This window comes from Malania oleifera, chromosome 3, assembly GCF_029873635.1.
Source record: "Malania oleifera isolate guangnan ecotype guangnan chromosome 3, ASM2987363v1, whole genome shotgun sequence".
NCBI lineage: Eukaryota > Viridiplantae > Streptophyta > Magnoliopsida > Santalales > Ximeniaceae > Malania > Malania oleifera.
In genome coordinates, this window is record NC_080419.1 from 28,922,076 (window position 1) to 28,994,164 (window position 72,089).

At 33.4% G+C, this 72,089-nt stretch overlaps 3 protein-coding genes across 4 annotated transcripts; 2 read left to right on the plus strand and 1 right to left on the minus strand.

Annotated features, from left to right (window-relative positions):
• Positions 1 to 5,085: 5,085 nt before the first annotated feature.
• Positions 5,086 to 5,553, plus strand: LOC131151238 (bZIP transcription factor 53-like). The gene has a single exon (XM_058102491.1). The coding sequence runs from the start codon at positions 5,086 to 5,088 to the stop codon at positions 5,551 to 5,553; it is 468 nt and encodes a 155-aa protein (XP_057958474.1).
• Positions 5,554 to 7,616: 2,063 nt separating this feature from the next.
• On the minus strand, positions 7,617 to 17,471 carry LOC131152035 (probable bifunctional TENA-E protein). 2 transcript variants are annotated; one of them, XM_058103619.1, is made up of 4 exons: positions 17,425 to 17,471; positions 11,463 to 11,633; positions 9,368 to 9,585; positions 7,617 to 8,165 (listed from the first exon to the last, which is right to left on the minus strand). In XM_058103619.1, exons 2-4 carry the CDS (start codon positions 11,586 to 11,588, stop codon positions 7,850 to 7,852), a joined length of 660 nt encoding a protein of 219 aa, XP_057959602.1. In that variant the 5' UTR covers positions 11,589 to 11,633; positions 17,425 to 17,471; the 3' UTR covers positions 7,617 to 7,849. The 2 variants fall into 2 exon arrangements, with proteins under 2 accessions (XP_057959602.1, XP_057959601.1); XM_058103618.1 differs by lacking the exon at positions 17,425 to 17,471 and adding an exon at positions 11,869 to 11,978.
• Positions 17,472 to 27,592: 10,121 nt separating this feature from the next.
• LOC131150279 (ubiquitin-conjugating enzyme E2 32) lies at positions 27,593 to 31,281 on the plus strand. Its single transcript, XM_058100888.1, has 5 exons — positions 27,593 to 28,106; positions 29,120 to 29,251; positions 29,455 to 29,539; positions 30,298 to 30,461; positions 30,550 to 31,281. The coding sequence occupies exons 1-5, from the start codon at positions 27,996 to 27,998 to the stop codon at positions 30,961 to 30,963; spliced, it is 906 nt and encodes a 301-aa protein (XP_057956871.1). The 5' UTR covers positions 27,593 to 27,995; the 3' UTR covers positions 30,964 to 31,281.
• The last annotated feature ends 40,808 nt before the right edge of the window (positions 31,282 to 72,089 follow it).

Here is a 72,089-nt window from a genome sequence, read left to right on the forward strand (position 1 = left end):
AAACGGGTCACTCGTGTATTAACCACTATTATCTGATATGAGCCGTTTAATCTTTTTGCCAGTTTGAGTTTCAACTAATTTTTTCCACTTAAGGAAAATATCACACACTTCATTTTTATATTTCATAAAATACACCCAAACTCTTCTTGAAAAATCATCAATGAAAGTGACAAAATAATACATACCACCCAACGAAGCCGTTTTTGTGGGCCCCCATACATCTGTATGAATGTAGTCTAAAATACCTTCAGTCTAGTGGATTGTTGTGCCAAATTTCACTCTAGTTTGTTTTCCCAGAATGCAATGCTCACAAAATTCAAGTTTGCACACCTTTGCACCCTTTAACAAACCTCGCTTAGCCAATTGTTGCAAAGATTTTTCTCTTGTATGTGCTAATCGCATATGTCATAACTTGGTTGTATCTGAACCTGCATCTTTCTCATAAACAACAGCTACTGAGCCAATAACTATACTACCTTGTAAATAATACAAGTTATTTTTCCTTATTCCTTCCATCACCACCAGCACACCTGATTTAATCTTTAAGGTTCCATCTTTCAAAGTGATAGTGAACCCTTTAGATTCTAAGGCACCCAATGAAATCAGATTCTTCTTTAGGCTTGGAACATACCTAACATCAGTCAAGGTCTTAATAGTTCCATCTTGACATTTCAACTGTATTGATCCTATTCCAGTTGTTTTACAAGTATTATCATTTCCCATAAAAACAAATCGACCATCTAATTCTTCAAAATTAGAAAATCATTCCCTATTGGGACACATGTGATAGGAACAACCAGAATCCAAAATCCACTCACCAATATAATGTGACGAAGATGTTCCAATAAGAGAAAAATCTGACTCACTTCCATTTTCATTGGCTATATTGGCATTAGAATGTGCTTTGCCCTTATTTTTCTACTGTAATTTAGGGCAATCTTTCTTCCAATGCCCTCTCTCACGACAAAAGGCGCATTCATCTTTAGCAGGTCTGCCACGAGATTTACTCCTCCCATGAGATTTACTCTTCCTTCCAGGCATATGACTGAGAACGTACCTTTATTGTTAATGCTTCTACTGTTTTCTTATGGACCCTCTGATCCTTCTTTATGCATTCAGTACTAATCAATGCACTATAAGCAGCATCATAAGTAACTTTATCTTTCCCATACAATAAAGTGGTGGTCAAATGTTCATACTCATCAGGGAGAGAATTCAGTAACAATATGACTTTATCCTCATCTTTCATCTTTTCATCCAAATTTAACAAATCGGCCAAAATTTTATTGAAAGCATTTATGTGGTCATTAATCGAAATACCTGGTTGATATTGGAAGCGAAACAATTTCTTTTTCAAATAGAGCCAATTTTCCAAACTCTTGGTCATAAATGTATCTTCCAATGTCTTACATAATTTCTTTGCATATGTCTCCCTCATAACACAATATTTCTGATTTTTGGCGAGACACAGACGAATCGTACCACATGCTTGACGATTGATCTTTTCCCAATCTCTGTCACTCATATCTACTAGTTTATCATCCAAAGCAATATCTAGTTCTTGTTGATACAAGATGTCCATCACCTCACATTGCCACATACCAAAATTATTAGTACCATCAAATTTCTCCACCTCAAACTGAGCATTAGCTATCGTCTTCAATGATGATGTTGAAGCCGAAGGGGTTGGAGTTCGTGTGGACAAAGTTTCTTCTATTACTGCACTAGTTTCTGTCATCTTCTATATATTAAATAGCAACCAACAAAGCAAAAGGCCTAGGATGAATAGTATGTACCAACTGTGTCTACTTTGTTTTATCTTATGAAATTTCACTTTGACCAGGCCGACCTCCAGGGAGCGACTGAGCCGCAATGGTTTCTGAACACTCGCTTAGATAAGGTCTTTCTTAGGCATCAAACGTGGAATCAAGGATCCTAACAGAGAAACACCTCCGTATCAACACTATTCAACCTAGCTCTGATACCAATTGTTGTGCCGGACACCCCATTTGTGCCAAACACCAATACTACAACTATTGCTATTGAATATAAAAGAAATTAAAGCAATGCAGAAACTAATAATAAAGCAATAAAAAGAACAAGACAAGAAATTTACGAGGTTCGGTATAGAATTACCTACGTCCTCGGGCGCCAATGATCAATCCACTACTTCTTGATAAAGTACAACTTTGAGGTGTGTTTTACAAATGAAGATTTGAGCTCTTTATATAATTTCAACCTCACGTCTAAAAAATACTTCTCTCCAATGTGGGACAAATAATATAAAAAATTCAAAACCACTTTTTATACTATGGTGAAAGTATTCTACTAATGTGGGACAAAAAAACAACACCCTATATATATATATATATATATATATATATATATATATATATATATATATATATCTGCCCCACAAAATATGTACAATAATAATAATAATAATAATAAAGTTTCTTTTTGAGCTCAAACCCTTAGATGTATTTGATTTAACACTTTGAAGAGCTTTTAACACAAATGGTTTTTTTTACTTTTCATAAAAAGTACTTACTAAATTTTTAAACTTTTACAATCACTAGTTGTTAAAAGTTCTTGACACTTAAAAATTTGCTATTGAAAAGAGTTCTAGATTATAATATTTTCAAATGTAATTACCAAAACAATAATACTAAACATAAATTGCTACATCACTGTTGCCATAATATTGAGTGCACAAATGATCCCGGCCCCTTTTAATGCTCTTCAAAAAAGGAAGCAAATGCTAATGATGAGTCGTAAGTGTGAATAAAATAGTTTGTCAGTGCTTGCAAACCACTACTACAGCCTTCTATTCTAGAGATTAAAATTTTTCATAATTTAGCAAATTACATTTTGAAGTTACTTGCCTATATATAGAGATTTTAGAAGTTGGTGTGCACATTTGAAATATATATTGGGTTCTCAATCCTAGAAGATTCATAGTTTATGATTTATAAAAATTGAATAAAGTAATTTAGTTTCTTTTCGGAAGCGATTCATCCTTCCCGAATGCAACATACAACTCTCCGTTGTACTGCACTCATCAAGTGTACGCAACATACAACTCTCCGTTATACTGCGCTCATCAAGTGTGCTTATTTCCCCCTTCTTCCTTATCATGACAAGTCTTTGTGTAATTACTCTATCGAAAGAAAAGAAGAAAAAAAAGAGTTGTTAAGAGACCTGCGTGCCCAACCTAAGACACTTTTTCCGGTGCAAAGGTTGCATTCTGTGATTAGTGGGTTAGTAGTGTTTTGGGATCCACATTTTTTAATTTTTTAATTTTATTTTTTACAGTAATTAATTTATTTTTATTTTTTTGTACAACTATTGGAAGCTTCGACACTCGTTGAAAATTACTTCTTTATTATTATTATTATTATTACTACGTTGATAAGCTTGGGGATTAGCAATTCTTGAGTTTTTTCCATTAAGATTTTGAATCGTATGATGGTAAGTAATTTTGTGGTCTTTATTTTATTAATGCAAGGGCAATTTTAGTTGATTAAAAGAAGAAAAAAAAAATTAGTAGGTGGTAAATGGATTTTACCACAAGACATATAGTAAAATTTATTTATCACAATCTTCCTTCTAATTTGTGAAGGCAATTTCATCCAAATTACTTAGATAATTAATTCTATTGTCATTTTTAAAAGTATAGAAATAATTGCAACATATTAGTAAAAAAAAGGAAAGGAGGATTTTGCATACGTAATAAATTCATCAGCTTATTATTTTTTATATATTAAAAAAGAATTACGAAGAAGAAAAGGAAAGAATGATATAAAAAATGTTAAATTCAGAAATGTTTTATCTAGAAATAGTATTATTTAGACAAAAATATTAATTATTATATTGCGTAGGATAATGGAAAGCCACTTAGATATAAATTTGTGTACATTTAAATAAAATTTAATATTAAATTTTATTTAAATCTACAGTCCTAAATAAAAGACCACAAGTCTATTTATATAAAAGGCAAGGAGGGTTTTGCTTATGTAATAAATTATCAAATTTTTTTTTGATAAAAATATTATTATTTAAAAAAAAAAACGATGATAAAGATGATTAAAAAATATAAGTTTGTAATCTTAGCTCAGATAATTTTTTTTAAGAAATTAATATTAGATTTATTCTAATTCACACAATTCTAAATTAAAACTCAAAACTTATATTCTTTAATTTTTTTATATATATATTTAAATAAAATAATATGAAAATTAAATTATATTAAAATTTATCCCAATCTATACAAATTTAAAACTATGCAATATTAGAAATTAGAAATTCATTGCCATCCCATGAATTTATCAATCTTCAATAGATAAATTTAATGTTGATGCTGTAAACATCGGTTTCTATCTGCAATTCTCGTAAAAAAAAATGTAGTAATAAAAATTAACGCATCTCTGAGTTGCTTTCCCGCAGCCTAGAACAACTCCTAAAAATTAGGATGGTCATAATTGTAGCTGTGTTGAAGATTCATGGTTCGGAGAAATCTGACTAATTAAGCAAATTAATTATTCACTTTCCTACTTTGGATTTATCTGTACTTTATCTTCATCTCTTTGATTTAATGATTTCTTAAACACATTCTACGAATTCCCACTCGTCAAATCCCTCACGCTTCCCAAACCACACCCCCACCACCTCAGGATTATCAACTTTCCATTCTTTCATTTTTACTCATGATCTCTGCTTTCGATTTCTATAAATCAGCCTTCCCAGCGCTGCCGTTCTGTAAATTAATTCTACCGCCGTTCTTTGCAGTTCTTCCATTACTCTGTTCTTCAGTTTCTTCCATTGTTCATCGATTTTGGCTCCTGGCTTCTTCAATTACACTGGTTTTTCTCATTATCGTGGAATTTTGTTGGTGGGAAATCCATGTTTGGTGTTTTGATGATATGAGGCGCTCTGTTCATCTTCTGCAGTCATTCTCAGTTGCGTTTCTCTATTGGTTTTACGTTATTTCATAATCTGTTTCAAGTTAGATTCAGAAAATTTTTTGGTTCTTTTTTACATTCATCACAAATCAATCAATCAATTGGTCGAGTTAGCGCGTTTGAGATGGATCCTAAGAATGCGTTCGTGGAGGAGAAGAAGAGGAAGAGAATGATATCGAACAGGGAGTCCGCGAGGCGATCAAGGATGCGAAAGCAGATGCACCTCGACAATTTGACGAACCAGAAAACCATGTTGGAGATTTCCAACGCCAATCTGGTTACCGATATTAGCAACGCCACCGCGGGGCTCACGACGCTGGAGGCAGAGAACAGAGCATTGCGGATGGAAAAGATGAGACTGCAGGGACATCTTTTCAAATTCTCCGGCAATTCTCCGGCAACTTATACGTGGCGGCGGCGGTGGCAGCAGCAGCCGCAGCACCTCCAAGGATTCATGCCCAGATTTGAAGACTCTCCAGCGAACCCATGGCAGCAGCAGCAGCTTCTTGAGATTGGAGAGACGAACCAATGGCTGCAGGGTGGCTGTTCTTCGCAGCCCTTCATGGCTTCTGATGGGATGTTTGGATTGTGAATTATTATATTTAGGAGCATTAGATTTTAATAAAATTAAATACAATTTTGTATTTGATTTTATAGGATGAGTACAAATCTAAATTTAAGATAGGTCCAAATAATTTACTCTTTTTGGAAATATGAATTTTAAGTATAAAATTTAAATTTGAATAGATTTAAAAAAAATTAGTATAATTTTGTATTATAGATTCTCTAAATCTACACAAATTTAAATTCAAAATTTATGTTTTAACATTACTTCCTAGCTGATCCATTTGCCCGTGTTTCTAGTTTAAGTTTATGAATTTGGGTTTGGGTTTAGTATCATATCAGTTCTAGTTGTTTCTAGGGTTTATGAAGATGAGGGTTTAAGTTATGTTTATTCATTTATCAGTTACTTGATTCCAGGTTAATATGATAAATTTTAAATTCTTTTTACTTTTGAATGTTGCCAATGCTCTGTTTGTGAGGTTAAATCATTTTACATTTTTTTTTTTTTTATGGTAAGAGATAGTGATTGTTGCACTTTAATGAGTTGACTTTAAATAAATAAGGGGCATTAAAAAAAGTATCAAATTGACCAAACCAAACACTTTGAATTAATTGGAGCTCGTTTTAAAATTCTATTCCCATATTAAAATTTTACCAAATATGTATATACATATACATATATATACAGTATTCTTAAATGTCTTATTAATAGTATCTTATGCATTGATTTTATCGGCCAATATATTATATAAAGAACATAAAATTTTATTTGCATTATACTAAGAAAACAAATTACTTGTTCCTCCAATTACCTGGTGTATATAACAACGCCAATAGCAACAAAATCAAGCTTTAATCCCACTAAATAGGGTCGGTTATATAAATCATTTTCTATCAATTTATACAATCATGAACCATTTCTTTTGATAAAATTATCCAATATATATATATATATATATTTAATCATGTTTATTTTACTTGTAATTAGAGAACTTCGAGTAGAAACCTAAAATTTATAGTTAGTATAACTTAGAAAAAATACAATCCAAAATTATATTAAATTTTGATCCCTTAATATACATTTAAATCCCACGCACACTTATAATCACTCTTCTTGGGGAAAAAAAAAATTAAGTATACCAAACCAATAAAAAAACAAGCACTCATGTTGAAAGTGAGCCTGCAGTTAAAAAGTTCAAACACGAACCCCGAAAAGCTCCCTAAAATGAAAAATTACTGTATTATATACATTCGGTGCATTTAATAATTTCTCGTTCATTTTACCCGTTTAATTATATAGACTTACCTTATACATGAAAACTTCTAGTTTAAACCTTAAATTTAAAATTACAAAACTTAGATAAAATATAATATAAAGTCATATGAAAATTTGACCAATTAATACACATTAAATCCAACACTCACAAATTTATGTTCTCGGACACTATCTTAAATTATTATATGAGCTTATCATTTCTAGAGTAGGTGTCATCCCTTAGCATTCTAAATAATGCTAATTGCCTCGGCTGAATCTTGTACGCAGCCTTGTATTTGTTCTTTGCTCTCGAAAAACTTCTAACTCGTTCAAAAAATACATAAATACCATGATTATATTTTCTGGGTTCTCAAAGAGCCAGTTTGGTTCAAAGATTTGCTTTGAATAAGAAAAAGACATCCCCAGCTCTCCCACTTTACAAGGATTAGGAAGATCGTCACAGGTACACTACCTTAACCCTACTTTTATGCATAGAAGTTGTTCCCTTGAACTCCCGGTTACAAAGGAATAACCTTACCATTGTTTTAAAAAAGAAAACGAAAAAAACAAAAAAGAATAAAATTTATTTTTCACTATATTTTCTTTCCATATAAAATATCATTAAAAAATTATCCTAATATGATTAAATTATTTTAAAAAAAAAACAATTGTGTCGAGGATGTGTAAAATTAAAATTTCGTTCATTAATTTGATATATTTTTTATTTTCTTTCTCACGTTTCTTGATAACCAAACGTGATTTCTTTCCTTTTCTCATTCCAAATGGTCTGAAAATGATGTTTTCATCAGACTTAAGTGAGATTTAACACACAGAAATAACAGTACACAAAGTCCTCTTGTCATAGGATACATGTAGATAGGGATTAGTCTGAACTCTGAACATCCAAGTGAAGTTTTCACTTAACAGCACAAGCATAGGCACACTTCAGCACACAGAAGTATTATTGCAGAACAATCAACATTCTACAAGAAGTAACATAAAACATGCAAAAGAGCTGATGGATCACCTGGCTCCCCTGTACAATGCATGTTTTACTGCAGCAGAATGATCAGGTCCCTAAAGAGCTCATATTCCAAAACTCAAATTCGTGTTCGAGAACTTGAAGCAGTACTACTTCAGCTTTCGCGAGGACGCCTGCCGAAGCCTTCTCTAGATGCCGATTAGCAATTTTCTGGAGAGAATGACAGTACAGACCAAAACCGTCATTGCCCCATCTTTGACATGCTTCCTTCAGCTCTGCTGGAGTGTTGGAGCCTTCTTCCAGGCAGTGGGCGAAGCTTTCTTGATAAACAGCTTCAATGGCCCAGAAGGCTGTGATAGCCACTGGATATTCAACTTCCGGGCTCACTAGGCCCTCCAGGAATCTATTACAACATTCAGATTATTTAGGGCTCTCGAGAAATCAGAGACACTGTTAAATCACTAGTATTTGCCTCTTACCATCCTCATCTAAATAAGCAAGCATTGTGGAAAACCATATGCAAGTTTGATGCGCAAATGCAACCAAAAACTTAATTAGAGGTCATCTTCCTTTAAAAGAGCTTTGGAAAGGTTTTACCCAATCATCAGTCTTATGAATTAGTGCATCTAGGATAACACATATTAATGATATTTTACGTAAAATAACTGCTACGTAAGATGCTTTCAGTCCAGACTGCAAAGAAATTCAGACTTGTACTTCATAGAAATGGAGAAAAACAAAATCTTTCTTTTGTTAATTTAACATAATTTTGGAGTATCAAATATGCATCTATCCTATCCAGTATACTCTCAAGATGCATCCACACACACCACAGAAACCTCTAGTAGAATCAATTCAGATGTACCTAACTTCCAAAAATTCATTTGTATCATTGTGAGGCAGACAATACTAACAAGGGCAGAGCAGCAGGAAGTAGCTAGGAAAATGAGATTACATAGCCAAATTAATTACCAGGCTAGAACCATTTGACAGGCAATAAAAATTCTCCACGTTTATCACCAGCATGCAGAAAAAGTTTCACAAACTAGAACTTGGACAGGGTTTTGGGCCATAACATAGCATAGACATTGAATTCTTCAATGCATCTTTGGTATATAGTAATGGAATGAGGATCAGGCTTATCACTTGATTTCTTAATGTTCCCTATTCAAATTTCCATTCCATTCCACTCCCACCATATCTCAATATGCATTCCGCAAACCAAGTCTCAAAAATGTTTTGTTATTCGCTTTCTCTGCAACACTATATTTAACAAAATATAGATTGAATATGCACAAAACAAGATAGCAAAATAATACTTTTGTATCCATCTCAAAAACTATTAACAATTAAAGTTTATTCAAATATAATTGATAATTAATAAATAAATAAAAATAAAGGTCAATGGTATGTGGAAAAAAAAAAACTTGATTATGTGTAAATTATATATTTTGTATCATGTTTCATCTTCCTTGAGAACCAAACAAGAAAAAGTAAATTCTTTCAAATTTTCTTTCCTTTTCATGTTTTCCAAGTTCCAAATGGAGATTTAAGGGTGTAAGGAGTAATCCCGACTCAAGAATTGAATGATGAGGCATATGATACCTGCAGTAATCCTCATTTGCCTTCAGGGGAACAATGCTAGAAAGTTGAACTTCCCACTTGGACGCTTCTTTCTTGAACCACTCGATCTCATCATTCAGGGAAGCCAAACCCCTCAATATGACATCCATATCAGAATTCTCTTCCAACTCCTTCCGAGCTTTAAGCAATACACTTGCCACAAAAGCAACAAATGCTCTTACAAAAATATAATCCTGTCCCTACAGTTTGAATTCCAAGCAAATCTGGTCAGCTCCAATTTCAGCCATAATTTCTTTAAATGAACTAATGAACTAACTACTTGTTTGGTACACAGGAATAGGATGAAATCAGGTGGAATGGAATTCAATTTATTACTCAATTTCTTCATGCTCCCCATTTAAACTTTCATTTCATTCCATTCCCATCCCATTCTATGCTGTAGGCCAAACATAAAATAGAAAAAAGATCAGAGTAAGAGAAACGATAAATCTGGATCTCTATAGTCCATACAAGTGTCAAAGTGTCTTGCCTTCTTATGCTCCAGTAGCCATGTTCAATCAAAATAAGTCATGTCTATACCAACTTCTAGACATATTTATGACAAACAAATTCAGCTGAACTATGAAGAAATGGGAGGAGATTAAGCTTCATTTTATCCTAGGGAAATAAATTCAACTGACTTGTGGGGGAAAATGGAGACATTACAAGGAAGTTATTTTCACCTACCATTATTTTTCTCTCTCTACGGTTAATAATGAACAAATTATTGGGCTGTTTGCTCTAAGTGGAGTCTTTTTAATAGCTATGAACGTGTTACTAGATAGCAAATGACAACAACATGCACACAGACTCAAGACACAGAAAACGCTCTACATTAATCCACCAAGAGGAGAGTATATGATTCCCAAATTTACCATTTACTGGTGCATTTGAATTGTAAAGATTGATTTTAGTGAATTGCATCATGCATGTTTCATTCAAACAAAACGAAATGTATTTCTGATGAATGATTCTTGGTTCATGTACATGTAAATGCACATCTACATGTATTTCATATTTGAAAACTCATTATCATTTAATGCATTCATGGATTCATGAAGATCTTAAGTATCCATAAATAGGTTCATGAACACTTACTTTCACACCAAAAAAAGAAACAAATAAATAGAACAAAAATAAAACAAAAGGCAGAAAAATTAACTCGTTAACCTAACTCCTGCATAGAGTTTCATCCATCAAAAGAAGATTTTTTTTTTTTTTTAAGCACTAAACTCTTTCATTTGTGCAGGACTGGCCTAAGCCCCATCATCAAATCAGGTTGTTCTAAACAAGTAAAAATATATGCATTGTGGTTTAAGGGTTTAAGGTTAAGTCTTCTTTGAAACAATGAGATGCCTGCACACGGCTGCATCACAGTCTAATTGGTTTCTTGTTTGGCTTAACTTATTTTCATTCACACGATTTTTTGCAATTCACCAGCAATTTTTAAAGAAGTGTTCCATCGAAGAAAAATTCCAACAATTTTAAGGGGAACCCATCATTTTTTTTTTTTTTTTTTAAATTACCAATCATTTAGGGTATGTTTGCATCAAGAATTTTGTTTGGAGAAATAAGAAGAGAGAAAAATAAAAAGAAAACTCATTTTTCATTAAATTTTCCTTTTATATTAAATACTATTAAAGGTAAAATTTTGTTTTAAAATGATTTAAAATTAGAAAAAAAATGGTAAAATCAACATTTTGTTACATATTTGATATAATTTTTTTAAAGAATTTTCTTCTCAGCTTTCTTATAAATGGATCTTAACGAAAAAATTTCTAGGAGGAAATTTCATCAGTTCTGCGGAGGACTCATCAATTTCAAAAACATTTAACACCACCATCAAACATGCGCTAGTATACCAATTTAAAAGTTAAAACTGCTTTGTGAAGCCCAGCAACAAAAAGGGTGTCGTGAAAAATTAGAATTCAGTAATTAAACAGCTAATTATCCTATCCAACTACGGACGCGATGATGAACAAAGGGCACAAGAAATCAGTAACAAGACTATCATATGGAAGATGCATTCCTCAATTTCAATCAAAACTAATGAAAATTATCATAAAGAAATGGTTACCAGCCATCGCTTGAAGGAGGAGAAATCGAGGGTTCCGTCGCGAATGGCGAGAATAAAAGGGTGGCGGGTGGCTCCGGTGTAAATCAGGCGGTGCTTCTTCACCCATGTATCTATCGTCCCCTCCATCCTCCCCGTTCCTGTCGCCGGTGAGTGCCGGGACCCGTCCGCCGTCTGTGGAACATTTTGTTTATAAAGGGTCAGCGGCAGCTTTCCTGGTTAAACTAACAATTGACAACTACGTCTCCAAGTATTTTTATTTTAATTTTCCCAATCCGTTTGGCTGGCCAGAAACTGATAGAAATTAATGAGCTTCTCCTTATTTTATCCACTACTCTCGTCTCTTACAAAATTGAGGCTTTAACTCACATAACTCCAAAATATCATTTACTGTGAGTTGAAAAACAACCTGAATCTCATATGCAAACATCAACAAAATTTAGTCCCCTCTGTCCTCAAATCAAATCTTCTGTATATGAAATCGTTTTTCAGAATCTCCTGTATACGAAATCATTTTTCAGAATGAATCTGATATAAATCTCACTTAATAAGAGACCTAACTTCGAATTAAAGGATTAAATCCGTTGTTTTATAATATTTGAGGAAATTGCCAGATGTGGTGAGTATTTTTGTATTTATAATGATTTACAATTTGTATATATTAATTATTATTACAATAGAAAAAGAAAGAATATATAAAATTCAATGAGGTCAATCTCCTAGAATTAAGGGAGGACAATCTCTTAAAATTAAGGCATAAAATTAAGGAAAAACAATTTCCTAAAATTAAGGCCTAAATTAAGGATCAATTAGGAGGTCTTTGATTGAGGCGAAGTATCCTCAACACCCCCTCGGAAAGATGAGCTTTCGATGGGATAAGACGAGGAACTCAGAAGTCAAATAGAGGTCTAAGGACACTCTTTGTAAAGATGTCGGCAGCCTCTAAGTGAGAAGGCACATATTCTATGCGAAGTTTGCCAATGCCAACGAGTTCGCGAAGGAAATGGTAGTCTAATTTGATATGCTTGGCCCGTTTATAAGAAACTAGGTTGGAGCTCAAAAAAATCATGCTTTTGTTGTCACATAAGAGAAGAGGCCGACGTGGAAGGAGAACCCTGAGGTCATGAAGGAGATATGTAAGCCAAAGACCTTTGGCGGCGGTGAGGGTAAGAGTGTGATGCTTAGATTCACAGCTGGAACGGGAGACAATTGGTTGCTTCTTGGTGCTTTAGGAAACCAAATTGTCGCCAAGATAAATAGAATAACCAAAATTGGAATGATAAGTATCCAGACAGTCAGCCCAATCAGCATCAGAGTAAGCAATGATGGCAAGTGGATGGGCTAAATGTTAAGTCAAAGTGGAGTGTGCCCTTAATATTGCGAAGGATAAGCTTAACAGCAAGAAAGTGATCTTCAGTCGGAGCGTGTAGAAATTGATTGACAGAGTTGATAGCATGAGCAGTATCTAGACGCATGATGGTCAACTATTGAAGTGCACCAACAAGAGATCTGTAGAGAGTGGGATCGGAAAAGAAAGAGCCATCAGCAGACAGATGCTAGGAAACAACCATAGGAGTGTAAACAGACTTGTTGTCAAGTAATTGAGCCTGAGTAAGAATATCACATGCATATTTCAGTTGACTGATGAAGAGACTATCAGCAGTGGGTGAAGCTTCAAAACCAAGGAAGTAACTGAGGTGACCCAAGTCCTTAGTAGCAAACTCAAAATTGAGTTTACATGTGAAGTTGTCAAGGAGAGATGAATTGTTCCTTGTAATAATAATGTCGTCAACAAAAAGAAGCAAATAAATGATATTAGACTGCTTATGAAAGACAAAGAGAGATGGGTCAGCACGGCTGCAATAAAAACCAAGATGGATTAGTAAAGAACTGAATTGTTGAAACTAGGCACAAGGTGTTTGCTTCATACCATAGAGAACTTTCTTCAACTAGCAAACATGATTGGAGAAGCGAGGGTCAATGTACCCAAGAGGTTGTTCCATATAAACATGTTCAGTGAGCTTACCATTGAGAAATGCAACTTTGATATCAAGTTGGCGAAGTGGCCATTTTTTGTTCACAGCAAGAGAAAGCATAACATAGACAATAGTAGCCTTGATAACATGACTGAAAGTGTCAATGTAGTCAAGACAAGGTAACTATGTATAGCCCTTAGCAACAAGTCGGCCTTTGAGGCGCTCAATGAATCCCTCGGGCAATTGGTCCGGAAACCCCATTTAGAGCCATAGTGTTGGTGTTGGTGGGTTGAGGAACCAAAATCTAGGTACGATTATTTTGCAGTGCTTGAACTTCTTCGTCCATGGCTACAAGACAAGTAGGATTCTTAGTAGTAGATTTGAATCCTTTAGGCTAAGTAGCTACTAGAAGATTAAGCAGGAAGCATACCAAAAGATCCCAAGAAACCAAGGTTTGTCGGATGACAATTCTTGAAAATACCAGCTTTAGCTTTCATGAGCATGGGATGAGAACCCAATAGAAATACTACAACAGGAGTAGAATCAGCAGCATGGGAATCACCACTGGGCTTAGAAGGAGGTGGGCTAGGCTCTGTGTGCTACAAAGAGGAGTCTTCAAGGGAATTAGAGGCCTGCAAGGAATTATTCACCAGGTCAATACAAATAACATAGGGGCTATATCCGAATTGAGTAATGTGTGGGGAATGTGGCTAAGAGGATTGAGGTGGTTCTGTATGAAGAAGACTGGGTTCTAGGAAATTGGAAAATTGTAGTGAGAATATGGGCTGAGCTTGGGAAGTATCTAGGAAAGAAAAATGATTTTCATCAAATTGAGCATGTCTAATGACGTATAACCTAGAGGTGGAGGGGTCAAGGCAACGAAACCCTTTATAGGAGGGACTGTAACCCAAGAAAATGAAAGGAATACTGCAAGGGGAAATTTTTTAGGCATATAATCATGTAAACAAGGGTCGACATGACAACCAAAAGGATGAAATTTTTTATAATTCGAGGAGTTACCATACAAAATCATAAAAGGTGATTTACCTCTAAGAAGAGGTGTGGGCAAGCGGTTGATGATGTAAGTTGTAGTGCTGAAGGCATCAACCCAAAAACGAGGAGAAATATGAGAATGGAAAAGAAGGGCCAATCTCGTTGGTGTTTTCTTTCTATGCGACCATTCTGGGCAGGTGTATAAGGACAAGAGAGTTGATGGGGAATTCCAAAATTACAAAGATGAGTTTTAACACAAGTTCTAGAAAATTCAACACCTTGTCACTTTGGAAAATTTTGATAAAAGCAGATTATTGACTTTCCATAAACTTTTGATTTTGAATAAAAATATCATAAAAATCATATTTTAATTTCGAAGGGTAAAACCAAGTGAAGCATGAATAATCATCCATGAATAAAAGATAGTAGCCGAATCCCAATTTTGATTTTATGGGGGAAGAGCTCCATATATCGCAATAAATAAGATCTAACACATTATACGACCTATGTTCATTATGAGAATAAAACAAACGATAATTTTTTGCAAGTTGACATGTAGTACACAATGCAAGTGAGGGCAATAAAGGCGTAAGATAAAGATGTCCTTTTTCATTAAAAAATGAAATAACCAAATGATTCACATATCTAAGTCTTGCATTCCATAAATCATATGAAGCATGAAGAGATTTATTTTTAAGGACAGAAATAAAAGTAGAATTTTTGTGCTCTAGCACATATAAGCCTTCATTTCATTAATCAGTTGCCACCACCCTTCCTACTGATTCTAAACAGTAAAAAGATTATTAGTAAATACAATGAATAAAGGAAAATCAAACGTTAATTTAATAATTTATAATATATTTTTGGTGAGACGAAGAACAACCAAAACTTCCAATAAGTGGATATTCGGGGCAGGAGAAATTGTACCAGTATGGGTAATGGGTAGAGACACACAGTCCCAACAATTACACAATCCTTACCCATGTAGTTATTTGAGCGATCCAGTTGAGATGAGTCTGCTGTCATATGGGTGTTGAAGCCCTAGTATCCACGAACTAGTCAGATTCTAAAACTTTAGAGAGTGAGCATGAATTGGTAAAGGTCTCGGCAAGTTGAGCAGAAGGCTTACTGCAGTCATAGCACTGGCGACACTGGTCAGCATAGTGACCTTCCATCCAACAGATGGCATCATGGAGGACGACGCCCTTGGCCAGAGTGGGGACGTCCTTGTCCTTGGCTGGAAATGCTGCTGCTAGGGCCATTGTTACGGCCACGCCGGTTGCGAGAGAAGCCACCACCACAGTTAGAGAAATTTTTTGTGGCGATAAAAGCCGCAGCAGAGGAGGCAGAGAGGTTAATATATTTCTTAAAAATCTCAAAACTCTTTGCTTTTGAGACCAAATCCGTGAATGACGGGAGAGGAGTAAGTGCCATTTGAGCGGTAGAGAAGCTTGAGAAATCAGGCCCTAAGCCGCGAAGAAACCAGTGCACCTTATTAGTGACGTCAACGGGCCGACCAATCACATGGAGTTGGTTACAAAGTGCCTTGAAGGCTCTGGTATACGTAGCAACAGGGCGGGAGCCGCGCTTCATCAGTTAGAGGTCATCCTTGAGACGAAGTTCACGGGCTTTAGAGCGGTGGCTGAAGGTGTTCTCCAAGGCAAGCCGGACCTCACGGGAGGTGGAGAGGCCAACAACTTCAGCTATAGCTTCCTTGGTGATGGAGGAGAGAAGCATACTAAGGATTTGTTGATTTGTAGCTTTCCACGGCAAGTAATTGTCGTTTGGCGTCTGAGAGTTGGTAGGTTCAAATCAAGGTGGCGACACAAGGGACCTAGCAGTTCTTGACTCTCAAGAAGGGGAAGAAGTTGAGCTTTCTATAGCATACAGTTGGAAGAAGAAAGCTTGATAGTGACCATGCGAATCATAGTGTTGAGGGGAAGAACCGTGGAGGAGGAATCAGAGGCCATCGGGATTGAGGGATGTTAATCTAGCTATGACTCTGATACCATGAGAATATTTGATGAAACTATGACACATTTAGAGTAGTGAGTATTTTCTATTTATAATAATTTATAGTTTGTACACATTAATTGTGATTATAATAGAAAAGAAATGAATATATAAAATTTAATGAGGTCAATCTCCTAGAATTAAGGCCTAGAATTAAGGATCAATTATGGGAGGCCTTTGATTGAGGCAAAGAACCCTCAACACTTTCCCTTTCAAGTATTTTTTTTCCAAAGTCAGACATAAGATATTGAGAAAGATTTGTATGAACCAATTGTTCCATGTAATATTTGAACTTGAACTCTACCAAAGTAACATTAGTGTTTATGAGCACTTGGAAGTTGGATCCATGCAAATTGAAAAATATGATTATAAGTCTACATGATGTAGTTTCGATATTAAGAATTCAAATATCAATATAATATTTTGTGACTGTAAGCTTCAAAATTTTCAAAATTATTTCTCTAAATAAATATCATGTCATTCAAAAATCATCGTCTCATTAGTAATAGAAGTTTTCATAAATGAACTTTCTATCTTGTTAAATAGGCAAAAATGAAAAAAAAAAAAAAACATCTTTAATTGCGAAAAATAATTATTATATTTTATTTTCAAAAATTTAGATAATTGCAAAAATTCTACTTTATTTTTTAGGGTTTTCAAAAAAATTTATAAAATCTAAAAAATAATAAAATAATATTCCAATTATTTAATCATAACTTAGAAATAAAAAATGAGTTATATTATGTTAAGATAGATTTTTTTTAATTGTGAAAATGCAAATTTATTAAAAATATACTTAATACAATAAATTTCATAAAAAATATATTTTGATTTCCAACTCAAATTAAAAACTTTAATTACACTTATATTCATATAACCATGCAGAAAATAATGAAAATGATCTCTAATGTATTGGCAAAATTAAACTCAAACAGTTCTAAAAAAGTAAAAAGAATTTTCAAAAATATTAAGAACGAACTCACCGAACTCTCTGTGTGCCGAAAGGTTCTTGGTGCGGAGAAGCAAAGAAAGAAAGAAGAGGAAAAATGGAAAGGTGGGGGAAGAGGAAAGTCAAGGCCACGCGGCATGGAGGGGAAGCGCTGCCAGCCTGTCACCCGCCTAAGCATGCTGCTAAGTTGCTAATGCATTATGCATGTTATTTTTTTTTTTTTTTTTCTTTCTATATCTATCCAATGGCATTAATTCAAGATTGAGTTTAATAATAATTTTATATTTCAATTAAGGTTTGGTTTGGTGCTCGTGACTTTTTAAAAGGATTTTTTAAAAAAAAAATATTGGTAAAGAATAATTTTTAAATATTATTTACAAATATTTTATCACTGTTAAAAAAGAGTTGTTAAAAAAATTGACTTTAATTTGTTTGGTAAAAAAAAAAAGTATATGGTGCTATAAAGTATTTAAAATAGCTAAAATAAATATTTATTTTTAAAAAATATAATTAATGCATTAACAGTTTCGTAGAAAAAAAATTAAGAATAACAATAAAATTTCAGTAATTCATTGGAGCAAAGTTAACTTTTTAACTTTTAAAAGTTCGAAAAAAAATTAAAAATTAATTTTTTAAAAAAATAAAAAAGTTATTTACCAAATATGTTCGATGGGAACAAAAAGTTCTCATTTTTTTTTATTACATAGGAACTCTAGCCACCAACGAGCCCTTCGTTGGACCCCCTGGTGCGACATCAAACTTACGGATTAGCGTCCTTTGCCCCCAAGTCTCGCTAAAATATTTGATTCCTCAAAATTATAATTATAATTTTTTAATTATTTTATTTATAAATTTAATTTTTAAAATTTATTTTAATTAATTAATCTTAATAAATTAATAAAAATAATTTTATCATATTATCAAATGATAATAATGCACACAAGAAAACCGTGAAACCATGAATGAAGAACCAAAAATTAAATTGAAAATTTTAGAATAGATTTTTTTTTTTATAAAAAAATATGTAACTAATTTTTGTGTCAATACACTCAATTGATGAATGAATTTATTTTTTAAAATATAATTATTATTATTCTGAATTTTTATGGGTCATGTGATATGATTCTTATAATTTATTTCTATAAATAATTTCTCTATTTTCTTGTCGACTTTTTTAATATTAAGAGTTATAATAAATATTTTTCTCAAATATTTTCAACAATTTATCTGACATTTTCAATATAGTTAAAATATCTAAAATAATATATCCAAACTAAGAGCATTAATTAGACATCATGCAATAGTTATAGACCTCAGTGTCTTTTATTTCTCGTATTTATTTTTCTCTTTCTTTATTCTTTTTGAATTCTCTTCCCTCTTTATCTTTCCTTACCTTTTCTAATCAAAACTATTTCTCCTTTATATTTTTTCTCTCCTTCTATGATATCTATAATTCTATCATTATCCTTACAACAAATGTATAATGAAATATTAAATGTATGTATAAATAAACATTATGTGACTCATATAATAAATAATAAAACTATAAAAACTTGATTAGATTTACCTATATTATTACAAAACTTGAACTCGACTCATACTAAAATCAAAGACGGGTAGAATTCAATTGGATCCAATTGTAGATTGAGTGGAGCAGCTCGTTAGTCCGCTTGACTTGTACAACTCTATGTGGGACAAAAGTCATTACGACCAGTATAGACATGTAAAATAATTTTTTTATTTTTAGTTTTTCAAGTAAGTACAAAAAAATGTTAGTTTTGTAACATTTATATAAAAATAATAAAATAATAAAATGTTTTACCATCATTCACTTGCTCAAAATTGTTTTATTTTTTATTTCTAATTTTGAAATAATTATAAAAATGTTAGCTTTACTTTTTAGTTTTTTAAAATTGTATAACAAAGTTAAAAGGCATTTTTTTAATTATGTTTTTGATTTTAGATTTCTTATCTATATTTTGCAAAATTGAAAAATAGAGTTAAATTTTTATATTTATATGAAAATCTAGAAATGAAAAATGAAAAATATTTTATGCAAGTAAACAAACTCTTTATTTTCAACCCTTTTAATATTAATCTTAAAAAATTTAAAAATAAGTTAACATTTTTGTGATTTTTTAGAAAAACAAAACTGAAGAATGAAAATTGTTTTTTGTAACTAAACAAACCCTAAGGTAAAACTTACGGATTCCGCCCAAAATTTTAAAAACTACTTGAATTTCTCTTACCATTTGATTTGTGAAACACTCACAAACAATGATTCACTTATTGTCAAGTAGTCAAACAAAATTTCACTTTTTGTTCATTTTTTTTAGGTATCAAAACTCATTAATTCTAACAAAATAGGACTCTCTGAATTATATATTATAATGAAGATTATAAAATGGAAAGAAAATCTCATGTGTCAATATTTGGATTAATAAAAGAAAAAATGTGACGATAAACGTGTTATTTACTGATATATGCTCTTAAGTTAGGAAATTTCAATAATTAAAAAATGAGGTATACATACATGTTATCCTACAACTACACTTTCATTAATATTATTTTCTAAGGAGAGTTCGAGTAGCTCATTAGCCGACTTGACTCACCTACATCTCTATATCCCACATTACGTTATTTTTAAAGTAAAATATATTAGGGGCCAGCAAATAAATTTCATTTTTAGTTTTTTCAAGTAAGCGCAAAAGAAATATGCTTACTTCTAGTTTTGTAGCATTTAAACAAAAACAAGAAAATAATAAAAAGTTTTAACATCATTCATTTGTCAAAAGTAGTTTTTTTTTTTTTCTTTTCTAATTTTTAAAATAATTAAAAAAATGTCACCTTTACTTTTGTTTTTAAAAATTTTATAAAAAAGTTAGAAAAATTTTTCGTAAGAATTATTTTCTAGTTTTTTTTATTATTATATGTATTTTATAAAAAATAAAAAAATAAAGCTAACATTTTTATAGTTTTTTAGAAAAATAAAAAAAATATTTTTGCAACTAAATGGGCCCTAAGAAATTTTTATCTCTAATTATAGAATTTTTAAAATTTTTTTTTCTTGGGAATACGATTAGAAATCACATAATGTTTTTACCAAATACTTTAATATTTTTCTAAAAATTTATTTTATTTTATAGCAAATAAATTTTTATTCATTATTATGTAATATCATGTGTTACAATGACAATAAATAGTAAAATAATTAATTTTCTGTTGTGAATGCAATCCCACATTGACTGGGAGGTCGGGATAGTTATGCCATTTAAGGTGGTTGGTTCTCCCTCTTGTCTGACGCATTTTTAAATCGTGAGGGCCTGAAGTCCCAAAGTGGACAATATTAGTTGGGCCTTAAAGGTCGACCCGCTCCTTTTTTTGGTGGCCCATGCAGGTCTTGAAGACCTCGCATGTGGGATTGAGGGGGAGTGTTGTGAATGCAATCCCACATCGGTTGGGAGGTTGGGGGAGTTATGCCATTTAAGGTGGTTGGTTCTACCTCCTGTCTGACGCGTTCTAAAACCGTGAGGGTCTAAAACCCCAAAGCGGACAATATCAGTTGGGCCCTGAAGGCTGACCTGCTCCTTTCTCTGTTATGAAATATAAGTGGATTCTCTCATGTGAACTATGAACCTGCCCCATATATCTGCACTAATTCATGTCTCACGTGAACCTTCCCTATGTGTTCGTACTAATAAAGTGTATGTTACCTCATCTTCCACCTCTTAGATTTTCCCCCCAATCAATGTTTAACTATCCATATTGCCCTATAAAAGGGCACCCTCCCCTTCTCATTTGAGACACACATTTGATGCTTCCATATAAGTAGACATATAGTGAGATTAAGAGAAAAGAAGAGATAAAGTGAAGAAGGGATAAAGACAGAGAAGATAGAGATATCTTGTACAAGGACGATTCTATATCATATTATAATTCCTCTCATGATAGTGAAATTTTGATATCATCCACCTGTGGAGTAGGTAAGCCAAACCACGTAAAAATTTGGTCTTGTCTTCATTTATTTTTCTACTCATTTCTATTTATTTTATTATTAATTATTGGATCATTTTATAACACATTATCAGCACGAGACTCTAACTAACAGACATATTTCTAAATATTTATACCGCCTTAATGGACGATTTTATTTCTATTTATCAATACCGCTTTAATGGTCAGTTTTATTTCTGTACCGCTTATATATATATATATATATATATAATTTTCTCGTATTTATATTTAATATTTCGAAGAGTTAGTCCTCTTGAAGATGTTATATATCTAATCTCCAGAAAAGATGTTATATATTTAAATTTCTCGTCTATATATTTAATTTTTAAAATAAATATTAAATATTTACCTCCTAAAGAGAGTATATTTTTAACCTCCCGAAGATATGTTAAAATCGACCTCCTGAAGAGGTGAAATGTTTATCCTCTAGATGAGGTAGTATATTTAACCTCTAGAAGAGGTGTTAAATTATTACCTAATTTAATATTATAAATAGGGATCATACTCATAAAAAGTACAAATTGAGAAAAATAAAATAATATTTTTGAAGAAACATATTTAAGTGCCCTGGTAAGGGTGGAATTAATATTATATTATTATTTCAGTTTTATTTCAGCTTTTACATTCTGTTTTTACAAATTGACTTATTATTATTAATTTATTCACATGTCAAATAAAAGTAAAATTAAATTTGTTTCCCTTGACATCAAAAACAATAATTATTTATCATGAATTCTTGATATTAAAATTCATTTAAATGCAATGAAATTGATAAATACTATTTTAGATAGAAATACCGCATCCCTGCAAGATCGCGTAAAAGTCATGATCTTTTTCACGAATGTATATATGATGATGAGTGGAAGGTGCATGGAGTGGGCGGCTTAGTAAGAAAATATTATATATTATTATATATATAATCATGCATGAGCTCAAATGTGTTTGCCTCTTTTATTTTATATTCAGCTCCCATCTAATTAATAATCTCTCTCTCTCTCTCTCTCTCTCTCTCTCTCTCTCTCTCTCTCTCTCTCTCGCTCATAATTATTATCTCTCTCTATTTACTTTCTCTATCATATAACAGTAAATAAACAAGCATACACATATGGAAATTAAAGTACAGAAAGTAAATGTGTGTGTGTGTGTGTGTGTGTGTGTGTGTGAGAGAGAGAGAGAGAGATGATATTTGTTATCAAGGTTCGGCCAAACTAGCCTATTGGGCATATTCCCTAGGATTACACTATCTCTACTCACTTAAACAAGCAGAGTATAAGCCGTTACAACTTCTCCTTACGGGACGAGGTAAACCCCAGCTCAATTATCAGGCTGAGCCTAATTGATCTCTCTTACAGGACGGAGACTCTCCAATTGAATTTTCGGACTGAACCAAACTGGTCTCACTTACGAGGTTGAGACTCTTTAGTTCAATTTTGGGCTAAACCCAACCAATACATGAAAATATTTTTGTACATATTAAAACACTTCTAAATACAAGCATGGAAGTACACATTAAAAGCTCAAATACATGCACTCTCTTATAATATGAGTTATGCTTAGTAGAGAAAAGGTATTTTTAAAAATAATTTTTTCAATCTTTGAGAAATGATGTGTATGATAAAATACTCAAAGATATGACCCTAATAAAATTTCTCCCAAAAATAAATTTCTAGGAATAATAGGAGAACCTAGGGTTTTTGTGTTCAAATAAATTTTGCACAAATAATATATATATATATATATATATATGTATATGAGAATATATATACGTGATAAATATGTTCTCCAATAAAGATTTTTTGCAATAACAAATATTTGGAGAAGTTAGGACTTAAGCTTAAAAATATTTGTGCACTAAATAATTTCTCCCAAGAATATGAAGATAATTGGAGAAATCTTAAGGCTACTCTCAAAAATGATTTTAAGAAAATAAAGTATGTGTGAGAGTGAGTGCTTTGAAAAGAAATGCCCAAACAAAAATATATGCTTTCTTTTAAAAGATTTTCTAAGGAATAATAAAGAGGGTTTGGAGAACATAAAATTTTTCCCCAACAATGATTTTGCAATAAAAATATAAGTGGGGCAATTTTGATTAAGAAAATAATTTAAGAGAAAAATTAGGTAATCAAAAGTTGCTAATCAAAGCAAATGAAGGAGTATTTATAATTTTTCAAGAAATTATGACCGTTGGGGACATATTGAGAATTTTAGAAAAGTTTAATTAAATTTTAATCCTAATTACCATGGTAAAAGCACGACAACCCGAGAGGTTCGGTCGCTCGAATACTCAAAATGGCCCAGAAGCAACTTTTTAGTTCGATTGACCGTGGCCAATGGCTGGTTCGCTGAGCAAGGCGATTTTCTCAGGGCTTTATAGTTTTGGTCGCCTGGTGAGGGTTCGGTTTGCTGAGTCTTGAATTCGATCGATCGAGGTCAATTTGGACTACCAGTTCGGTTGGCTAAGGAAGTTGAAGAAAGTCACATCTTAACTTTGGTTGATCGTAGGCAATATGTTCAAACCATGTTCGGTCAGCTGAGGCTAGGTCAACATGTTGACTTTGGGCTAGCTCGGTTGATCGAGTTGATTAAAGCTCGAACTGGTCGATCAACTGAGGGCATCAACAATTAATATTTTTCCCAAAAAAATCCAACGTTAATCGACCAAGTCTTTGTAAGCCTTAATTTGACCCTAAAGTTATTCCAAAAGTTTTGTATGATTTTAGTCTTTTTAGAAAAAAAGTTTTTGGTGAAATGTTAGAAGTCCTATAGTCAACCTATGGTCATCTGAGTAATCAAACATATCATGCAGATGCATACATTATTACAGACTAAATAATAAAATCTTAAATGCATTACAAATTAAAAACAAATGTTTTCGTCTTCCTTTTGCTTTTCAAGACTCCATGGAAAGCACCAGAATGATGATAAACTTGAAGTTCCTCTTGACTTCCACTTCCCCTTATATGTGTGTTTGAATTAAAGACCTGTTCACATACTAATACACAGATAAGAAACATGTGCTTTGTCAGCATCAAAACATGGATCGAACTCAAAAAACCAATAGATCCCCCAGAAGAGAAATAATCCCCAGAAGAGGGATGACCCCCAAAAGCGGGAAAATCAATGATATCACATCGAAACTAAAAATGAAAGCAGTAAATAATTTTTTTATATTACTTCTATTATTTATGGGAAGAAACAGATTTTAGAAAAATTAACAACTTTATCTTTTAGACTATATTATCCAAAAATTAAAAACAGTAGTATAATCATATAATGTCTTGCACCAAAAATGCAATGACCCAAAGTTATTTACACTTTAACCTGAATATCTTGGACATCTTAGAGATGTAATGATGCGAAGAATCATTGAAAATTCACATGGCGATCCGCTAAAAAATCAAAAGATTCTTTTATCAACTAATTTCATGTGTATTGCATGTTCTCAAGAGAAATTAATTGTCATTTTAATAAAGCAGTATTCCCTACATTAGAGGGAGAAGAATCAGTGCCTGAAGCACAACATGAAATCACATGGAATGCCATGAGTTTATCTCATTTAGATTTTTGCACAAATCAAAGTGAACTTGAAGTTCAGAAGATTATCCATTTGCAAGGGATTGCGAATCAATTACCAGATTCTTTTGCAGATACCAAGGTCATACTAAAATCTCATATACCTGCTGCAAATATTCCAGCACGTATTGATGTTCTTAACGGACAACGGTCGGCTAATAAACCTAAGCCACAAGTTAAGTATGGAAGACCTGTTGGTGCAAAAAATAAAACTCCTAGAAGGAGAAGGTTAAAATTTGTTAACACTCCAGATGGTGTTACAGAGGTGGATAATCCATTCGACATTCACAAGCCTGTTTCTCTTGAAAATGAAATCTCTATTGTAGAACCTCTTGAAGAGAAATCTCCTAAAAAGAAAACTCCTGAAGAGATATCCCTTAAAAAGGGACAGGTACCTGTAAATAATAATGAGATCTCAATTCATTATACAAGAGAGATGTGGGATAGAAATAAAGTTGTTTTTAACAACACATATGCATATACAGTAGCTACAAACATTACCATAAGTAATGAGGATCCTAAACCTAAATCTATTTATGAATGTCGATATAAAAGTGATTGGCCAAAATGGAAAGAGGCTATTACATTAGAATTAAACTCTCTACTAAAAAGAGAAGTTTTTGGACCTATAGTTCAGACACTAGAAGATGTCTAGCCCGTTGAATACAAATGAGTATTTGTGCACAAAGGAAATGAAAATAATGAAATTACTCAATATAAAGTAAGGCTTGTGGTACAAGGTTTCTTGAAGAAATCCGGAATTAATTATGAGGAGACATATTCTCCCATAATAGATGGAATTACTTTTAGATTCTTAATTGGGCTAGCAGTCGATGAACGACTGAACATGCGTCTTATGGACGTAGGGATAGCATACATATATGGATCATTGGATATTGAAATTTATATGAAAATCCTTGAAGGGGATTTAAATTGCCTGAAGAAAAACTTAGAAATTTAAATTTGATTAAACTCCAACGTTCTTTATATGAACTAACGCAATTTGGACGCATGTGGTACAATCGATTAAGTAAGTACCTTGTGAAAGAAGGTTTCATACATGATCCAATTTGTCCATACATTTTTATTAAAAAATCAGAATCCATGTTTACTATAATTACTGTTTATGTTGATGATTTGAATTTAGTTGGGACTCCTGAAGAGGTCACTAAAACTATTAATTATTTAATGGCGTAATTTGGGATGAAAGATTTGGGAAAGACAAAATATTGTCTTGGCCTACAGATTGAACATATAAATGGCGGAATTCTTAATCTAAATATACCGAAAAGGTATTAAGACAATTTAATATGAATAAAATTCATCGTTTGGGATCTCCAATGATGGTGCGATTATGTTAAGAAAGATCAATTTAAACTCATGATGAGGGGGAGAAATTACTTGATCATGAAGTACCATATTTAAGCCTCATGATGAGGGAGAGGAATTACTTGATCTTGAAGTTCCATATATAAGTATTGTCAGCTCTTTGATGTATTTGGAAAATTGTACAAGACTCGAGATTGCATTTGCTGTAAATCTACTAGTAAGATATAACTCTGCTCCTATTCGGCGACATTGGAATGGAATTAAACACATTCAATGCTATTTGAGAGTAAAGCGTATGATTACACCAATATCCTCTAATTATTCTGAAGTACTAGCTATTTATGAAGTTAGTAGAGAATGCGTGTGACTCAGATCAATGATTTCTCATATCGAAGTAAATTATAGTCTTCAATCAATCAATGATATTCCACCAATTTTATATGAAGACAATATTGCATGTATAGTTCAACTGAGAAGAGGATATAAAAAGGGTAACATAATGAAACATATTTTTCCAAAATTCTTCTATACACATGAATTCCAAAAGAATGGTGATATAGATGTTCAACAGATCCGATCAAGTAATAATCTAACAAATTTGTTCACCAAAATTTTGCCTACTACACCATTCAAGCAATTGGTTCATCTTATCGGAATGAAATATTTTAAAGATCTTAGCGAAATGAGTTAATATATGGGTGACATCCAATGGGGAGTGTTATGAAATATAGGTGGATGTCCTCCATGTCAACTATGAGCCTACCCCATTTATCTGCATTAATTTATGTCCCATGTGAACTTGCCCCATATGTTTGCACTAATAAAATCTATGTCACCCCATCTTCCACCCCTTAGATTTTTCCCCTACTAAATACTTAGCTATCCATATTGCCCTATAAAAGGACACCCTCTTCTTTTCATTTAGGACACATATTTGATGCTTCCATGTAAGTAAACATATAGTGAGTATAAGAGAAAATGAAAGAGAAAGTGAAGAACAGATAAAAAGAAGATAGAGATATTTTGTACAAGATCGGTTGTATATCATATTATAATTCTTCCCGTAATAGTGAAGTTTTGATCTCATCCGCTCATAAAGTAGGCATAGCCGAATCACGTAAAAATTCGGTCTCGTTTTTATTTATTTTTCAGCTTATTTCTATTTATTTTATTATTAATTCTTGGATCATTTTATAACATTTTCAAAAATTTTATTTGATTTTTTGATGATAAATTGACAGAAAATAGAGATCTAGGCTAACAAAATAGGACTCTATGAATTATTATAAAAAATATTGATTATAAACATTACCGCTATACAGTTCAAGCTAGGAAATTTTTAATAATGAAAAATAATTAGGAACTCTATTTTCATTAAAATTATTTTTTTCCAACCGTAAAAAGAAAAAAATCAACGTGCCACGGACCCTCACACCGACGACTTCTACCCAATTAAAAAATAACACGTATGAAAATCCACTTCGTATGACGTGTCCCCTTGGTTCAAGGTCGTCGAGGTCTCCTTCCCGAAAGAGTGAACGTCGCTCGCTCCAGATCTCCCTCACTTTATAGAACGCGTCTCCGAGGAGTCTTTCTCTCTCTCTCTCTGTGCAAACCCGTGGATACACACATTGAAGAGCTCGGTCGGGCGATTAGACGCCGGTGAATTGATCGCGGTTTGCGACGGTCATGGCGGAAGACAAGTACAACCGGAAGAACCCCGCGGTGAAGCGGATCCTGCAGGAGGTTAAGGAGATGCAGTCCAACCCCTCCGATGATTTCATGAGCCTCCCTCTCGAGGTTCGTTAACAGATCTCCGCCTGCTTTTAATTTATTCTCTCTCTCTCTCTCTCTCTCTCTCTCTCTCTCTCTCTCTCTCTCTCTCTCTCTCTCTGTATGGTTTTTGTGATGGGTGATCTGTCGTTGTTCTCGAATTCCAGCGTTTCTGATGGTTTTTGTTTTGGGATTTTATGGTTTTTGGGTTGATTTGTGCGATTAGGATGGGGTGTGGACCTGAGGTACGTAATTGGGGTTTGTTTTGCCGTGGAAAGCTTCGTTAGGTCTCTGAGCATTTGATTTTGGGTCCCTAAATTTCGTGATTGTGTGATCTTCTGATCTCATGCTTCCTTTTGTTGATGAGCATTTGATTTTGGGTCCTTCGGTAAATCAAATGATTTGAAATTTTAAATCACTTGCCTCTCTTATTTTTAAAGGCCAAATGGAGCTCGATGCTGTTTTGCAGTCATCTATTTGGTACCCCCCGCCCCGCGCCCCCGGGGGGGGGGGGGGGGGGGGGGGGTGGAGGGGCTGCCATTTTAACCCTTAAGTGGAGGTGTGTGAGGATGAATCTGACACGGGCATATGTTGAGAACATGAAGTGTAATTTTGGTTTTGTGGGATTCAAATTTGTGGGTTTTTGACTGTTAAGGTCGATGAAAAGGGGCTAGGACACCTTAGAGCAATCTTGAGGGCACCTCCACTGCTTCCTTCTTTGAAAGAAAGGATTGAGGATTTTACTGCCAATAGCCAATAGGATCGTATTTGTTTGCGTTGGGAGTGCTTGATAAATTGTAGTGATCAATGGATATGATTGCAACAAGACCAGATACATATGTGGCTGAAGAATTTGAACATTCAAGAACAACATTTTCTGTATATTAAGTGCAATAAAATATAAATTTCCATCATTGGGATATTAAAGGCTTGTTGATGTGGAAATTCTTTAATTGGTTCTTTGAATTTAGGTTGATTAAATGCACGTAAAACCATTATGTTCTACACTAGTAGTACTAAATTTTGATTTGTTTTGGCAGGAGAATATATTTGAATGGCAGTTTGCAATCAGGGGGCCTGCTGATTCTGAGTTTGAAGGAGGCATCTATCATGGACGGATACAATTGCCTGCAGAATATCCATTCCAGCCTCCTGCTTTTATGTTGTTAACTGTAATTTTCTCCTCTAAAATCTAACATTAAACATCACTATATGTGTGCGCACGCGTGAGAGCATGTGCTTTTATGTGTGTGCATATTTAGGACGCAGTGTCATCTTTATGATTATTCAGATATTTAGGCGAGCTTTTAAAAATTTCAATCATAACTTCTTCATCTTATTTGTGCTAATAAAAGTTTCACTGCCCTTGTTTCAGCCAAATGGTCGCTTCGAAACTCAAACCAAGATATGCTTAAGTATATCCAATCATCACCCTGAGCACTGGCAGCCATCATGGAGTGGTAAACTTTTCTTTTTTTAAACAATTTAGTATGACATCATTTGAATTTTTTTGGGTTCCTAACAATACTTTGGAGTGGCCCTATTTTTGAACTATATTTGTTTTCTTCCATGGCTATAATGCATTGCTTAAGGTTGGATATTCCATGAAAGCAACAAAAATAGCTCCAGGGGTGGTGCTTCCCCTTTTAGATTTTTAGTGTGTTTACCTGTCCTAATTTCTTTTTCTGTGCTTTTGGTGTGTTTGGTTCCTCACCTATCAGACCATGAACTTTTAGACTAATGATTTTGGTGTTGCCTGGGCCAGAACCTGTACACGCAATCAAACGAAACTGGGTTTTGAATGAAAATTTTCCAACAAAATGTGCATGTTCTTATCCCAGCTGCAAAGAAAAAATTTTAGTGCTCACTGCAAAATTTAGAAGTTAATGAAACTTTAAAAGGACTGCGCCTGACGTAGGATTTATAATTATACAAAATCTCATGTTGGCATGTAAGGTAACATGTCATCAAATGAGCCCACTTATGGACTGAGTTAACCTTGATATAATTCTATTCTCAAGGCTGAGTTCGTCGTTCGTCCCACTTGTGGATACATGGCAACTTTGTATTGGACAGTCTCAAATTCTATGTTCTATTTGTAGAGGGACCATCCCTTACCAGTCTCCATGGATTTTATCTTAACAAACAAATGATGTCTTTGCATGCTTAAGTACAATATTATTCATTTTTTAACATTGGGTAATGCTCCTTGTGGCAGTTCGGACTGCTTTGGTAGCTCTAATTGCATTCATGCCAACCAACCCAAACGGCGCATTAGGCTCACTAGATTACAAGAAGGAAGAAAGGCGTGCTCTCGCCATCAAATCTCGTGAAGTAGCCCCAAAATTTGGGACTCCAGAACGTCAGAAACTAATGAATGAGGTTTGTTTTCAACTTACATCCTCCTCCCAGTTCCATGTTTTCTCATGCAAAAATCAAATGCTCACTCACAATTCTTCTGGTGTCCCAGATTCATGAATATATGCTAAGTAAGGTCCCCCAAGTTCCTCAGGTCAGTCCTTCAGAGTCTTCGGATGAACACTCACCCAAAATAGAAGGTGAAGCACCTGCGAGTCCTCAAAATGCAGACCCTGCATCTGCTGGGGAAGGGCATCAAAATCCTGGGCCAGATGACAGGATTGCTGAAGACCCACATGAGGCTCCTGGGAATGCCAATGCAAGACCAGTGTTGTCAAGACAGGTTAGTGCTGGAGATTCCGGTGAGCAGCTGCTGCAAACGCCAGAACTCAGGGTTCAAAGACCAGCTGATGATCGTTTGTTCACATGGGCAGCTGTTGGACTTACAATAGCTATTGTGGTTCTGTTGCTGAAAAAATTTATGAAATCCAGCGGGCATGGTGCTGTTTTCATGGATGAATCATAGATATGACGCTGATAATGCTGGTTTGACAGAAGATTTCTCTCTTGTGGGTGAATGAGAAAGATAGTCCATGCAGGTATTATTCCAAACAGGAACATATTCTGTAATATATTTATGATCATTCTAAATAATTTTCTAAATCTAGATATAGTATAAATGTGTATTCCATTCAAGCATGATTGATCTGTTTCTTTGTGGTTTTGATTGTGAGCACGGTTTTTGGGCCGGTTTCGATGGGAAAGTAGATCTTGTAAGTATTTTAGTAACAATAAACATGAAATCTGATTATAATCGAAGTTTGGTTCGGTTCAGTTCAGTTCAGTTCGGATCTTGATTTTATTATCTGCTTTCAATTAGAATCACATGACACGATTTCCTGATTTCTTAATCTGCTGGTTGTTTCTTTTACAAGATCTACCAATTGGTTCTCCTCCCTTTCTTTTCTTTGCTTTTTTCTTTTGTTGAAGTGCTCTAACCAAGATTCCCTTGGTTTCCAAGTTACATGTTCAAGTTACCTATCATAACGAGTATTTACCACAAGAAGTCGGACCAAGCCCATGATGACTCGTCAATCTTAACACCCTGGACCAAGCCCATCATGGTTTCAGGATTCTAAAGCAGCTGGCCACAGCCCCAAAGTTAGTTACTGGGCTTGGAAAAATAACAACAAATTGAGCCATGGGTTACTCCACCTGGGTTCGATTACATGAACCCTTTTCTGATAATTTATTCCCATTTTCTCTGACAATTTGAGGATTATTAATTTTAACTCATTATGTCATTTCAATTATTTAGGTCTGTCTTTATCTCTTCTATTGTTATTTAATGGTTCTTCACTTACTCCTAACTTCTCCTCATTGCTGCACTATTTAGCCTACCTTTCAAGGCGGCAGTTTAGTTGCTCTTCCCTTTTCTTTAGTTGTTATGCCTAACTTGAAGTAAATGTGCTCCTTAATTTATATTTTAGTGTTATACCACTCATCACCTTGTCAGACAATATTTACTTTTTGGATATGTTATTTACTTATTTGCCTAACATTCTGATTTATACAACATATTTAGTCTTGTAGGTGTTGTAATTTTTTTTTTTTTTTTAATTTTAAGGATATTCTACGATTCCACAACACATACGAAATACTTTTGTTTTACCCAACATATTTTAACTCTGTGTATTACTTCATCTTAGTTTTTACTTTCAAGTTGCGAATCCAGATTTGAAATCTACTAGTGTTATTAATTTCTTGAAAAATAACTTACTTTTCTCTTCAATGATTCCTCCTATTGATTTTGAAATTAAATATATTCTATCTTATTTCTACGTGTACTAAAATATCAAAATTGTTGAATTTCAATATTCATCTCCATAATTATAATTTGGATTTTACTCCATTGGTAGTTTCATCAATTAGTACGATATCATTTATAAATAATATACACCAGAGAATTTCATTTTGGATATCTTAGTAAGTTTTATCTATTACTAGCATAAAAAGTTAAGAGCTCAAGGCAAATCCTTTATGTATACCTTTATTAGTCATTACTCTATCGTATACTTAGCCGTCCCCCTCCTAGAAAGATAAGTGCTCTTGGCAAATCACATTCTTAGTGAGTTCATCTATTATTAATGTAAAAAGATAGTGCTAAAGGGAAATTTTTTATGCATACCTATTGTGATTGGATATTCTCTAAACTTTTACACATGTAGTCCTAATGTTAGTCACACTATATCGGTATACATTCTTAATGACATTACTATACCTAGTCCTCCCCACCCCCCCCCCCCTCCCCCCCTTTTCTCTAAAAAATTAAGTGCTAAAGGCAAATCCTTTTTGTATACTATTGCAAATAGAAATCCCCTAACTTTACACATTCTTAATTACATCAATATACAGACCCCCCCACCCCCTTCCTCCTCTTTTTTTCCCTCCCCCCTCCTTTCTTTCTCCTTGAACCTACTATAAAACTTCCCTAGATACTCTTTATCTTAGGCTTTTTCGGAAGAGAGCCATATACAATTCTCTCGTCTTTTTCCTTAACTTTTTTTTATATATCCTTTTCAAAGTTATATGGCTTCTATAGTTGATTCCCAAGCATAAAACCAAATTAATTTTTTGAGACCCTTACTTTTAACCTTAATCTTTGTTCAGTTACCATTTTCAATAGTTTCATTGTACGATTCATAAGTTTAATTTCACGATAATTATTATAAATTTAAATATTTTTTTTTTATTTTTTTTTATATATAGATATTAAAAGTAATTTTTTTCTCCATTCTTTTGGTATTTTCTTAGTTTTATAATTATATTAAATAAATTAGTTAACCAAATAGTTCAGTTATTATCTACACATTTCCAAACTTTAATTGGGATGTCATCTGGTCGTATAACTTTTGTATTTCTATTTTTTTTTTAATGCAAACTCAATTTTAGTAGCTCTAATTTTGTAAATAAAAATCTCAAATTTTTAACTTTTTATCATTCAAATCTAAGTTTAAGCTTTCTAGTTGGTTTTTGTTAAATAGCCTTATTAAAGCCACTTTATCATTTTCTTGACTTCATCTTTAACCAAGACACCTAAGTGGATGCTCTGTCTTTCACTAGTTCTATCAAGTTTAAATGTCACTCTCTCTCTCTTTAATTTTTTTTTTTTCCACTAGCATATAAATTATGATATGCTCAATGTTTAGTTTCACTAACGATATTTTTTTTTTTTTGCATTTTTTTTTCTCTTATACTTTTCAAAGTTTTTTATATTTCACACCATTTGTTTTTAGTCTTTACAACTATTTACTGTGTCCCACACTAGCTCTCTTTAATAGCGAAAATATTTGTTTAAATTCTCCTAAAATCTCTTTTGTTAGGTAGCTATCCAACTAAAATAGTGTTTGCTTTTTTTTTTTTTTTTTAACTATTCTTTATTATTCAATCCCTCTTTTTAATAATTTTACCTTTAAATTTTATTAAATTTTCTCTATTTAAATTCCGCCATGTGGCACTTTTGTATTGATCTATGTTACCTTTTCTCTTCCATTTTTTAGTTATTCATATTTTCACCTGAATAACTAATTTACAATCATGACAAGATAAATTGTCTATTCTCCTAGTTAAGAGAAAAATTTATTTATATCTATTATATAATCATTACACAATAACGGTCTACCATCCTAATTAAGAAAAAATCTATTCGACTTTTATTTTATCCACTTTTAAAGGTTATTAAGCATTCTTTTATATCTTTTTAGAGTATGTATAAATTGTAATAGTATCTTTTTAGTCCTTGATAAGCACTTATAACATTTATTATTTCTTGTCTCATTTTTATGATTCAATTCCCTACTCTTTTTACATCTATAGCAGTATCTTTTAGATCTTTGTCTACAATGATTTTATCTCATTTTATATTTTTCTTTTCCAATATATTAAAGTTTTAAGTCCCGATTATTTCAATTTTTCTAATTTTCTCCTTTGCTCACTTCGTTTCTTAAATGCAAATTATCCAAAATTAACTTCTAATCATTGTGTCAACTATTTCTAGACTTGTAAATGTCCGTACACTCCATGTTTGCTAAATTTTGGTCGATCGGGACACTACACAATTAATAAAAGAATATATATATATATATGTATATATATATATATATATATATATATATAAAACTAAATTAATTACAAATATTGGATATGTTATTGAAGTAGCATTTCTACTTCAACCACTTATAATAAAAAGTGGTGTGCCTACTTTTATTGAACTCTTACAATAATAGATAAGTGAATTGAATTTTTATTTCAACTCTTGGCCATGAATATAAATTACTTCACTCATTAATTTGCAGTCATTACAAAATGAATTGTCTTATATATGACTTCAAAAATATATTTTTGCTTAACTAAATAGGTTTTTTGTTTTTGATTATAGTTTTTATTTTGTGATACCAAACAGTCCCTAAGTTTTTAATACCATTTCAAATTCATTAATTCAAGAATGTTTAGGTTTTTCAGCGAGTCCAAAATATTTAAGCATGATCAATTGGTATTAACTTGCCCAAATTTATAAATCAAACAAAATTTCCTCTTACAATTGACATGTGATTGAGATTAGGAAGGATATCATGGTCATTCAAATATACTACATTTTCAACTCATCGTATCATATACCCGCATCACGATTCGATCCCACCCACGTGAATACTGATATTATTATTTTTCTATTTAACTTTTAATATGATAAGGTAATATGATTTTGTGTTACACGTTTTTGCCTTCTTAGATAAGTAATAATTAAAGTATCATCTACTATTTGTATCATATTCGATTACATTCATCATGAGTTGGGCATTTCGAAAATAATCGGCCGAAAAATTATTAGATAAGTAGATTTGAAATGCCCGCGTTGCACAAATAATAAAAAACATTAGGGGATCTAATCCACAAAATCTAATTTTAAAAATAAAAAAGCTACAAAATCATTGAGGGTGATATGCATTTTATTTTCTCTTTTTATTTTTTTAAAGTTTTTTATGCAATCTTGTTGCTGAATCTCAAGCAAATCTCATAATTGTATGTCATTATATCCTATTACTATCCTCTATCAACCTATAACATTAGAAAAAGGGATTGTTCACTAAATGTTGACTTAAACTTCCCCTTGTCTGGAAATGGGAATTAACTAGACAGGAAGATTTAATAATAAAATCACCCAAAGTTTACAAGTTGAATCCTTACATTTTATAATACATGTAAAATTGAATAATACCTCTTGAATTTTTTGAATTTGACCCTTCATCTCCTAGTTTTCAAAAACTATTGACTTGAGCTTTAATTTCAATGATAAAATTATTAGCGTTGGGGTAGTTTTCATGGGCGCTTGATATACATGTGCAAGCACCAACAAGACCTAAAAACTTAAGTCTATTGTATCTTAGGACTAACTATATATTTAAGCACCTATCTTTCACTGTATTTTTTCAATATGAGAAAAATTCATGAGTAGAATTTTCAATAATCTCTCTCTCACTTAAGAGTTCCAACTACTCTCCTTTGAATAGAAACTAATTCCTCGTGGGAGAGTATATGCCCATTTTTCCGGTAGTTGTTCAAGGAGGCCTTAATCCCACATCTTATGTGTCGTCACATTCCATGTGCTTCCAAACAAATCTTACCTCCCCTTGAGCTTATTCGGATCCATCTACTAAACTTAGATGATCCTTATTGGCCTCAGTTACACATTTGATCTTACAATTGTTAGCACGTCAAGAGAATTGACTTCACACCTCAACATTACGATGTTGGTTGGCTAGAGTTATGAAACCATTGGCCCTGATACCACTTGTTAGCTTCGGGGAGTCTTCATAGGGTTTGATACACATGAATGAACACCAATTTGACCCAAAAACTTAAGCTTATTGTGTCTTGAACCCAACCATGTACATAAGCACCCATCATTCACTATATTTTTCCAATGTATGACAAACTCACAAGTGAAATTTTCAACAATAAAACGAACTTTCTGTTAGTTAATTGTTTGTCAATCATTAAGTATATGCAAAAAAAAAAAGAATTTTTCCTTATAAAATAGTATTTTAGAATATCAATCCAATAAATGAAGTTTAAAAAATCGGTCAATATAAAGTCCTAAAAACTAAAATAAGCAAATTAAAGACCCAATCGATTCTCGAGTTGATTAGTGCAATCAAAACAATTACTTTGATTCAACCAATTGATGTCAATATAACAAAATAATTCTATTATTATTTAAATTTTTTTAAAAGTAATATATCAAAAACAAAAAATAACTAATAAGTCAAAAAAAACCCTAATAATTATAGTTTTACAAAATATTTTTTTGATGTAATTTTCATAAAATTAAATTATTAAATAAATTATAAAACAAATTAAACATAGTTCAATATTAATTTTTAAAAAGTAAGAGATAAAAATAAGTCAAGTGAGATTGCTTGTGAAACAAAAAATGACAATTTTGTGCATTGACAGTTTTTTTAATATTTTTAAAAACTAAGAACAACAATAGAATAGAATAACTTATTGATTTTTTTTTAAAAAAAAAAAATTCAAAGGCATAACTTTTAAAAACAATGAGGGAAGGAATTCGTTTGTACAAACGTTTGCAATATGTTAATGTGATTATTGAAAGTGACTCACGAATTGTAGTTGATTGGTTTCAGAAAGGAAGATGTACTTTGTGATATCTTTGAGAATTTTGGGAGAAGCTCGTGGCAGAATTAGAATGAGTGAATGTCATGGTAATGCATCAATATAGGGAAAACAACAGTGTGACTGATTTTCTTGCTAAAAAAAGAGAAATGAGAAACAATGTAATTTATGAAGAATAACACCTTCTACCACGTTATCTGAAAGGTATTTTTCGGATAGATAGGTGATGTCTCATTTCAATTCGTTGTTAGTTTAATTTTAGAATTTCGTTTGATGTATTTTGTTTTTATTTTGGTTGTTTTTATGTTTTTATCTCCTTTGTTAGTTATGTTTAGTTTTGTTATCTTAGTTTAATTGGTTTGTTTTAACTTGTAACCATAATATTCCTCCGTCAAAAGTAAGGGTATATTAATAAATAAATAGAGATGCTGTCTTTTTTTTCAAAAAAAAAAACACTTTTAAAATTTTTCAAAATATAAAATGTTAAAAGCTAAAAGACCTACAAAATGCGTTATCCTAACTGCTACTATCAAAAAAGGAAAAGTTGAGGTAATAGAATAGGCCAAACTTATCATAAAAGATACAACTAACACTCTAATTTTTACTTTTAACACATAAAAGGATGATTTTATCCTTTTTATTTTCACTTTATAAGAGAAAAGATAAAAATAGACTAGGGCAAATTTGTTATTTAATATGTGACAAAAATGGAGCGCCTCTGAAGTGGCAAGAGCACCTCCCACTAATTAGGTTATCCTGAATTGTACATGTTTTATACAAGTCAAATATAAATATTAATGGTAAATATTAATGGTGTTAGTAAGGAGTCAACTAATTGTATTGATTGAAATAATCTATTCTCTAATTTAGTTAAACCATCTTAGAAAGAAGCCATTGCATCAAGTTATAGGAAATTAAGGTAATATTTATTTCATTTGCAGGCCAAACAATTTCCCACTAAGAAATGGCGTGATTTTTAACAATTAGAGACAAAAATAAAAAACAAAACATGTATTCACATATATATAATGATTGGCCTTAATTAAATGTAATTATTGAAATAAACTATATAGTTTCCTTATTTAGCGAGACCATCTTAGAAATATGCTTTTCGAGCGAGTAAAGTATAATAAAGATAATATTTATATCATTCGTGGTTGCAGCTAGCTCTCTACGCGGAAACAATATTGTGATTTTTCAACGTAAGAGAGTCACTCAAAAATTAAAAGTAATAATAAATAAAAATACAAAGAGAGATTAGTAACATAAACAAGTCATTTAAAAACTAGAGACAAAAATAATGTTAGGAAATTTTAATTTCATATTGCGGGCTCACATATTTAAGAACAATTATTTTACTGAGCTATTTTAATATTTATTGGGTGAACTTTATAATGTGTAGAAGCTCAATACTAAGTTAATTAGGACTAATGAGCATATAAACTTAACCTAGTATATAAAGAAAAGATAATAGGATTATGGTTCCCAAGTCAAATCAGATACATTTTCACGTTTTTTTTTTTTTTTTTTCCATCTAAAAAGAAGAATACAAGTGAGACACTTAGGGATTTGACTGTAAAAGATCAAAACTCTCTGCTAAAGGCTGTTGGACAATCAAATCATACACATCAATGAATTCAGGTATTTATTCCTCATTTAGTTTTCTTAATTAAATAACATGATGATCTTGAGTTATTAGATTTATGGATTAAAGTTAATTCCAACAAATAGTATTAGATTCTAATGATGTTGTTGATTAAGAAACTATACATGATCTGATCTAGGAATGATAACATTTAAAGAAAATGTAGATTTGATGTATTGTTGCATGATTTTATGGATCAACAAGTATTAGGGTTAAAGAAATTTTATTCGTAATGTTTAATATCATTTTTTTCCAGCCCTAATTTATTTATTTATTTATTTTTTTAAGGTTTGGGATTGATTTGGAATAATTCCAATCGAAACCCCCCAAAAAAAAAAAAAAAAAAAAAAAGGAAAGAAAGAAAAATGGGCAAGAGCTCTTACGCCGATGCTAGGAACAGAAAATAATTCAAGCATATAACATCAAAAGCAAAATAATTTTTCACACGATACCATACGTATTCATGCGCGTAATAAACACGCTAACCCAAATCATTGATGGTCAAGTGGGTACATTACTTTTGAGTTTTTTTTTTTTTCTATATATATATTTTTTAAAAATATATTAAATAATATCTTTTTTAAGAAAATAATTTCCGAAATAATCCTGACGTAATCTTTCTACTAGTAGTGAGATTTACTGTGCATGAATAAGACAGCTTTGGACGCATGACAAATTTCGCTGATTCATCCAGCGAGATTTGCTTTGGGTGTTATAAATGATTAAATGATTTTGTATTACCTTTTTTCAAAAAATGATTATGAATCAATAAATTCATAAGGGTTTACATGTGAGATATTTTAGGAATGTAATTTAATTTTTCTTTTCAATTCGAGTTTACAAATGTAAATGTAAAACATAGATTTTTTCCATTTTTTAATTTATCGAAATAGAAAATACAATCTTTTTTCCTTTTCCATTTTAAAGATGAAGATCTTATTTCACTTAAAATGTTAAAATTTTAATGTTCAAATACTAATACTAAATTAATAGAGTTCTAAATTTCTAAGTCTTAAAAAGATTGTAAGAAATATTATTTTGATTTTTTTTTCTCATGGAGGCAAAGATAATTTTTTCAATTATGTGTTTATGAATATAAACTTCAAGTTTTAAATTTAAATTTACAAAAAAATTTAAAATTCAAAGTCTGCACTTTCGAATACTATCAAAAGATTTTTATTTTTTGGCAACTATTAATATATATATATATATATATATATATATATATATATATATATACATATATATTGCCCTTTTGAGATATTATTTCAATTGAAAAAATTTAGTCTAATTTTGTAAATTATTTATCTAAATATATTTTTAAATTTAAGTCTAAAATTTAAATATTAGATACTCAAATATATGCTAAATTTATTAATTGAGCAACTTTCACAATTCTTAGTTTCTTACTATGTTTAGGAGCTTGATTAGCTTGACTTTATATATTTAAATATGTACAAATTTAAGGTAAGTACAATCAAAATATACTAAATTTTATTTAATTTTTTACAAATTAAAACTCAAGACCTCTAAATCTATGCTTTCAAAAAGAAACTGGGATCTATTCTTTGCTTATTGAGATTAAAAGAAAAAAAAAAAAACAGAAAGTTCTTTCTACAATCCCAATAAAAGAATTGCAGAGCATTTTATGAAGATTTTCACAAAAAACATATCGGTGGCCTAGGCAGATGTAAAAAATAGTTTTATTTTTAAAATTTTAATTAAAAACTATGGAATGATATTTAAAAAAAAAAATTAATATTTGTATAAAATTAAAATAGTTTTGGTAATCTGTGCCATTTGTAGATAATATTAGTTTTTGATAAAATTCATAACACCTTTTTGAGTTTATTAAATATGACTCTACATATGTAAAACTTTTGAAATTATCTAAAAATATCATCCGAGATTTAATTTTATGGACAAAAGAACCCTTCTGTTATTCCAAAATTACAATTAGTCAATAGTTAAATTTACGTCAAAAAATTAAAGAAATGCCCTTGATAAATGATAATTTTATCTTTTTTATTTAATTGTAATTAAATAAACTAAGAAAATAATATTAATTTAATATATTATGCTGAACAAATTCATCAGTTAAGTGCAGTATATTTTGAAAATTGAATTTATAAGTGAATCAAACACTCAGTTTTTAAGTTGACTAGACTAACTGATTCAATTGATTCGAGTCACACAAGCAATTACTATTTTAAATACTTTAAAATTAATTAAAATTAATTCTATGATTCTCGTGGAGAAAAATTATATTGTAAAGTATATATTTATTAAATTTATTTCCCGATTTATAATTTTTTTAAAATATATTAAATAATATTTTTTTAAGATAATAGTTCCCGAAATGATACGTAACAAATCTCGCTACCATAAAAGAATTTATTTTCCGATTTATTACACAGAATAATTTATTACCCGATTTATTATTTTTTTAAAAAATATATTAAAATAATTTATTTTCCAATTTATTACGCAGAAGAATTTATTACGCAAAAAAATTTATTTCTCAATTTATTATAATTTTTAAAAATATATTAAATAATATCTTTTTTGGAAAATAATTCTCGAAATGACATGTGACAAATTTCGTTATTTGAAGTAGCAAGAATACGTCAGAATCATTTCGAGAATTATTTTCTCAAAAAAGATATTATTTAATATATTAAAAAAAAAGATGAATCGAGAAAAAATTCAGGATTGCATCAATACCGACGTCAATGTTGAATTTCCATCCTTCTAGTTTGGATTGTGGTGTGGGAGCCATGTCCATCCAGCAGGCAACAACAGCATTTTCCTTGGTAAATTACAGAGATTATTATATTTTTTGGAGGAGTTTTTCTATAGGGGATGCTGCCCTGGTACAGCAAAAGGAAAAAGTAAAGAATAAAAAATGACTCTTTTTCAGCACAAGACTGCTTGTCAAGAATAAACATATTTTTATTCTTTTTAAGAAAAATTTTCATGATCCATTGGTTATAAAAAAAATAAAAATAAATTTAAGATAATTTGTGTATGCCTACTATTTAAGTATAAGTATATTGAAGTAATAAGTTGTCAAAGTAACCTCTATTATATAGAGACATTTATATTGAAACATTAGAGACGTGTATGTGTGTTATTTGTGCGAATAATGATAGGTCCAAAGTAAGGTCATTGCGATGACAAATACGTTACAATTGTTAGGTTATTCATGTGAATAATAAGTCTGTCCAAAGAAAACCTTATTGTTTGACAGGACTTATTGCAAGTATTTAATCACTGCAAGAAGGATACCACTAACAAGTTAATATTTTTGTCCAAAGATAAAATATTAATGTTGTACTAGGTATCTTCAGATGGGGCCCACTTTTATTTGTTAATATACTTGTCATGTATATATAGAACTGATTTAGGAATTTAATATGACTTGAAATTGAAAATAGCATGCTTTCTTATAATAAATTGCAACAAAAATATTTGTACACTATTAAAATGCTTGAGAAGAAAATTAAGAAAATTTCTGATTTGAAATATAAAGTAAAAAAACTCTTAAAGCTTAAATATAAGTCAACTGTGTGATAAAGGTTATAAAGTATTTTTTCAACGTGACAAGTGCATTGTTGAATATAAAACTAATAATAAAATTCTATTCACTGTTGAGTGTCATGAAAAATGTATATACCACCAGCTTTGATAACTTAAGTCAACTGTATGATAAAGGTTATAAAGTATTTTTTCAACATGACAAGTGTATTGTTGAATATAAAACTAATAACAAAATTCTATTCACTGCTGTGTGTCATGAAAAATGTATATACCACCAGCTTTGATAACTTAACTTCTCAACGTTTGACATGTTTTTCTGCTATGAATGAAATTAGTTGGATTTGGCATAGGAGACCAGGACACGCAAACTTGGACTTAATATCTAAACTAGTTAAGGAAGACTTAGTTAAGGGATTGCCTAAGACAAAATTTGTGAAAGATAAAATATGTGATGCATGTCAATTAGGAAAACAATGAAGATCTAGTTTTAAGAAGAAGAAAGTAATCTCTACTACTAGGCTACTTCAAGTGCCACACTAAGATTTATTTGGTCCAAACCCAATTTAGAGTTTAAGAGGAAAATCATATGCATTTGTTATCATTGATGATTATTTTAGATTTACATGGGTACTATTTTTAGGTCACAAAGATGAAGCGTGTGAATAATTTATTAAACTGTGCAAGAAAATTCAAAATGAAAAGGGATATACTATCACTAAAATCCGAAGTGATAGGGGCAGAGAATTTATAAATCAAGTTATGGAAGAATATTGCGATTCATTAGGAATATCTCATAACTTTTCAGCTTCTAGAACACCACAACAAAACGGTGTAGTTGAAAAAAAGAATAGGTCTATACAAGAAATGGCCAGAACTATGCTTAAAGAACATAAACTACCTAAGTACTTCTAGGCTGAGATAGTAAACGCCACCTGTTATGTTCTAAATAGAATCCATATTAGACCATCTTTAAATAAGATTCCATATGAATTATGGAATGACCATAGACCAAACATCTCATATTTCCATGTTTTTGGCTGCAAATACTTTGTACTCAGAGACAATGAACAATTAGGAAAGTTTGATGTGAAATCTGATGAAGGTATTTTTCTAAGATATGCCTTAGATAGTAAAGCCTACAAGGTATATAATAAATGAACATTAACCGTTGTAGAATCCATTCACGTAGTATTTGATGAGTCTAATCCATTTGCTCAAAGAATGATGAGGATGAAATTGAGATTAATAAGGAATTTGAAAAATTGTCTATTGAAAATAATTCAATTTCTTTTGAGCAAATAGACACCACATGATAAAACAGTCCAAAAATGACACGTGCACTCTAGACCCTGCCTTGGGTAGGACATTGTATGTGATCAGGTAGTGCACAACATTAGCCTTTAATGTGAACTGTCTGTACTATGGAGGATGGTTTTGGCGGGCCGTGCCTAGGTCAGACAAGGTCAGGTTCGCGAATGTGGCGACTGTGATCCTTAATATGGGAGAAGTACCTTTTCATCATTACAAATTGGCGTAAAACATTCTAACATAGGTTGGGTAATGACCCCCAGGCTGGTAGGAAATAAACGTTTTCCACCCCTAATACTCGAACATATCCATTATGTTGCTAAAGTATTGATTCATGAAGTCCAGATCGAGGATCTTACCTAATATTGCCTTCTTGGGATGGAACTCCCGTATGTATCTGACTTTGCACCTCTTTAAAAGAAAGTACTCATCCTCGGTGTGCAATGTCGTGGGCTTCAATGTGTGCCATGGAGGTAAGGATGTGAGGCTTGGATGCTTGGAAATACAAGGAAGGGGCGAAAGATCTCTCAAGATTTTCACGCAAGTGAGTTGCAAATGAAGAAAAAGTATATATATATACTGCAGCTCGGTCGACCAGAAGTAGATACGGTCGACCAATGCTTGAACTTCCCCAGGCACCGACACTATTCAGTCGACTGAGGAGAAGATGAACTGGGATGGTTGGTCGACCGAAAGGGTGTACTGTAACCATGTTTGGTTGACTAGAGGAAAATCGAAACTTTTGGTCGACTATGGGATTATGTTCACAGCGGTTCGGTCGACCAAGCAAAGTGAATTTTCCCAATTTTTCCTGATTTTGATCCAAAGTACTTTCTTAGGTCCAGATTTGATATATTGCAACATAAATATGATTCTTAGGGATTCTTGGTGAAGAGATATTGCCCAAATGAGGTGCGTACCAAGAATTGACTTATTGACCTATTTTGGCACCGAGCACTAAGGAGTATGAGACTTTTCTTAAACTATACTTTTTGGTGATTAGAGAGTATCCTTCAGAAATGATGACATAGAGGAGCAAGGATATGAACCACGAAATGAGTGAAACCTCACAAGTATGATCGTGATTTGGTAAGGACTCCCTATGGATGAGATAAACCATAATTAAAGGATTTTTTAATTCAAACTCAGAGAAACCAATTCCCTAGAGGATACCTCTAATTTGGTTATAGCTATGAGAAGCACTAAATATACATTAGTCATTTATGATCAATAGTGCTTTAAGCCTAGAGTGATAACTTGATTTTGATTTATGCTTTTCATATTCAAAAGTGAGTTTAGGGTATAGTGATAATGGAACCCTAACCCTCAATTAAGTGCAATGGACAACAGTGACTTAACTTAGAGTATTATATTTAAGCATGAGTTAAGAATTTGAAAATATTTTACCTAGCAAAGATGCCTATTCCATTTTGAGGTGGATTTTATCCAATTTTTGAATTGGCCTGCTATTCTTATGATTCTTAGTATGGCAAGAGAGCATAGTGAATACATATACTGAGAATTTCCATTTTAAGCACAAACTACTTCCTAAGCCTACATTGGTTACAACCCCTAAACTTAGGAACAAAGGAAGGATGACTAGAATGCAATTTCAATTTGAATATGTTTTTCCTTAAGTCCTACGGGGCTTGCTTCACTAATTATCCATTTCATTTCCTTTTCTAAGCCTCTGACACTTCTAAGTAAGCAGTTAAACCATATGTGCCACACAGTTTTGCAACATAAGCTGGTATAGATTATAAGTAAAGGATTTTGCTTATTTATTTCATTTTTCTTCATTGAGGCTAGACAGTTGGTTCTATGTAAGCAACCTGAACCCTTTTTGAAATGAGTTTTCTTTTTTGGGCCAAAGTGGTTGTTTAGGTTGTCTTTATCATTTGGAGATTTGAAAAACATTTCAGAATAAATTTTCCTTTTTTTTTTTCTAGACAAATGATTTTCAAAACCTTCTCCATTTTTCTCCTTTCTAGTGTGGCCCGATATTCCTTCAAATCATTTAAGTGCTTTCCCACCTTTCCATTTTCATTTTTCAAAAATGTTTTCTTCTTTGATATTTCAACTAGAATTATATGCATTTTAAATGAAGTCTTTTCTAGTTTTCCATATGAAGGCATCTTATCAAATGATTCATCACATGATTTATCAAAATGAAAAACACATGAATCATTGCATTCATTCATACAATCATCATCACACGAAACATTTGAAGATTCATCATAAGATATATTATAGGAATCAATAGATGAATCATCACATGCAATATTAACAGAATTATTATGATTTTTAACAAATGATCCAGCATTTGATACATCACATGGTTTGGCACGAGAATCATCACAGTAAATATCACATGAGCAAACAAATGATTCATCATAAGATTTTTCATAGTAAACATCGCATGAACCATTTACAGTATTATCAACAGATGATTCAGTATATGATCTGTTAGAAAAGGTGTATTCCTAAGAGGGGGGGGGGGGTGAATTGGAATTTAAAACTTTTTCACCTAGGTTAATTTATCCAACAATAGTAAATACACAACCTAGGGTCAGTCTATACAATTTTCAAATGCGTAGATAAGTATAACATGGAAATTAAGTCATACACATCATTCACCCATAACATACATGTGCGGTAAGTATAAACTGCAGAAATATAAACAAACACACGATATGTTATCGGGCTTCGGCCAACTGTGCCTACGTCCCCGCCTCTAGCCCGCAAGCTAAAGGATTCCACTAATAGCTCACTTAAGGGTGGAGCGGCATCGTTTACAATCAGGTCAAATTAACACAGGGCTGACCTCAACCTTAACCAGGTCAATTAGTGGGGTTGACCTCAACCTACACGCCTTAACAGGACGACGCACTTAGCTTTCCTAACCGGGTCTAAGCCAATCCGGGACTATTCCAGGGCTAGTCTCCCTCTTCAGGCCCGTGCTTGGAATACAACAGGTTTGCTCAATAAAACAAACGGTACAGTGATTATGCTTTCAAGTAAAGCAGATTTGTACCTAGTTATGTTCAATCACATACACCACAATATGAAATAATCTGTAAGCTCAATGTGGTCTAGATGGTTCAACTCTCAAAAGTATTTTCTATCAGTGTAATGTGTAAGTGAGAGTGTCAAACAAACAATCTTTGTATCACAAGATATTTAACCAATAAGTTCACACAAAGATGTCAAATCTCAAGTATATCAATCAGCAAGATATCTCAAGCATGTAAGTAATAAACGATGTATATGCTTGGTTTGCAAAAATGTGTAATCTTTATATTCAGCAAATAATATATGAGTGAAAGAATATTGCAACAAAGATCACTATCACACAAACAAATATCTCTTCAAATATTTTACAAGATAAAAGCACAATAGATATTTGGAAGTGTTTGAAAAGTTTTTGCAACAAAAAACAAATACAATCTTCTTAAGATCTTGCAATAAAGGTGCAAGTTTAGAAGATCAAACAAAGTCTTCTTAGGATAGGCTTATTAGAAAAAGCCCCCTAAGAATCCTTAGGTTTGGCTCTTAAGAAAATCGAGTCAATCAAGTAGCACAAGGAGAGCAAACCTATTTAAGCAAAACACTCAATCAACTTACAAATGATGTAAGCAACAATAGGAGGTAAGTATGAGTGATTTGAGTAAGAAGATGAGTAGTATAGGGTTTTTATTTTTCGGAGAATTTTTCCCTAATCAAAGTGGCTAATCACTACTAATTTTCTCAAATGATCTTATATATATAGACATGGGAGAAAATATGACCGTTGGGGACCTATTGGGTATTATTAGGAAAGTTTAATGATGTTTAGAGCATTTTAACCCTATTTAAAAAATATTAACTGTGGTAAAAAAATCAGGGCAACCCAAGAGGTCCGGTCGACCAGAATAGGTTTGATCGACCAAGTCTCATATGGTTTGATCGACCAGGGAAATATTGAACTAAGGGCTTGGTCGAGCAGGAGAGGGCGATTTCCCAATTTTTTGAATTTCGGTCGACTAGGCCATCTTGAATTGGCTGGTTCGGTCGACCAGACCGCTGGAAATTCTCCCAAGGACCCTCCGATCGACTAGGTAGTTGGAGAACAAAAGTTCTCGATCGACCAGATGGTCAAATGTTGACCAAGGAGGGTTTCGGTCAACCAGGTCTCTTTGAACAACCTGGTTCGATCGACCAGGTGGTTAAACTTTTACCGGGGAGGTTTTGATCGACCAGAGCCTTTTGAACTACCTAGTTCGGTCCACCAGATGGTAAAACTTTTGACCTAGGGAGGTTTCATCGACCAGGGCCTTTTGAACTACCTTGGCTAGTCGACCAGAAGTGCACCATGTGTGCATTTCGGTCTCGTTTCGAAACATACAATCCCTATTCAAGTGCCTAACAAAAAAATGTGTAAATGTGTGTGTCCTAGGGTCACTTGGGGTCTAATTTGAAGACACCGAAAAAGTCCGGTGTCGGTCGACCTTCGGTTGATCGAAGGGAAAACCCTAAGGTCTTTCTAAGGTCCTTTCTCCTTCATGGTTTGTTTGAACTTACGTATTATCATACATGTGATGTGTGTGAGCTTATTTCAAACCAAATACCCCTAATTAATATTACAGACCAATTAAATATATTACAATACTGAATTATAAATTGGTCTTCAGGCTTTGTTTGCTTTGTGCACATCTTGATCTTAACAGTCTTAATTCTTGCACAAAAACTCAAACACTCATTAGATACAATGAGTATTTGTCATAATCAAAACCGGACATGACCAATAAGGTCAACATGATCCAACAAAAAGGCTAGAGTGAGAATTATATACCTCTTCGTTGATTTCTAGCTCATGATTTACCTCCTCCTGATCATTTGAGTTTGGAGCATTCGGAGGAGTTACTATCTCCTTTTCTTGGGATTCTCCATATTTCCTTTCTAGTTCATCCCAGATTTCTTGTGCACTATGACATGCCACAATCTCAACAAAAATATTAGTCTCTAAAGCACAGTACAGTATATCCATGACATTAGAATTAATTATATTAAAATCATTTTCATTTACTTGTGCACATCTTCCTTTAGCAGTCACAAGCCAGACCCTCCAGTCCATAGATTGTAAAAATATGGTCATTCTAATTTTTCAGGTGGTGTAATTGACACCACAAAATAATGGAGGACAGGTATGTGACTGTCCCTCATCGAATGGAGATACACCAATATGAGCTGTTAGCTTTACTGTGATCCCAAGAGGAGGGGTGAATTGGTATTTTTAAAATTTATCTCCTAGGTATTCCTCCTAACAGCAGTATATTCACAAGCTTAGGGTCAATCTAGTGCAAATAATGTAAATATACCAGATATTAAATAAAGCAGTTTAAACAGTCATACAAGCACTAGAAAGCAGTAAGGAGAGGATGATACGAAGATATGTTATCGAGGTTCGGCCAACTGTCTACGTCCCCGCCTTGGCTAACCAGTACAAGGATTATCACAATAACTTGCTCACTTAAACGGGTGGAGTGGCACCTATACAAATCAGGTCAAATTACCACAGGGCTGACCTCAACCTTTACACCAATCCTTACCAGGCTGGATTACCGCCCCCTCAAGCCACGCCTGGAATCTCTCAGATATACAATCAAAGGTGCAATACAAGAGTGCTTTCACGTAAAGCAGATTTGTACCACAAATGCGCACAAACACAAACACCACAGATGATTTAATAATGTAAGCTCTATGTGGTCTAAATATTTCAACTCTCAACTATATTTTTTATTAGTGTAGTAAGTACATGAGAGTGTCAATAATAATCTGTGTACTTCAAAATATTCAATCAAATATGTTTACACATAACACCAAACAAGCCTCAAGAATATTAATTAGAGAATATCTCAATCATACGAATGTGAATATGCTTGGATTGCAAAATAAATAATCTTTGTTTTCGGCAAATGATATATATATTTGTATAAATATTACCACAAAGATTAGTGTAACAAGCACAAATATCTTTTCACAAATAGTTCAATAAATTCCACAAGATATTTGAGTAAGCTTGAAATACGTTTTTGCAAATCAAAAAAAATACAAACTTCCAAAGATATTGCAATGATAATGCAACACTCAGAAGTTTACCACAAGTCTTCTTAGAGTAGGCTTATTAGCAAAGCCTCCTAAGAAAACTTAGGTTATGCTCTTAGGAGAAAAATTGATTCAAACACTTTTAAACAATGAGAGCAAAACCTATTAGACTATACACTCAAAGCACTTAGAAATGATTTTGAATTTGAAGAAGTAAGCTAGAGTGTTTTTCGGAAAGGTATGAGCAAATGGGAATCAAAAGAAATTATTTTTGCTTGAGAGAGATTTTTTTAATCCTTTTCGCTAATCGATGCTTAATCCACCAAATGAGAGAGTATATATAGACATGTTGAAAATTTTGACCATTGGGGACCTATTAGGGATTGTTAGAAAAGATTAATGACATTTAAATCAATTTAACCCTATTTAAAGCATTTAATCGCGGTAAAAAAAATAGGAGCAACCCGAGAGGTTCAGTCGACTAGAAATGGTTCGGTCGACCAGGACTCAAATGGCTCGGTTGACCAGGGGTATTTTGAACTGATTGGTCGGTCGACCGAGGCAAGGCGATTTTTCAAATTTCTGAGGTTCGGTCGACCAGGGCATTTTGAACTACACGGTTCGGTCGACCAGACTGCTGGGAATTCTCCCAAGGACCCTCAGGTTGATCAGGTAGTTGGAGTACAAAAGTGGTCGGTCAACCAGGAGGTCAAAATGTTGACTCTCAGGTGGTTCGGTCGATCGGGGTCAAATGAATTACAGGGTCTCAGCCGACCGGGACCTAGGTCAACGGTTGACCCAGGGATGGCTCGATCGACTAGGCCAAAATGAACTGATTTGGCCGGTCAACCGAAAGTACGCCAAGTGTGCATTTCGGTCCCGTCTTAATACAATGAAGCCCTATTTAAGTGCCTAACAAGTATATGTGAAAGAGTGAGTGTCCTAGAGGCACTTGGGTCCATAATAGAGACACCGAAAGAATCCGGTGTCGGTCAATCGAAGGGTACACCCTAGGGTCTTTCTAAGGTCCTTTCTCATTCATGATTTGGTTTGAGCTTACAAAATAAATCAAGCATGTGATGTGTGTGCTTATTACAAACCGAATACCCTAATTACTATTACAGACAAATTTCACTTAGAACTATTACAATTTGGAATATGAATTTGTCTTCAAGCTTTTGATCTTTTACGTGCCATTGATGATCTGCTAATGTGGACCTGCACATGAACTAGATATTTATTAGATACAAGAGTATTTGTCATTATCAAAACCAGGGCGTGACCTATAAGGTCAACATGAGCCATTGCGATCTTTTTGCAAAAAACGTTTAAGTCAAGTGCAATGAGGCTCTGATACCAATTGTTAGAATTGGTGTATTACCAAGAGGGCGGGTGAATTGGAATTTTAAACTTTTCTCTTAGGTTGAACTAGATGTCAGCTGAGTATTACAACCTCTGTCTTTCTATCCAGTTCCAAATACGCCGATAAATATAATATGCGAAAATTTAAATCAAGCGCATCATTCACATAATAACATACACGTGCGGTAAATATAAAGTGCGACAATATACACAAACACACGATATGTTATTGAGGTTCGGCCAACTGTGCCTACGTCCCCGCCTTTAGCTCGCAAGCCTGAGGATTCTACTAATAGCTCACTTAAGGATGGAGCTACATCGATTACAACCAAGTCAATTAGCATAGGGCTGACCTCAACCTTAACTAGGTCAATTAGCGGGGCTGTCCTCAACCTACACACCTTAACAGGATGGCTCACTTAGCTTTCCTAACTGGGTCTAAGCCAATCCAGGACTATTCCAGGGCTAGTCTCCCTTTTCAGGCCCGTGCCTAGAAATACAACAAATGTGCATTACAGTCAAATGGTACATTGATTGTGCTTTCATGTAAAGCATATATGTACCCAAATATGTGCAATTACATACACCACAAATGATATAATATGTAAGCTCAGTGTGGTCTAAATATTTCAACTCTCAAATATATTTTCTATCAGTGTAATGCATATGTGAGGGTGGCAATCAATCAATCTTTGTATCACAAGATGTTCGGCCAATAAGCTCACACAAAGATGTCAAGTCTTAAATATTTCAATCAGTAGGATGTATCAAGCATGTAAGTGTCAAATAATGTATATGCTTGATTTGCAAAAAGATGTGTAATCTTTGTATTCAGCAACTAATATATGAGTGAATGAATATTGCAACAAAGATCACTATCACATAAACAAATATCTTTTCAAAGTTATATCAAGATAAATACCACAAGATATTTGAAAATGTTTTGAAGAGATTTTGCAATCCACAAACAAATACGAACTTCTCAAGTGATTGCAATGGATATGCAATACTTAGAAGCTAAATACAAGTCTTCTTATGAGAGACTTATTAACAAAGTCCCCTAAGAACACTTAGGTTTGGCTCTCGTAAAAAACCAAGTCAATCTAATCAGAATGGGAGAGCAAGCCTTTCTAATCAAGCACTCAATCAACTTATAGAGATTTTGAACAATAATAGAAGGTAAGTATGAGTGGTTGGGGCTTAGGTATGAGTATTATAAGATTTGGAAATTTCAGAGAATTTCTCCTAATCAAAGTAGCTAATTCACTCTTAATTTGCACAAATGATCTTATATATATAGACATGGGAAGAGATATGATCGTTAAGGACCAATTGGGCATTATTAGGAAAGTTTAATGACATTTCAAATATTTTAACCCTGTTTAAAAAATGTTTAACCACGATAAAAATCAGGGCAACCCGAGAGGTCCAATCGACCAGAATAGTTTTGGTCCACCAGAGTTCATATGATTCGGTCGACCAAGAGGTTTTTGAACTGAAGGCTCGGTCAACCGTAAGTGGGCGATTTCCCATTTCTTCGAGGTTCGGTCGATCGGGCCATTTTGAACTGGCTGGTTCGGTCGACTAGACCGTTGGGATTTTTCCTGAGGACCCATGGTTAACTAGGTAGTTGGAGTACAAAATTGGATCGGTCGACCAGATGGTCAATATGTTGACCTCAAGGGGTTTCGATTAACCGAGGGGTTTTGAACTACACAGGTTCGGTCGACCAGGACGTTGGTCAACTATTGACCCAGACCTTTTTTGGTCGACTAGGGCAAAATGAACTACCTTGGCCGGTCGACCGAAAGTGCACAATGTGTGCATTGCGGTCCAGTTATGAATCACACAAACCCTATTCAAGTGCCTAACAAACATAGGTGCAAATGTGTGTGTCCTAGGGTCATTTATGTCCAATTAAAGACACTGAAAAATTCCGGTGTCAGTCGATCGAAGGGTAAACCCTAAGGTCTTTCTGAGGTCATTTTTCATTTATGGTTTGTTTGAACTTACATATTATCATGCATGTGATGTGTGCGAGCTTATTACAAACCAAAGACCTATTTACTATTACAGACCCTTTGCATATGAATTTAATACAATACAATCGATAAATGGGTCTTCAGCTTTAGTTCCTTTTTGTGCACATCTCGATCTTTAACAATTTTAGTTTCTGCATAAAACCTCAAACACTCATTAGATACAATGAGTATTTGTCATTATCAAAACCGGACGTGACTAATAAGGTCAATAGTTTTTAAAATTCCAATTCACCCCCCTCTTGGGATTACACCATTCCCCTCAATCGATATCAGAGCCAAGTCAATAAGATTAACCACAATTTGCATAAAGATTGCAATGTCTCAAAATGGTGTATCTATGTTTAGTGAGGGTCGATCTTGTTCAAGGCCTCCAATTTTTTATGGTAAAAACTACAATGTTTGGAAACAAAGAAATGACTATTTTTATTCAAACTATTGATTGGAGGGCTTGAAAAGTAATCGATCAAGGGAAATATATCCCAATGAAAACCAATCAAAATGTAGAGTTTCCAAAGATAGAAAGTGAAATGAATGAGCATGATTATAATTTATTGCAAATTAATTATAGTGTTATGAACGCATATTGTGCTTTAGATTCTGATATTTTTAAATAAATCATAGCTTGTCAGAATGCTAAGGATATTTGGAAGGAACTCAAAAAGAGATATGGAGAGACCAAGAAAAAGGTGTTCACTACTCCAGATGCTTTGAGCTAAAGTGTCCAAGAAGAAGAAGATCATTTCTATATAGCCTTGACTAATGAAGAGGTACATTCCTCTCCTTCTATATCTGTTGCTGATTCATGTACTGATTCTTGTGCTATACTTTGTGATAATCCTGATAGTGAATCATGTGATAGTTTTGGTAGTGAAAGCGTGCTTATGAGGAATTACAAATTGAATATATTAGAGCTCATAAGTCTCTTGTTAAAATTAACAAATGATATATTGATTTGAAAATCAATAATGAGACATCACTAAAAGAATTAGAATCTAAAGTTCTTGTTAATAAGGGAAAGGATTTGAAAATCATGAGATTAGATAATAAGAATGTAATGTTAGAAAAAGAGCTAAAAGATTTAAGATCCCAAATTTCTATTGAAAATGAAAAGGATCTTCACATTTCTGAACTAGAAGATAAAGCAAACAAAATGACCGAAGAATTCATATAATTACAAATTGTTTGCAAGGGCCTAAAATACTTGAAAATTCTAGGCTTAGCAAGAAAAATTAAGGACCAAGCTAAGGTCATCCACAAATTTACTACGGGCAAAGAAAGTTTTGATAAGCTCTTAGGATCTCAGAAGATGACCTTAGATAAGGAATGTATAGGTTTTAATAGAATTGAAAATAAAAAAAGAAATAACCTATACATGGGGTACTTTGTAAGAGCATCAAAATATTATGCTAGTACCTCCTCCGGTCCATATAGTCACACCACATGCTTTTTTTGTAAAAAGGTCATATCAAGTTTGATTGCCCTTTCAAAAGAAAATGTGTGAAATCGAAACAGGTGTGGAGAGTCAAAGAAACACCAGGTTCTAACCCACCAAAACTTAGAGAAATATGGGTGCCAAAACAAACGCCATCGTTCCCACCTTAGATCTTGGTTCAAGAACCTAATTATACCCTTCACGTAATACAAATTAGTTTATTTCATTGAAGGGTTATAATCTAAACATTCTAGTCTAATTGGTCTAAAGACTAAAAGCTATTTTTTTTACTTATTAAAGACTTAATTCCATTGGCTTAAAGTGTTATATGCAAAAAGGGGGGGGGGGGGGCGCTAAAATTCAAGATTAATGAAGCCCCAGTCAACCAGACTTACACGCCCAGTGGACCAGACCTGCCTTATGGCCAGTAATATTAAAGCCTCGGTTGACTCCTAGTCAACTAAACCCCTTTAGTTTCCCCTTAATTAACTGGACTCAAAACTAGATGGCTCTGTTTGAATGCTAGTAGATCGGATCATGCCCCAATTAACCAGACACTTGTTTTTTGAACCAGTTATGAAGGTTAGTCGACCCGTCCCTTTCCTCTGCTGATCGGACCTTGAAATTTGAAAAGTCCTTCAGCGCCAGTCGATTGAACCCTATCCCCATTTGACCGACTAGAGACAAAAGTGGCCTTATTTAAAGCATTCCAGTAGACCAAGACATGCCCCAGTCGACCGAACCCTTCGTTTATATATAAATTTGTGTGCCTAAGAGCCTTATTTTTTCCTTCTTCCCTGAGAGCAAAAACCACTCTCTCCCATTTTCATGTTCTCTCCTCTTTTCTCCATAAAATTCATCACTCAATTCTTCAATCATCATGCCAAGGGCCAATAAATGCAAATTTATTTAGGGGATCGGTGAAACTCTGGATAATTGGTTTATTTCGGCAGTGGAGAATACGAGGTACGAAACGCACTTTAGGTCGAAGGACGCGTTATTAGGTAAGGTTCTAAACATCTCTTTTATGAAGCTTTATTTTAGAAACGTTCTTATGATGTTTAGGTACCAAGGGTGGTATTCTTTCATTGCATATCAGTCTAGAGGAGCCTACCTCACCCTTGTCTGACTTTTCTATTTGAATCTAGGTTACGACGACTGGGGGTATTACTCTAGGGTCCTAGAAATGCCCATTAGGTTCGATGCCGACTCCCTTGCCGAGACTTTTGAGATTTAGAGGGTTGAGTACACATGTCCTAACCCCAGGACTACTTGGATTAACGAACAAGATTTTTCTATTGAAACTTTTGTTAACCTGGTCATGGTACATCCTGTAGTCAACTATATCCATGCCCCGGCCTACAATTTCTTCACCCTAGAAGCCAAAGTTGTACATCACTTGATTGCATACAATATTTTGCAAAGAGTGGGTCCAGAGTTTATGTATCATTTTTGAACTATTTTATTATGTGGTTTCTCTTCACAAGGAAAAAGGTGGACATGGCCAGCTTGATCATAAAGTGGATGTTTATAAAGACCAATGGGCGTAGGATAATTACGTCGTATGGAGGCATACTAAACAGGGTCTTTTTGAGATTGGGGGTCATAAAGTTGGGGTATTCACTGCTTGTGAAGAGGAAAAACACAGACATATTCTCCTCTACCACAGTGAAGCAGATGGCGTATGAGTGAGCAGGAAATATGTGGTTACCCCAGACTCCTAGGAGAGCAAGTGTAATGCCCCAGACCTGCCACGTGGGGCCCGAAGTGTTATGAGACCAACACGTGTCTCTTCATATTACATATGAGGATCCAAATAATTACAATCTCACTCTTCATATTACAAAACTAGAATTAAAATATATTAAACATAAAACTAAATATATATCCAACTCACAAAAACTATCCTGCCCTGGAGCTATCTAAGCTCAATCACCAGGAAGACTTGAAAAGATTGATAAATCGACGGGGTGAGACACCTCTCAGTAAGGAAGAAATAATTTACAATAGTGTGTGGTTGAAGTGTTTAATATATAATTAAAATATCCATACAATCGCATTTCACCACCAATAGCAGCCAAGATAACGCATCCATATCACACCATGGTCAACTTCTTTACCACCCAATCACATGTCCATATACATGGTTATTTTTATTCGTAATTCCTGAGAATAGGGAAGTCTACCCGCCCATACAAGTAGATTCCCTCTGCTTTAGTGCTAACACCAGAGCACTCACCTTTCTCAGTAAGCCCTCGCGTTATGTATCCAAGTAAAGTCTCCGAGAATGGAGAAGATCACCCGCCCATGCAAGTGGCTTCCCACTACCCTGGTATCCACAAATAAGTACTAGAATACTCGCCTTCCTCAGCAAGCCCTCGGGTGGAGTAATCTACTTTACCATAAATACTTAATTAAAGTCACATGCAACTAATAATAATTGTTTCACAGAGCTCCACACATATATGCATACCACAATCAATCCACATAGTCTTCAATCATACCCACACAGGGTCAATAACCATGCAGAATACAACGTCCACATAGGACTCTCATCCATACAGAAAATACATGTCCATACAGGACTGGTCCACACAAAACTATCATACATACAACCTACATGTGCACACATGACTGGTCCACATAGGGCTATCAACCACAGAGGTTTCATGGTCTGTATAGGATAAACCAACACACAGATCACAACACAAACCACCCTATTCATGGTAAATAGGTAAACAAACTCCTCACACCACTACCAATGTTTACCCCCAATATTAACGCCCATATAATGACCTCCTCATACCACTACCAACATTACATTGCAATTTACATGAACCACAACACAAATCAATAACAAATCCGACCATTCAAACACATCCACACAATTACCACAGTATACACAATCAAACAGTATTTTCAACCAACCATAATTTGCAACTCAACAATATTCACAATCACAATGATTCATCATCCCACAGTACTCACAACCATTTAATTAGCAAAGTTGGTTTCATGCCACACAGTTTTTCCCAATATAATATATAATCAAAACTATATTTTCATTTCCTACACCATTTAGTATAATTTACCTAAATATATAAAATTTTATACCCAAAAATTATCTAGTTAAAAATTAGTAAAAATATATTATAAAGTATTTCCCCTTACCTGCTCCTCAGGATTCCTACCTAAACTGAACAATATGAGACCCTGTATTCCAAAAATCCCAACTTTCTCAAATTCTAGAAAAATACCCACTTAATACCTTTTAGGCTCCAAATAACAATATTCGTTAAGAAAATTCCAAAATTTCTCACTTACCCTGATTTTGGGATGTTTCCTAAACCTCTCAAATCAAAATTTTACTCTGCCTATGTTGTAGAGAATCTTCTTAAGAGTCTCGTGGTAGCTTCCGATCGTCAGACTAGGCTAAATCTGGGCCAAATTTGAAGAGATACGATAAAGGGACCGTTTTTAGAGAGAGAAAATGAAGAAAAAAAAATGAAATCCTCCACTGAAATTCTGATTTTTGCCTATTTCTAAGTAACTTGCCACGTGGCCTTGTCAATGAGACATCTGGACTTGTCGACGAGCCCAAAAACACCGCTCATGGATGAAACGAGGAGCTCATCTATGAAATTTAGAAATACAAAAACCTCTCTCGGTAAACTCTTGTCGAAGAGGCATGCATTCTCGGCGACAAGGCTCAAAAGATTGCTTGTCGACGAGAAAATCCAGTTCGTCAACGAGTACTTGCTTGTCACCCTTTTAAAATTTGTTTCCCCTTTCTTCTTTTCCCCTTTTCCTTTTTATTATTATTTTTATTATTATTTTAAATAGTTAAAATTTTTTGGGGTCGTTATTCTCCCCTCCTTAAAATAATTTCGTCCTCGAAATTCATTAATAACCCATTTTCACAACCAAAAGCTAACTAAACACATTCATACATTTCAATTAAATCAAACATATGCAACACCGAAACATGCAAAATTAAACAAAATTTACACACATGCTAACATAAATATATTACCTAGGCCTTTAGTGTTGCCCTCCTCAGGTGTACCCAACATATAGACACATGCCAGTGCACCACCGTTGTGAGGCATCGGGTTGTTCCTCTGGTTCTGGTTCAGAGCTAGTGCATTGTTCGGTGGTTCTCGACATTCCCGGGTTATTTGACCATGTTTTTCGCATCTATAACATTTAACACCCTTACTCCGACATTCTCCCCAATGCCGCTGATTACATCTAGGGCAGTGGGGGCGTGACAAATCGCCCTGTCGTCCCCGATCTGTGATGACCCAAAAATATATACATGAGTAAAGCACAATAATAATAAAATAATAAAAATGGTCATTGAGTTAATTTCAATATAGAAGTATTTTTCTGTAGGATCCTTGATTCCATGTTTGATGCCTAAGAAAGACCTTGTCTTAGCGAGTGCTCAGAGACCATTGCGGCTCAGTCGCTCCTTGGAGGTCGGCTTGGTCAAAATGGAATTTCATAGGATAAACAGGATAGACACTGTTTATACACGTAAATAAGTATATATACATAAAATAGTGTTTTGACAGACATAATTTGTAGAAATACATAATAAGATGATAATAATATAGGTATCATATGTGGGGCCCACAAGACTATATGGGGTCCACATGAGTCCCGGAGCCACAAGACACTGTTTATGTACGTAAATAGGTACATAAAATAATGTTTTGACTGATATAATTTGTAAAAATATATGATAAAATAATAATAATATAGGTATCCTATGCGGGGCCCACAAGATTGTGTGGCGCCCACATGAGTTCCGAAGTCGTATGGAAGTTTACACGAGTCTCAAAGCTATGTAGGATGCATAAAATCGTATAGGAGTTATTCGAATTACGTAGGATCCATTTGGGTCTCGAAGTTGTGTGGGGCCCACAAGACCATGTGGGGCCCACATGAGTTTTCAAAATTTAAATTTAATTCTTGTTCAAAAATAAATAATAAAATAAATAAATACTAAAAATAGTTTAAAAGTAAAAACAATGATAATAATAATGATAAATAATGATTAAGAAAAATAATAAAATAATTAATTAACTAATTGATTAATTAATTAGGTAAGTAGTTAATTAAAAATTTATTTAATGGGAATGGTGGCAGACACTCCCACATGGCCTCCATCCCCATCCCATACTCAACCCATACCTTGCCCATTCTTTAATTTTAAAAAAATTATAATTTCACCCATCTCCCCACACTTTTATAAATTCCATTTTTCCCCAAAATTTTCCTATAAATAGGGAGCTCTCAACCTTCATTTTTCATAACAATTTTCCAAGGAAGAAAAGGATTAGTGAGTGAAAGAATTTGTGGTGGAGAGAGAATTTTTGAATAAGTTCTCACTCACCCACTCTTTCCAATCTCATTTCTTAAAGATAGTTATTGTGTTCGTGCACGCGGTAAAAAAAGAAGGTAAGTAAATTTTAATTATGCTAGTCTTTTTTTTTTATTTAAAATTTATACCCGAGTTTATTTTATAAGTAAATTTCAATTATGTTAATTAGTTCCACAAAATTTCTATGAGTTTATTTTTACGCATATTTAATTATACCAGTTCTATTTTTAATATACTCACATCTATTTTTGGGTTAAGAAATATTCTAATTTCCTCGGGTAAATTTTCAGCATTTCTTTCTATTCAAAAATAAAATTATATATATATATTTTTAACACAAAAATTGTGTGGCATGAGTTTATTTTTACGTTGTATTTTTTATGAAAATATGAGTAAAAATGAGATTTTTACGATATTATTTTAAATTGCATAAATTATAATAAGATGATTTTAAAACCTCTTATGGCAACGAAAGTTCAAAGTTACAGATGCTCGGTACCATAACTTAAAGTTTATACGGATTAGAGTGCACCCACACTGTTTACAGAGTAGTTATTTATATTAGTGGATTTCTCCTGAATGCACACCTGGTTCCGGACCAGGACTTAATAAGGAAAATCTCACTTAAAGTTTATGTACGTTGATTTAGTTTGGTTGGCCAGCTAGCTAACTCCAGTCTTCGGACCGCACAACCCAGTCATGGGGGTAAACATGACTTACATCAAACAGGCCTAAGGGTGGTTTTTATAATATATGTTTATACATAGTTAATTACGTGTACAAAGTTACTAATGATTTGAAGGAAAAGTGTAAGTTTACATGAAAATGATCATTCTAGTGCTTAAATGACGATCTAAAGAAAACGTAAAAGGAAAAGTATATGTAAATTTATCATTAAATATTGATACAGTTTTAAAGTTAAAAGTTTAATTTAAGGGTTATAGTATATGATTATAAAATTTTACTATTATAGTTGATGGTAAAAGTTTTATGCAAAAATTTTTAAATTTATATTTATTCTAGAGACAGTTTTGAAGTTATAATATTAAATATTGTTTTACGAAATTTTTAAAAAACTCATTTTGGCCACACACTAATAATAATTTTATTTACTTACTGAGCGTCGTCTTACTCCAATCATATTTTTATTTCAAATAACTCTGAAGAGCATGTTGGAAATCAGGCTTAGCAAGCATACGGGTGGGGATTAGAAAAATAAAGATTGATTAGAAATATTAGTATGATTTCAGATATTTATGTTTGTGTAATTTTCTTCTTTTGAAATAAGTGATTGTAATATGGATAATTAGCACTCTGGTTTAATAAAAATTGAGTTTATTTTGCTTTCGCTGTAAATCACTAGCAAAAAGTTAATATCCCAGCCCCCTCGGGGTCGGGGTGTTACACGATCATTTTTTTTCGACCCCTAACCTGCAACATCTCTATCTCCCCTCCACGACCTTGTCTGAAAATTGCTTGGGAATGAAGAGACGTAGGCCATTTCCTTTGTTCTGATGCCTCTGTCCCTCTCTGCAGACTCGACTATTCAATAGTAGCTTTCTCCACCAATTCCATGAAATCCTGAATCTGCAAACACACCATATGCTCGTGAATCCTCTTATTTAGGCCCCTTTCAAACCACCTCTGTAATGACATGCTTATTTTACCATTTTTTTCCTTCCATATTAACAAAACTAATTTAATAAACCCAGTAGATCAAAATCAACCTGAACCCGTGGGTACCAAGGATGCATCAGAGATACAATACGGAAGCCTAAGCAGTAGGAAACATAAAACTATATACGTCTCATAATACCATTGAACACAATACTAGAGTTACTACATTCATCATATACAACCCAAAATAGTCAAAAACTAGTCCTAGGGTCATCGTCCAAAATCCATTTGACCCTAGCAAATACTTACCCTTTATATAGGGTAGAACTAACGAACTCTAGCATTGTGGAGCTTTATCCGCTCTCCTATCTAGGACTCCTGAAATATTCATATAATTCAGGGTGAGATACCTCTCAGTAAGGGAAATAAACTAATACCAGTGTGTGGCAACATGAGTATTTCCGTGTTATACATAGGCATATTTAGTAAAGCTGTCTATATCATTTTTGGGAAAAAAAACATATATAATCATAGCATGGCAGAACATACTGGATTTCCATTAGCATAATTCATCTCATATAATAATAATACAAAAACAACCTTGGAAGGTTAGCTAGCTATTGTCATGTCTTACCCCCACATGACTGGGTTGTGTGGTCCAAAGGCAGGACCTGATAATGGATGGCCGACCACTGCCAAGTCAAAGTAAATGTCTATAAGTACGATGGGTCTGCCATACCTGGTTCGTACACCATGGGCGCCAACACTTCAATAAACCACATCGACTATCCATCCTCACGCTGCCCTGTACGACAATGATAACACAATATCATGATGATCATGAACACATAGCTATGGTACCGTGCAAGTGTAAGCCTAAACCAAGCCATTCAGGTTCTGATAACATATAACATATTTCAAATTGTGATACATTACTAATTCATAATAATAATTGTCAAATCAACATCATCATATCACATTTCAAATATATAATGTGAAAATCATCGGCCCGTACGCCGACATTTCGTATTTTATTGATCATAGTCCGTACGTTGTATCACATATTAGATTGTACTTTCGGCCCGTACGCCGTCATATCATATTTAAAGCTCAGCCCGTACACTAGCATATCACATAAACCATCGGCCCATACGCCAGTATATCATATCAAATTCTCGGCCCATACACCGGTATATCATACAAAAGTCTCGGCTCGTATGTCGATATATCATATCAAAACTCTCGGCTCGTACACCGATATATCATATCAAACTTTGTATCATTTATCATTTTTCCAAAAATTAGTAAATCATAATAAATTCTACTCATGCCACACAAAATGGGTATTACACATATTTAAAACATATCATCATTTACAAAAGTATTTCCCAAACATAATGCTAATATATATATATATATATATATATATAATTAGATGCTGTAAAATCATACATAGATTTTAATAAAACAACTAATTTAGTTTATCCCCTTACCTAATTCTTGAAAAGCCCCTAAGATAATCTGTCCTGCACCTATAGGGTTCCCTATTCAACACCCTGAAAATGATATTCTCCAGAACAAAAATTTAGTATTTCTACATGTACTACGTTTTCTACAACTGTAAGGAAGGCCAAATACTGAATAAAAGTCTTACCCTGAATTTGGGATAAAATCTAAACTAGCCCCACCGACGATCCACTCCAGCAGATTTGTAGAGAACTTTGCCAAGAGTGTTGTAGTGGCTTTAGATCGTCAATCCGGTGAAGAATAGACCCATAAATTAAGAGAGAAGAGTAGGGAACTGAAGAGGAGAGAGAGAAAAGGGTTGGTGCGTCAAATTTCAGCTGAAAAATGAAGTTTGGGTTATTTATACATTGACCTTCGTCGACGAGCCACGTCACTTCATCGACAAGGTCAAGAAGGAAATTCGTCGATGAACTCTCACCCCTCTTCGATGAAATTTAGAATCGCCCAAAACCCCTCTTGGTATCTTCTCGTCAATGAGACACGTCCCCGTTGACGAGCCTCTCCTGTGTTCTCGTCGATGAATCTCCTAAGTTCGTCGATGAGGCTCTGTTTAATTACCTTCTTTAATTCTTCCCCCCCCCCCCTTCTTTCATTATTCAAATACTATAATTTCTCTGGATCACTACAACCTTGCCTTTTGGTATTCACATGGAACCATGGAAGGTGCAAAACGAGATAGTTCCAAAAATTTAGTAGCATATTTCTTAACAGTGAGGGGCCCCTAGGTTAATCTGAAAAATTCCTCCGCCTTCAAATTTCTAGTGGTGGCGGGAAAGTATTGGTCATAGAAGATCTACTTGAAATGACCTCAGGTCATCGCTATAGGTATCGCTCGCTATTCCTCCAACAGTTTCATTGCATTCCGCCACCGTTCAGCTTCTGCAGCCAATTTGAAGGTGGCGAAAAGAACCTTCTGTTCCTCGGTGCAGTTCAACATTGCCAGTATCTTTTCCATCTCTTGCATCCACATCTCAGTCTTAATCTGGTTAGTGCCACCCTCATAAAATGAGGGTTTCAGGTGGGTGAATTGATCAATTGTGCAAACCTGGTGCACTGATGGATAGCTTGATCCCCCAAAATCTCGCCTCATCTCTTCCTTAACCTAACAAGCTATTCCTCGTAAAAGTCGAGAGGTGTCAATCTCATCCTTGCTAGAAGCTCCCAATTTGCTTCCTCCTCCTTCATCCATGCCTTTGCCTCTAGGAACCATCCCTGAATATAAATATACAATAGAGGCAATTTAGATTCTCCACATCTTAATATATTTCTGACATAATCATAAAACATGAAACCAATTTAATATCCAAATCCCCAATTAAATATCTAACATCCAATTATCTACAATCATCTTAAATTTCAAATTCAAATTCCAAATTTCAGTTTCTCCACTCGGAAACATCACCGTCGATGAATTTACCATGATTTTATGAAACTATTGATTGATTTAGAAAATCACAGAAGTTCGTTAATGGATTTCTACCTCCAAGCTATGAAACGAACTCAAACTCCTGTCAACACCCTAATCTATCCATTCCTACTCTTATTCAACTCAAACCTATACTCTGGTATTAATCCTCGTAAAGTCCGCAAGACCTCTATGCTCTGATACCAACTGCAATGCCTTGAACCCGCCATGTGGGGCTCGGATTGTTATGAGACCAACACGTGTCTCTGATACCATTCACACAGCGAAAATAATTAAATAACCTAAAAAAAAAATACCAGAATTCTATATTTACATATGTAGATCCAAATAATTACAATCTCATTCTTCATATTACAAAACCAAAATTAAAATATATTAAACATAAAACTAAATACATATCCGTTTTGATATATTCAACTCACAAAAACTATCCCGTCCTGGAGCTATCTAAGCTCGATCACCAGGAAGACCTGAAAATATTGATAAATCGATGAGGTGAGACACCTCTTAGTAAGGAAAAAATAATTTACCATAGTTTGTGGCTGAAGTGTTTAATAGATAATTAAAATATCCATACAATCGCATTTCACCACCAATAACAGCCAGGATAACACATTCATATCACGCCATGGTCAACTTCTCTGTCACCCAATCACATGCCCACATACATAGTTATTTTTAATGGTAATTCCCGAGAATAGGGAAGTTTACCCGCCCATAAAAGTAGATTCCCTCTACTCTAGTGCTAACACCAAGACACTCACCTTTCTCAGTAAGCCCTCGAGTTATGTATCCAGGTAAAGTCTTTGAGAATAGAGAAGGTCACCCGCCCATACAAGTGGCTTCCCTTTACCCAAGTATCCACAAATAATTATTAGAGTACTTGCCTTCCTCAACAAGCCCTCGGGTGGAGTAATCTACTTTACCATAAATACTTAATTAATTAAAGTTACACGCAACCAATAATAATCGTTTCATAGAGCTCCACACATATATGCATAGCACAATCAATCCGCATAGGATAATCCACACAGTCCTCTATCATACCCACACAGGGTCCATAACCATACAGAATACAACATCCACACAGGACTCTCATCTATACAAAAAATATATGTCCACACAGGACTCGTCCACACTGGACTAGTCCACACAAGACTATCATACATACAACCTACATGTCCACACAGGATTGGTCCACACATGACTATCAACCACACAGGTGTCACGGTCCACATAGGACAAACCAACACACATATTACAACACAAACCACCCTATTCATGGTAAATAGGTAAACAAACTCCTCATACCACTACCAATGTTTACCCCCAATATTAATGCCTATATAATGACCTCCTTATACCACTGCCAACGTTATATGACGATTATACCGGGTACGATATAACGACCTCCTCATACTACTGCCAACGTTATATTGCAATTTACATGAATCACAACACAAATCAATAACAAATCCAACCATTCAAACACATCCACACAATTACCACAGTATACACAATCAAATAGTATTTTCAACCAACCAGAATTCGCAACTCAACAATATTCACAATCACAATGATTCATCATCCCACAGTACTCACAACAATTTAATTAGCAAAGTTGGTTTCATGCCTCACGATTTTTCCCAATATAATATATAATCAAAACCATGTTTTTATTTTTTGTACCATTCAATATAATTTACCTAAATATATAAAATTTTATACCCAAAAATTTTCCAGTTAAAAAATAGTAAAAATCTATTATAAAGTATTTTCCCTTACCTGCTCCTTGGGATTCCTACCTAAACCGAACAAAACGAGACTCGGTATTCCAAAAATCCAAACTTTCTTAAATCCCAAAAAAATACCCATTCAATATCTCCTGGGCTCCAAATAACAATATTCATTAAGAAAATTCCAAAATAATTCACTTACTCTGATTTTGGGATGTTTCACAAACCTTTCAAATCAAAATTCTACTCTGCCAATGTTGCAGAGAATCTTCCCAAGTGTCTTGTGGTAGCTTCCAATTGTCGAACCAGGCTAAGTTCAGGTCAAATTTGAAGAGAGAAGGCAGAGGGGTCGTTTTTAGAGAGAGAAAATGAAGAAAAAAAAATTGAAATCTTATGCTAAAATTCTGATTTTTGCCTATTTATAAGCAACTTGCCATGTGGCCTCATCGATGAGACATCTAGACTCATCAACGAGCCCAAGAACACTGCTTGCGGATGAAACCGAGACCTCATAGAAGAAATTTGGAAATATGAAAACCTCTCTCGGTAAACCCTCGTCAATGAGACATGCATACTCGACGACGAGAAAATCCAGTTCGTCAATGAGTGCCTGCTTGTCACCCTTTTAAAATTTCTTTCCCTTTTCTTATTTTCCCCTTTTCCTTTTTATTATCTTCCTTATTATTATTTTAAATAGTTAAAATTTTCTGGGTCGTTACAGTAGGAGATCGGCCAGGTGCTCCACAAAATCAGCCTCTGCAGCCTCCACCGCCAAAGAATGCTGAGATTATGGCAGCCATTGCAAATCTTGCACCTTCAGTGAGCTCAAGGAATCCACAACCAAATCCATAGATTTGACAATTACTCGCATTACCTCCTCGCATAAAGAGTTAAGGGAACTAGAAGTTTCTTCTAATGCTCGATACGCGTTGATACATGAGGATTTAAGAGAATATGCAGTCTATGTAGAGAACAGGTTCATCAACATGAAGAATGATCTTTATGAGCTACAAGACATCGTGCAGAACAAGTTCTCTGAGTTAAGTGACTGCTTCAATGAACTAAACTGCGATGATGATCTAGAAGAAAGGAATCCTATGGACATAAGCGATGATGAGGCAAGGCCCCATGATGGAGAGGCCTTGGAGTAACATTAGAAGGGCAGCAGGATATTTTAAATTTTTTAGCCGAAATACATCTTTCTACTGTTGGGTCTATAATTATATACATCTTACACTCTATTTATGTTGACTACACTGCACCGCACTACACTGCACACCCACTATCCATTATTGCTTATTGCTTATATCTTCTGGATGGTTTATATTTTATTTATAAGAAGAACTACTGGTAGTTAATATTAGGATTGCATGCTATTTAATCTGGAATGCCAATTGCATGGCTGATGCAGTATTGTGAAATGCATGCCGGTAGTTGATATTAGGATTGCATGCTGATTGAACTGAATGCCACCTGCATGGCTGATGTTGTAACGACCCCAAAAATAATATGTGAATAAATGTGATCCTAAAAAAATAAAAATAAAAATAAAATAAATTAAATAATTAATTAATTAATAAGAATGATTAATTAAATAATATAATATATTAATATAATATAATATATAAATATATATAATATAATAATAATAACCTTTAACACACACACACACACACACACACACACACATATATATATATATGTGTGTGTGTGTGTGTGTGTAGAAAGCTTCAAGAAATGTGTATCCTAAGAACAGAACCGCCCAGATATGTTTTCGCGTCTCTCTCTCTCTCTCTCTCTCTCTCTAGTTTTTTTGGCGCAACTTACGTCGATTGAAAAACGAAAAATATCTCTGGATCCCAATTTCAGTCACCAACGTTTTAATTGGGGAGATTTCGTGGTTTGGGCATCGTAGGCACCACTCCTAGGATAAGGTAAGGGGAATAGATTATGTCAGTTATTTTTAAAATTAAACCGATTAAATTTAGAGTTTGGATACCGAAATACTATATATGATATTTTTGAACTATATAGGCATATGGAAACAATGATTTTTGGATATTATGTATGTATTTGGGGAAAACCAAGTGAGTAGGGTAATCATCTCTTATTTTCCTAAAAAAGTGTATTTTGAATTAAATAAAAATTTTGAAGATGATTAGATTGTTGTTTTCTGAAAAATTTATTTTCTTGGACAATTAATAATATTATGGTATAAGCATTTAAATTGAGTGGCATGAGAATAATTTGTTTTAATTGCATAATTAAATCGGTTGGGAATCCCTTTTATGATATTATATAGGGAAATTGTGATTTTATACTGAGTTATGAATATACATAATGAAATTGTGATTTTATACTAAGTGGTGAATATATATTGAGTTGTGAATTTATTCTAGGTTGTGGTTTCCTATTGAGTTGTGAATTCATACTGAAATTGTGAAATGCTTAGAATAAAGTAGAAATTGTGAAAATTTATGGAGATGATCACGTGATTATTGAGAATTATATTGTATATTATATAAATTGCAATATAACGTTCGCAGATTATGAGGTGGTTGTTATATTATTATTATTATTATTATTATTATTATTATTATATAAATTGCAATATAACGTTGGTAGGTTAGGAGGAGGTCGGTATATTGTTATTATATAATATTATATAAATTGCATTATATGGTTTAAGAACTCTAATGGACTAGTTATGTTGAGAGCACGGTACCGTAGCTATAGGAAGAGATATCAATGCAACCACACTATTCGGAAAGTGTTGGTATAGAAATTCGATTTGGCCAACGAAAGGGGTTGAGTACGTTCCTGGTATACAGATAGGTTCGGTAGGAAAATTAGACTAACAGATGAGCTACTTTGACTTAGCATTGGTCGGCTAGCCAGATGCTAAGTCCATCCTTCGGGCTGCACAACCCGTCATGGGGGTTATGCATGTCATTTATCTATGAAGGGAGGTTCTTTTACTCATATTGGAAAATATAAAGGAAAGTTTTTATTTTTAATAATGGGTATGAGTTACAGTTATAAGTGCAAAGTTATTTAAAGTTAGATTAACAGTTACATTTTGTCTACACTAAAACTTATGTGGGCCACACACTGATAATAATTTATTCCTTCTTACTGAGAGGTGTCTCACTCCATCCTTATCCAATATTTTTTAGGACCTACAGGGAAAAAGAGCGTGGCAAGTGTTGGGGCAGGGTTAATTATTACATCTTAGAGTGAGTGTTTGTGGGATGTTGAATTATTTATGTTTTATGTTATCCTTGGGATGTAATATTATTACTTAAGGATACCTTTATGGTATAATGTATAGTACTTTGGTAATGAAATTAAGGTTTATATAATTTTTGTTGCTTGTATGATAGTTATGGTATCAAGGGATTAATTAAGAGAACACTCCAGGCTCCACTTTCGGGTCTGGGGTGTTACAGTTGGTATTAGAGCTTAGGATACAGATACTGTAGACTCTAGAGATGATTATTACGAGAGTATAAGTATGAAGCAGGATGGGGATAGGAGTGGGTAGGCTAGGTGTGGTAGGAGTGAGCGGGTATAGGATGCGTAGTGGAGTAAAACACAACAATTTAATTGGAATTTTGGAGTTTTGTCTCACAGCCAAAAGCAAAATTTCATTGAGGGTTTTCTATGATATTTCTGGAATAGTTGACGGTTCCAGGAAAGTCATGGCAAACCATTGAAATTTTTCTCTCGAAATGTTGCACTATGATCTTGTCTTGTGTGAATAGTCCCTACAAGGAATGAGCTACCATTTGCAATACTGAAATATTTGAAATAAAATTTTATGCATTTTTGGAGTGTGCGCACCTTTACACATTAGAGTATCCTCCTAGCTATCTATGGTTCCTTTATGGTTTAGTGTGCATGGATTTGAGAGCAACTGAAAAAATGCTAGTGGTTATCCTTGGATTTAGATGCTTAGAAATCCCTAGGGTACTTTAATGGTGAAGTCCTTTTGGATACTAATTATCCTAAGGTTCCATGAAAAGTTATATTTCTTTGGTGTATGTTATACTCTCTCGTATTTCTTATGCTTAAAGGAAATATTCAATATTTCCATATTTCTATAAGTCAACCATGGGTCTTTAGGCCACATTTTAAGGAGAGTATAGGGTCAAAAAAAAAAAAAAAAATCAGTCCTAGTCTGCAATAAAAATGTCACGGAAGTAAATGTAGATTTTTTTCAAGCAAAAGAGGAATATAAGATATTTTTACAACCCATGAGTCAATAATTCAATGAATTTAGAATTTCAAAGAGTGAGGACCTTTTTAAAGTGGTTAAAAAAAACAAGGCAACAATAATGGAACAAATTTAAATTAAATAAGGCTACACATAAAAGGATATGGAAATTATAAACTCAGGTGAGTGTGAGAAGATCCTACAATAAGAAATCATATTACTAGCTTATAGAAATGCATGCAACACCCAATGGAATATCAACATGTAAAAGAGACTGCGATGCGTAAGGTGTCTTAAGACTCGTCCCATGATCAGTTGGGCCAGTCATCTCAGATTTGGAAGTTACAATTCTTGTGTCTATGTAACAAGGTAATCTAGTATATTAAGTTGATAAGTTAAGGAAAAATTTAGTTTGGAAACCAACAAAGTTATTTAATGTATGGAAATAGAATTCAAATCAACAAGCACACATATATAGTATGGAATCGAAAGTTCCACAAAATAGTCTCAGATTGGAGGAGAAAACCCAGATTTACAACTAATGGAGTTAAATTCCCTTATTTGGTGGTTATATGGATTTGGGACGGTTTGCCTTCGCTTTTAAAAATTGAAGAAAAGTACTCACTGAAAAAAAGTTAGCGAGATAAAGACTTGGATGGGGACAAAAGAAAATTAGAATGGTAAGCTCATAGAGTTGGGTTTACAAATGAATAGTAAGGGTTCTTGTAAGAGTTGCTGGCGATTGTGGGTTTGAACAAGATGAGTGTAGTTATGGTTTAATTTGCAAACGGTCGTCCCGAGGGTGGAAGGAGGTCACATCCGGTTCTTCAGATTTGGTGAACAATGGGGGGTAATGTGGAAATTTTGGTGGTTCTGAATAGGTATCGTTCTTTGTGTTGGGTTAACGGTGGATTTTATTTAGAGTTATAATTAAAAAATTTCGAGGAAAAAATTTTTATAAAGAGGGGAGAATATAATAACCCCAAAAATAATACGTGACTAAGTGTGATCCTAAAAAAAATAAAAATGAAAATAAATTAATTAATTAAATAATAAGAATTATTAATTAAATAATATAATATATCAATATATTAATATAATATAATATAATATTATAATACTATTATATATATATGTTAAGGGTTATTATTACAATATATATAAAAGTAAGTTTCCTAAAGAAAGCTTCAGGGAACTTGTTTCCTGAGAACAAAACCCCCTATAGATGTTCTCTTCTCTCTCTCTCTCTCTCTCTCTCTCTCTCTCTCTCTCTCTCTCTCTCTCTCTCTCTCTTTCCAGTTTTTTCAACGAAATTTACGCCGATTGAAGAACGAAAAATATCCCTGAATTCTAATTTTAGTCACCAACGTTTTAATTGAGGAGATTTCGTGGTTTGAGTATCGTAGGCACCACTCTTGGGATAAGGTCAGGGGAATAGATTATGTCAGTTATTTTCAAAATTGAACTGATTAAATTGAGAGTTTGGATACTGATATACTATATATGATTTTTCTGAACTATTTAGGCTAATGGAAACAATGATTTTTGGTTATTATGTATGTATTTGGGGAAAACAAGTGAGTAGGGTAATCATCTCCCATTTTCCTGAAAAGTGTATAGTGTGAATTAAATAAA

Excerpts from the sequence above, each read along its gene's own strand:
- LOC131151238 (XM_058102491.1), top strand. The coding sequence starts at position 5,086 with ATGGATCCTAAGAATGCGTTCGTGGAGGAGAAGAAGAGGAAGAGAATG.
- LOC131150279 (XM_058100888.1), top strand. The coding sequence starts at position 27,996 with ATGGCGGAAGACAAGTACAACCGGAAGAACCCCGCGGTGAAGCGGATC. Across the intron at positions 28,107-29,119 it reads TCATGAGCCTCCCTCTCGAG|GAGAATATATTTGAATGGCA; the intron begins GTTCGTTAACAG and ends TTGTTTTGGCAG. Across the intron at positions 29,540-30,297 it reads CTGGCAGCCATCATGGAGTG|TTCGGACTGCTTTGGTAGCT; the intron begins GTAAACTTTTCT and ends TCCTTGTGGCAG.
- LOC131152035 (XM_058103618.1), bottom strand. The coding sequence starts at position 11,889 with ATGTTTGCATATGAGATTCAG. Across the intron at positions 9,586-11,462 it reads CCTCCTTCAAGCGATGGCTG|GGACAGGATTATATTTTTGT; the intron begins GTAACCATTTCT and ends TTCAAACTGTAG. Across the intron at positions 8,166-9,367 it reads GCAAATGAGGATTACTGCAG|ATTCCTGGAGGGCCTAGTGA; the intron begins GTATCATATGCC and ends ATGTTGTAATAG.